Below are 72,089 nucleotides of genomic sequence, written 5' to 3' on the forward strand. Positions count from 1 at the left end.
TGTCCAAGGTATGCTTTCATTTTCCTTTTTTATCTGCCAAAATCCCGACTTGTAATCAAATTTACCAATTATTTTTGCTGCATGTATTCTGTTTATGAACTGATCTTTATCTGGTATATTATATTTATCGTCTTCTGTATTATCATTTAATCTTTTATAATTTATAACCATTCTAGCTTTTCCTCTTTTTATCTCTGCATGATTTCTAACCATAAATGCAGCGCTCCTATGCGGGCTATTACTAGGTCTAATTACTCCTAAATCTAGTAACTCCTTAATTTGTGTTCTAAATTCTTCTATATCTGCTGGCGTATGATCTATTTGTGCTAATGTAATCCTATAATCTTTATTTTTTATATCTAAATTGGCTAAAACTTTATTTCTTTCCCAATATTTCATGGGCTGTTCTCCTAAAATCTCTGTTGTTTCAGCTAATCTTATTATTTCATCTAAATCATTTTCTGTTCTTCTGTATACTGATTTTTTCTTTAATTTTCCTATTTTTGCAAAAATTAATTCTAAGTTAACTGTTTGTTGAAAATCTTCCAGGTTCCAATAGTCTCATTTTTCTTCAAAATCAAACTCTTCTAAATCTTTTAATTCATAATTTTCTATGTCTAAATTTTCTAAAGAAGTATTTGCTATCTCATCAGGTATATACTTGTGAGACCATGAAATATCCTTTCACATGGATGTTGTGGAGATCCAACGAAGAGAAGAGCTTCACCCCTGTAGACCTGCAATGATGAACATAGTCGGTGCCACCCAACCGGGGACTCTCCGATGATGAAGTCAGTCATTCAATCAAGGAAGAAAATAGTATATACATTTGGAGGGTGTGTGTTTTGTAGAAAGAGATGAGAACATACTTGTATGTTATGAAGTCCCTTCCTTTTATAGACGGGGGTGGGCCGAATAGGCCCAATAGTTAGGCCCTTGGCAAGCCTTGTTTGGGTTAGCCCAATAAGTTGATATATATTATTTTCTGGCTCCCACAATTGCCCCAAAACTTTCATTGTTTTCGGTAAAAGGAATGAGAGTTTTATTGTCGAGTTATGCTGTTCAAATAGATGTTGGGTCTTTTGACAAAGAATACATTTGATAAATGAATAACATAAATGAATGAATGACTGGATGAATACATGTATGTATGAATGTATGTACAAATATATGTATATAGAGGAGAGAGGTGAGCTAAAACCCAGTGAGTAATACTATCTCTATAAAGATCGGCCACGATATTATAACCCCCGGGTAAGGGTGTAGGCCGCAGTATTATAACCCCAGGCAAGAGTGTAGTATACTGTTGAGTGCAACGATTGCTTCCAAATTTGGACTTTCATGCCGAGCTAGAAATATTTCTACATGCCGAGCACGGAAATGATTGCCTGAACCAAATAAGACAGATTAATAAGGTAGATATATCAGCCAAAAAATATGCCACGGTATTATTACCCCCGAGTGAGGGTGTAGACCTGTGGTATTATAACTCCCAGTTAAAGGTGTAGACCTGCGGTATTATAACGCCTGGGTAAGAGTGTAGGCTTTTGCTAACGGCGCTCTGTGCCAAGTGCGAAGATTGCGTTGTACTCGGAGACTTTTGCTAATTTTAAGTGGCAACCAAGTGCCAATATGGCAAGGACTTTGAATAATGTATCCTGTACCGAATAAGGTGGACGTGTTAATCACCAATAATATTGCTCCGCTTGTATGGAATTGCCAAGTAGATATTGAGCCAACTATTTAATTGTTGAGTTGCTCGGTTTGTTTATTGCTCTGCTTGTATGGAATTGCCAAGTAGATATTGGGCCAACTATTTAATTGTCGAGTTGCTCGGTTTGCGTTTAGTCCAAGGTAGACTTGCCCTATTGCTTTCGAATGACAGGTATTAGTTGGAAGGAATGTAGATTCCTATTGCCCTATGTTACAGGGAAGATTCAACTTTGGTAAAATGACGGCGAGCAAAAATATGCAAACTGCCGACTGCTAAGTGTGTAATGTATTGCCCTAAAACGGGCGCTTGCTTCAAGCTGTGTGAAAAGGAGCGGGAGTTTGTAACTCAAGTAAACATCGTTGTAATGTTTGTACCAAGTTGGCTCAGTATGCATGCATATCAAAGATGCCGAGATGATGATCGACTGATGTGCCCCACTTGGAAAGAGAAAAATTGACTGATGTCCCAGTGGGCAATTGTTTTGCCAAATAATGTTGTTAGGCGAATAAAGTTGCCGAATACTGTGGCCAATGTTGCTGCATAAAGTTTGACAATGCATAAAGTTGACAAATAATGTTGCTTAGCCGAATAAAGTTGATGCACGGCCAAATAATGATCATGCATAATGTTGAATTAATAATGGTCGAATAATCTTGCTGGGTAGAGTTGATGTACTGCCGAGTAACTAGTGCCAAAACATCGGTGTCCGTTTACACTTGGGTCGTTGATTATGCCGATCGTTTGGTCAGCGACTTTTCTTAGCTTCGCGGTGTGTCGGCTTCACTTTGGAGTTGGATATGCTAAGAACTTGGTTGGCAATGGTTGCCAATTTATTGAAGTTAAGATTCTTGTCCAACGTATATTTGCCCCATTGCTTTTGAATGACATCGGTTATTCGAAAGGAATAAAATTGACTTGGGACAAAATTGCCGAGTAGACCGATAACAATTTGAAACGGATTTCGTGCCCCTGTTCGGTGCCATGGCGAAATCGGAATGAAGCCGAGACAAAGTAGGGTGCTTGGTAATATGCGAAATGAGTCATTGCGCTCAATATTTGAATAAAATCTGCAATTTTTATTTATTTATTTATTTATGTATTTATTTTGAGCTGAATTTGCAAATTCTGACTGTACGGATGGACCCAGAATGCGTCAGATAGCTGGAAAGGACTATTGGTTTGTTGTGATTAGACTCCTAATGGCGTAACTATAGCCAAAATGGATCTAACGACTCAAATCAATAGGGTGTAATGCAACCGCGAAGCACATGATTGTTTCTTTATATCTTGCTGGATCGTCTTCCCTAGAGAAAGAACTCATTTTCTGGGCAAACTTTGAGTGACCCGTACGGCTTCGTTTGAGCTCCGATTTTAACGTGATTTGTTGCGTTGGACTCGTCTCAATGAGTACTTCACGTTGGTATGGGAAAAACTTGAGTTTGACAGCTTTGAAAATTTCAATTGTCGAAAAATGTGAGCCGTATCGTAATTTTTGGCATACTTTGGTTACTTCTGGACTTCTCGGGTTGGTGGGTTTGGACTCTTTAAGCCGATACGAATCCTGTGGTATGTTTAGATGTGGATTTCGGCAAGCCGAGATGCTAATTCTATGCCGAGATATTAGTGCCGAATAAGTCACAAAGTTGCCGCATATTGCTGCAGAATAATATTGTAGACGTCAAAGAATGTGCCGAATAAGAAATGTTCCGGTGTAATTTTTGCCGAATAAGTTATAAGCCGAGTTGATCACATGCAAGTAGCGTTCATAATGCCGATGAATTCTATTGCCGAATAAGTTGACATATAACGTTGTGAGCCGAATAACGTAGATAATGGGGCGGGATTGTCCGATGCGGTGACGTATGGGTAGCCGAGTAGTCTTGAGGCCGAGTAGTGTTGCCGAGTAAACAATGAGGCGATTAAGTTAGTAAGTTGCCAAATTAATTGTGGATATAAGTTGGTTCGTTGGTTTCCGTATATCTGTAGTTGTGATAGCCGAATGTAAAAGAAATTCAAGTTGATGTAAGTGATCGGTGAAGATGGATGATCATGGCCCAGCTCTAGGAGCCTGCTTATTAAAATTGCACGTTGATCGGATACGATCTAACCGGTGAACTATCATTTAACGTCCCCGATTTGCCAATTGATTGATCCCAAGCTAATACTCGAAATTCATAAAATTGTACCTCAAAAATGGATTCTACACAACAAAAAACTAGAGGGTAGGCGTCCTCGAAATTACTGGACCATCCGATTAACTGGAATGCGCTAAGATGCAATGGAGCACATTGTGCCGAGAAGCGCATGATAAATTCTTATTTCATCATGCTGCATGCCGTGAAAGGCAGAGTTTTTCAATTTTGAGCTCGTGACTTTAAAGCATTGTATCTCCTTCGTTTTAAGTCCGATTTTGACGCGGTTTGTGGCGTTGGACTCGTCTTGATGAGGACTTCACACCGGTATAGTCAAAGCTTGAGTTCGATAAGGCTGAAAAATGTCAATTTCTAGACATTTAGTTGATTTTGCAACTATCGCGGCCTACGATTAGTTCATGGCTTTACTAGTCGGTGTTTGTGACTCCGTTAGTTGACGTGAACCTAGTGGTAGGCCACCAAATTCTTGCTCGCATGAAGAAAAATGTAGACCCACTTGCTAGAGTGAGAAATTGGGTACGTAAATGATGTCGGCGACACTTTGGCTGGCCGAAGCACTTGGTTCTCGGCATTGTGGTTCAGGAGGTCAGACATGGTTTGAGAGACGAATTAATAAACAGGCGGAGGTCGTGATTGAATGGCCGTTTAGTGTGGAATGGTTGCCGAGCAGCTTTGTAGCCTTGCCGAGTAAGCGTAGTTATAATAGCTGGATCTTGAGTTTGTAATAGCCGGATCTTGGTTAGCAACTTCTCTTAGCTTCACGATGTGCCGAATCACTTGGTCGGCATCTCTTTGTATTTGGCTTTGCTGAGAATGTGGTCGGCAAGACTGCTTTATGCATGCAACACCTTTGATCTTTAGTTTTGCCGAGATTTGGGTTGGCATCAACGTAAGCCATTAGAGAAAAAGTGTATCCAACTTGTGTACATGTGCATATATATGAAGAATCACCTTCAAGATGTGTTTTGTGAAACAAAGAATAAATAAATAAATAGATAGACGCACGTATTAATTTAGCCGAGCAACTGTATTGACTTGCCAAAAAGATGTTCGTACCAATAAAGGTGTGAAACCCATTTTTAGAGAGAGAAGACCTTTCTAAGCAATATTAATATTCAACGATGTTTTGATCAAATCTGTGAGCATGAATAGATACATACATAGATATGTATATATATATATATGTGTATACCTGAACTTTAGCAAAAAACATAATCAAAATGAAAGAAGCCAAAAACCCAGTTGTGGGCCGTATTACTTGGGATTGATTTTGCTTTTGTAGAAAGTGCACTGACCTAGCAACCAATATATGTTTATTTACAGCAGTATATTTGTTGTGTTCTTCGTTGATCCCATTCAGTCGTTCCCACAGACGGCGTCAATTGTGAGACCATAAAATATCCTCTCATATGGATGTTGTAGAGATCCAACGAAGAGAAGAGCTTCACCCCTGTAGACCTACAATGATGAACATAGTCGGTGCCACCCAACCGGGGTTACCGGCCGGGGACTCTCCGATGATGAAGTCAGTCATTCAATCAAGGAAGAAAATAGTATATACATTTGAAGGGGTGTGTGTTTTGTAGAGAGAGATGAGAACATACCTGTATGTTATGAGGTCCCTTCCTTTTATAGACGGGGGTGGGCTGAATAGGCCCAATAGTTGGGCCCTTGGCAAGCCTTGTTTGGGTTAGCCCAATAAGTTGATATATATTATTTTCTGGCTCCCACAATACTTTTGGGCTAGCTCGCGAAAAATATTTATACTAGGAAATAAAAAACTAGCAGGAACGGAATCTACTCCTATGGTACCACCACGCTTCGCACGCAACTCTGATTAATGGGCTATGGTGCTAAGGGGATATGTTGTGGGTGTATGTATAGTTCGTTTGAAGAAACTAATGTTGTTTTGGCTGATAAACATGCCGCCTTGTAAATTAAGTATGAAGTTAAGTCCTAAGATGAAAAGATGATTTTGTCGAGTATTTCCAATCAAAACTTGAGGTAATGGGAACCATTCTATATGTTGAGTTTGAGAACCTAGATGATGAAAACTAATCTGCGCGCCATTGATGCAATGTGTATATGTCTGTTTAGTGCCATCGGCTATACTGACTAAAGCTGGGGTTGTTAAAGCTGTGCTCCATCCTGGTTGAACTATGTTTTGTTCAATATATGACTTACTGGCTCCTGTATCTATCATGGCATCTATACTAAGGGTTTTTTCTACAAATTTAATTACATAAGAGATCTCAACTAAATTTGACTTGGGTATAACAGGGTAATTAAATGGTAAATAAGTATTATCAGACTTTGCTTGAGGGAATTGACTAAAGGGTTGAGAATCAACTAGGTTGACTAATCCTAAAGAATTCATATGTTCTTCCATAAGTTTATCTTTTAAAGGATATTTATTGTGAAATTGTTCTCGCTGCTGTTTAAGCTGTCTATTTTCTAGTTCTAAACATTCTATGTCAAAACTAGTTTTAGTTTCTATCTCATGTATTTGAAGTTTAAGTTCTCTTGTACTTCTAATTCTCTAATTGTTAGATGTAATTCTCTGCTTTCTATATTTTGATCTTCGCTGTTATTTTCTAATGTTATCTTATGTGTTATGTTTAATTTTTTTGAGACAGACTATACAATAGGTTATACTGCATAATAAACACTGAACTCGCTTATCTTTGGCTGGAAACCAATTATAATAGCTGCATCTAGTGGCATCAAATCCTAGTCCTATTTGAAAATTATGCTGACATTCAGTATCTGCATTACATTCCATCATAAAGAAAGTATCATGAGAAGGAGTTGTTCCTATTTCTTGGTTGAGTTGTCATAAAAGATTATCTACATCTGTATCACTTTCTGAATCACTATCTGAACTTATGACTTCTATTTGATATTCATAATCACTGACTATGCTATAGACTTCTGAATCATCTCTATTTATGCTAACTATATCTTCTTCTAAATCTTCTATTATATGTAGTCTTTCTATCTGTTTATTAGTATTAAGCCTTTGTCTTTTTGGGCAGACTTTGCAAAATGATTGGGTTCTCCACATATAAAGCAATTGCATTTTTTACTATTGGGTTTTCTAACATATCTTTGTTTTCTTTTATCTTTTTCTTCTTCGGGTAGTCGCTTATAATTTATCCTATTAAAAGTTCTACTATTTCTTATGAATTTTTGTTTTTTCCATAGTTTTCTATATTTTTTCTTCCAATATTTTTCTTTTCTATATTTTCCATATTTTTTGTATTTTTTCCTATTATATTTATCTTCATATTGCTGGGGAGTATATATTACACTACTACAAAAATCATAATTTTGTTTTTTTAAATCTTTCTGTATTTTGACTTCTATACATTTTTCTCTGAGCTTAAGAAATGTATAAACTATTCTAGGTCCTATTCCTAAAGTTCCTCTTATTTTTACTTCTCCTGCGGCTATTTTAGCTGGTAAATTTGCATGATAAACTGACCATTTATTTTTTATTTCTCTTCCTAGTTCTCCAGGTAATTTTCTAAAATATTTGTTTCCTATTTCTTCATCAAAACTTTTTCCAGTTCTAGCTGTTGTGGCTAAGTATTCTTTACTAAATGGTACAATATATTTCCAACTTCCTAACGTTATCTGGTCTAACTCAGTTAATGCTATGTTTTGGGTGAGATCATTTCTTCCGGAAGGGTCATAACCTATAAGTATTTCTTTTATAAAACTAGTAAAATTCCATGGGTTATCTCCTAGTTGTTTAAGTTGTTTAATTATCTCCTCATATTTTTCTTTAAAAGTTAAATAAATATTATAAGCTGAATCTCCTAAAAGTGTCTCCATATATTCTCACATATCCGTTGATTCAAAAGGATTACTCATCCATGCCTTTATCGCATCTTTTTTCCATTTTTCTATTACTTCCTGCCATATCTGATGGTCGAATCTAGCTAAATCTAAAAGGGTTCCTTGATTATTAACTGGCTGTAATTGTATACTCATATCTGGTTGTATACGCTTTCCATGAAATCTATAGCTTTTATTTGGTCTGCTCTACTGCGTCCTGAATTAGCTAATGGTCTTCTTCCTCCTACTGCATAATGCATTGATTCTACGGGATCTTCTACAGTTGGTTGTGGATTACTAGTTCCTGTGCTTTCCGTGTTCATGTAAAAAGTATCTTCTGAATCGGATTGTTTTGGCATTCTAAATATCTTGCTAGGATATATTTTATCTTCTATGATATCATCTACATATTCAGTATGAAATTCTTGGTCTAAAAATGACACTGCTTCATCATGGGTATCTCCTCTAGCTAAGTATTCATAATATCTGGTATCTAGTATTTTGTTCATATCAGTTAAGGTGAAATTTTCTAAATCTATCTCATTAATGTTATATATATTATTTTGTGATATTGTTTTTTCTTCTGTCATTACATAAAGCTGATTTATGTCACTACGATTATCTTGATTTTCTTCCCTGTCTATACTACTAAATTCATCATTTTCAGATTTTTCTGCTGCTACATACATATATTGAGTGAATCTTACTGAATAATTTCCATTTGCTCTTTGATATAATAAATTATCTTGAGGGGCTAACCTTTTTTGTTCTAGAAAGTCTCCTAAATTCCAATCTAGTGCTGCATTATCTTTAGAATTAAATTTTTTAGCTGGTAGTGCCTTTATTCCTTTTGCACCTAATAACTTAACTATCTGATCATTTGTAAGTCTATAGTGAGTATTGCTTTCTGAGACTGCTAGGCCTAAAAATCCTGTGCAAACTAATAAATTCTTTTCTCCTTTTTTCATTTTGTATCCTCTACTTTTTATTCCTATTTTTATCTTTTTATGAAAGGTCGAGGTTGGTAGTAAGAAATCTGGTGTAAAATAAACTATTCCTCCTTTTGAATTCATATCTAATTCATAGCTGCCTAAAATACTTTATCCTACATCATTAAACCTATCATCATAAAGACATACAAAAACTTTAGTTCCTAAATTTTCTCTGGTTAAAGCCTTAACTCCTACTACAATTAATCCTAAGTGGGTCATTTTAAGGTGTTCATTTACTGCATATTTATAGCTTTCTCTGTCTATTAAATTTAGCTCTATTTTTTCATCTTCATGAGTTGCACTAATTATCTGTTCACCATAGTGTTTAAATAGATATTGTTTTTTATGAACCTTACCTAGCTTATATACATATTTAGCTGGAATTAATTCTAGTTTTTCTTTCTTAAATTTTTCTATTTGTTGTTCTACATCTATAAATTCTTCCATTTTAATATCTTCATATTCATTACGCTTTTTACTACTACTTCCTTTTACTAGTTGTTTAAACATTTTTATTTTCTGTAAGTTCTATAGGCGGGGTTCTTTGGTAATTTGATCTTTTCGAAATATCTAGCTATATCTTCTTCATTTACCTGAAATTGGGGTTTGTTTATTTGTCTTTTTACTCCGATTTTCTACACTGTGTAAGTGTTCTGATAGTTCTTCAAATTTTTCACACAATCTAATCAAAAAAAAAATTTCTATATTATTTTGTCTTACTGATATTTTATCTGATTGATTTATTCCCTGATAGCTACTGATTCCTTCTGGGTTATTATGAAAATCTTCTGCTTGTTTTAAAATAGTTTGGTAATCTCTATTAGCTTTTTTATCACTACTCATAAACTAAGATCTTATTAATTGTTCTAAGATTTCTAATTTCTGTTTTAAATTATTTTGAATTTGGTTGATTTGTTCTATTTGTTTAACTATTTGATTTATCTGACTATGAGTTTATTCAATTAGTTGTTTGAATTCTAACTTTATTTGTTTTGAGCTGTTAGTATTTATAGCTGAAATTAAAGTTTCTATTTCTAACTTGGTGGAAAATTTTTCTAAATTTAAATTTGTTCGTTTTTGTAAAATTGAACTACACTGGTCTTGGATATAATCTAATTTTTTATCTTGATCTTTAATTATACTACGATTATTACGGAGATGATCTATGGAGGAAATAAAAAGATTACTAATTTTATCTATGTCCTTTTTAATATTTTCTGCAAAATTAATCTGATAATCTATGATACTATTTAACTGAGGATTATGTTCATTATGAAGTTGATGTGTAAAAGTATCTTCAAAATTACAATGAAATTTATTTTTATCTATGTTAAGGTGATGGTTATGGCTGCTGAGTTCTAAATCTAGATATTCTACTCTTTTCATACACAAAATTAACTCCTACTTTAAAATTATTAAAAGCTACTATAATATGAAATTTATAACTAAATTGTCCAAAAATAAAAACTACTCTATTTCCATAGGCAAAATGCATAAACTAACTTAAACTGTCCTAAAATCGAGCACTGCTCTGATACCAATTTTTTGAGGGTGATGAGTTAGTGGTCTACCACTATTTTGAAATTGGGCTGAAAATTATCTAATTAATTCTACAGTTAAGCTAATAAATGTTCAAGTTGTTGTATAGCTAGCTGTAAGGTTTCTTGTTTTATAGTTATCTGTCTATTTATTTGAGTGAGTTTCAAACTATAACTTTCTATAGATCTACCGGAGGCTAATGATAATAAAAACTGATATCTTAATTTTTTATCTTCTAATTCTTGTATAAGTTCAGTACTGATTTTGATTTTAGTCCTAAGTTTTTCTTCTAATGGCATAAAGTTTTGATTTTTTAAATTCCTTTTATGGACAATATTTCCTTAATATTTCTACTCGGGTTACTCTCCTTTTATTTTAAAATTCTTTTATTTGGCAAAACTATTTTTAGGCAATGTTTGTTTTCATTACATGTACTCCCACCTTGAAGCTAAGATTCGTTCAACATAGTATATTTTTATTTTTCATTTTTTACCTTTCCCCTTCTGCCTATAATTTGCCCTCAAACGCCTAGTCACGGCTCACACGGGCTCTTCAGCTAAGGTCACTCAGTAATAAAATAGAAAACAACAGATACTACGAAGGTGCAAAGCATGTAATATTAATGAGCAAACAAGCATTCCATAAACTTAGTTTTTCCAGAAAGAAAATAAATTTTTAGAATAGAAAAGTCACCCTTTTGAAATATTTAAGAAAAAAGAAAAACTACTCACACTTCATATTAATAAGAAATATACTTACAAAGATTATATTACAGACTTTGAAATTCTGAAAGACTTAGTACACTTAGAGGTTTTTGAGAGGGGTTGTAAATTTTTACAAAGCAGAGTGAAGGGGAATTTTTCATTCTACCTCTTCTGTTGGCATATATGCCAATTTATACAACACAAAAGGAGAATAAAACAAAAGTCTAAGACCTAGTCTTGATAACTCACTCAATCTAGACGGTAAAACTTTTCAAAAATCCTAATAGAGCCTAGTAATAGACTTTTTGACAAAAATTCCACATATGTTGACATATATAAAGGCAATTATATGCATATATATAAAGACAATTATATGTATATTCTGGCAACCTCCTAAGAGCATCTCCAACCCATTCTTCAAAACTTCAAATATGAAGGATCCTTTCTAATTTTGAGCTCCAACCCATCCTTCATTTCTTCCTCCCAAATGAAGGAAGATGGATTGATCCTTCAAATATGAAGGGAGGATGAACAAAATGAAGGAGACTCTAAAATACTATTCACTCTGTATTTCTTATTATATTCGAAATAACTTTTAATATGTAAATTTAATTTTTATAAAATTGACATCAATAAAAAGTATGAAATCATACCTTTAAAATGAGTATAATATTAAATATATTTTACAAAAATTTTAAAATTAAATATTTATTAATGAACAAAAATTACTTTTTGATTAGAGTTTGAATGAAGGAAATGCAGGTTTGTGGTTGGAGTTTGTATGAATAGTGACTTCCTCTATATTTATTTTTTGAATAAAAAATACTATTTCCATCCTCTTGAGAAGAGGATGTGGTTGGAGATGCTCTAATAAAGACAAATAAAGGGTTAGGATAATGATGGCGGGTACTGCTTTGGGCTCCATCGCACATCATTCAATCCTCATTTTTTGACAAAATTTTGACACTATAATTTATTACAAGACATGTGTAAGGATTTTCACAGCTTTTCTTTAATAGAGCAGGGTGGGGGTCATCTGCTCTATTAAAGTAGTGAGTGAAGGAAAATTTTTATCACTGACAGACGCAAATAATTACAGACACAAATATTTACAGGATCTTTTGTCGTTCCTTGGCGTGCATTTTTCTGATAATTGAAGAGAAGCCTTATCTTCTACGAATTTTGTCTTCTTCTGCTGAAGTACCAATTATTGATGTTGGCCCGTGGAGTGAATCTTCAAGACAAATTCTTTGTGGAAAATCTGAGGAGTCAAAAATCTTGTAATACGGAACTACTATAATTTTTTTAAAATATTATATGAGTCTTAATTTTGAAGTTCACCCTATTTTTATTTTTTATTTTATTTATTTTATTCTTATTTTTTTTCACCCATAAGTATAAAACATAAAAAAATTGCCATCTCAAGCATCTCATAGAACAGACACAGAGCCGAGACTTGGACCCTCCCTCCTTCACGCGGGTTTTACAGTCTTAGAAGCTCTCTTTACCCAGACTTCCTCTATTATGGAGTTCCATATCTCCACCGACATTTCCGAAATCGTAAGATGTCTCTTTTTTATAGTATTATGTTTTGTCTGATTTATGGGTTTGAGGTATATTTGCTTATTTATTTATTTATTAAGGATTTGTGGGTTTTTGGCTTTTGAATGATTTGTCTGCTTTTGGATTTGTGAATTTTAGGTGTTTGTTTAAAGTCCTCAAAGGATGTTGATTGTGGTGGCCTTGCTGAAATGAATTATGAAAGCCTCCAATTGTGAATTATAAGCATGTGTGTTTTTACTGCATTCTAGTAAGACTTACAAGTACTAAAACTTGGATCAAATTTTGACAACTTGTGTGAACAAAAAGTAACTGATTCTGATTGAATATTTCTACTTCTGCCATTAGAAAACAAATAATTTAGGGTTTTTTGATGACAACACAATTTGAACCATTGCAAAATAAAGGAACAAATTAAAGTAAAATTCTTTGAAGGACTTATTTCAGTATGTTCTACATTTGGCAATGACTCTTCTTAGCTTGTTGTATAGTCTTCTATAGTTGTCGACATTTTATCTTTCAAATTTATATGCCTATTTTTAATTTTTTCCAGTAAGGTCATGTCTGTGTTGAAATGAATGTTCCACTGGAAAATTATTATGTTATCCTTATACATATATTACTACTTAGAATCTAATCTTTTAATTAATTTAGTCATTCCTTGAGTATTGTAGAGGCATGGAAGAAGTATCAAGTGGGTTTGCAAGTGTGGAGCTTAATGGGGATAATATTGAGAATAAAATGGAGAAAACAAGGGTTGAGTTGAATGAAGAAGTGTGGAGCTTAATGGGGATAATATTGAGAATAAAATGGAGAAAACAAGGGTTGAGTTGAATGAAGACAATATTGAGAATCAAAAGGAGGAAATGGGAAATGTAGAAGACAAGGTGGAGGACCCTAAGATGGGAATGATGTTTAACTCCATCAATGAGCTTATGAAATTTTACACAAGATATGCCAAGGAAAAGGGCTTTGCCGTGGCTAAAGAACCTCTAAAAAAGGAGACGATGGAGAGGTGAGGTATGTGACTGTTGCTAGGGGTGAGCATGGTCCGGATTGGACCGGATTGGGATAAAACCAGGACCAATCCGTTATTTACGGTTCCTAAAAAATTGGAACCAATCCAATCCGTTTAAATCATGGAACCAATCCGAACCAATCCATTTAAATACGGATTGGATCGGTTTAGGACCACGGGTTCACATAATTAAATAACAAAAATATATATATAACACTTGAATTTCATAAAAATATAAACATAGCGCTATATTAGTTCCATAATAGCAATATGTTTTTCTATAATAACGACATACTGTTCTAGAATTTAAACAACCATAAGAAAGCTGGTTTCACCATAAGTATTTAGACCATTGCAAATTAAAACTTAAAACTAACAAACAAAAGTAATAAAAGAAGATGTTATACGATTTTAGGTTTGAGTTTAGATTTTACATAGAATAAGAAAAGATACTATGGAGGAGGATGTATAATAAAAATATAGACTATTTGTATACGGTCCGGATCGGTTCCAATCCGGAACCGTGGGATTCAATCCGGAACCAATCCGTGAACTACGGATTTTTAATTATTTAATCCGGAACCGAACCACAGATTCAAAAAACCAATCCAAACCTATCGGATTGGACTGGACTGGACTGGATCGGATTACGGATTTCACGGATTCCTTGCTCAGCCCTAACTGTTGCTTGTAATCGTGGTGGAAAGCAAAGGATCCGATCAAGCAACCCACTTAAAATGAGAGCACAATCAAAAACAGATTGTAAAGCTACGCTTAGGGCAGTTCTATGCACCGATGGAAGGTGGGTATTGAACTCCATTGAACTTGACCATAACCATGGATTGAGTCCCAGGAGATCTCGGTTTTACAAATGCCACAGGATACTTCAACCACATGCAACAAGGAAGCTTGAATTGAATGACAGAGCTGGTATTAGAATTTAAAATGAATGAGAATTTCAATTCCTAATTGAACTTAGCTTTTCTACTGTTGTTCAAAAACATAGACCTGCAGTTTCATACTAGCATTATATTGAGTAAATTCATATAGTTATTTCTTATAAATAATGAATTCATGACAATGGAAAGAAGATAAAAATGAAAAAGAAAAAAAAAATAGTTGAGTGATATAATCTTAAAGGGAACATCTTCAATTTCCTTTCTCAAGTTGTCTTTGCAATTGATTGGGGAGGATAAGAATTTGGTATTTTGGTGCACTTTTTTTTATAAAAAAATAAAAAATAAAATGAAAAAGAAGTTACTTTGTATTAAAATAGTACAAGGGTCAAGACTTGTGGTTCACTGTTCTTGTGCTGATGTTTTGTACTTATGCCACCAGGAATTTCACAAACTGAGTTTGGTTCAAGCTATAATTAGTTATTCTTACACTAGAAAGTAGGATTGGCTATTATGAGGAATTTACACTAGAAATAACTTTAATGTTGTTTAGTGCAATTATAAGAGCATGGGTTGCTAGGCATGAGAACGTAGGTTTTTGAGTTTGAGGATAACTACTTTAAGTGATTATATTAGACTGTCTAATCTCTCACCTCTCATCTCTCATCTCTTTGTCACCTCCACATGCTATCCAAGCTGCATGTGCAGGGGGAGTGTTATACTTGTCCCACAGTGTCTCTAAGGCCGGCCCTGAGTTTTCGGAGGCCTAAAGCAAAATAATTTTTCAGGGCCTTTTAGATATTCATAAAAATAAAAATAAAAATCACCCTGTTTGGTTTAAAATTTTGAAAAATAATTATTTGAGTTTTGTAGACATCCCCGAACGTCCCGGGAGGGAATTCCGTTTTGTTCATTTGGGCTCACTACAGTTCAGGACTCAAATTGTCACGGTTCTTAATCTGATCTTGCAAAGTGCAATGCAAGACTGATAAATCACCAAAGAGTCTAAATCCGGCAAATCGTTTTTTGGAAAACAGATTTGTTTAGAAAGAAGTGCCAAACATGGACTGCTTTGCTAGATACAGAGTCGCCACCTAAATATTTTTTATGGAAAAATTTAGGAAACCCTGACTCATTTGCCTAAGGCCACGTGTCCGTCATCACCAAAGTTGCCTTGGCTCGAGAACTTGGGTATGATTGGGGAAAGTCAGCTATGAGCACCCTCGCTCGCCCGATCAAAGATCGGCCTCTACTAACCACGATATCAAGTTTTGAAAACATTATGTGTTCTTATTCCGGTTATTAGCCTAGATTTACTACGTGATGCGCACAGCATACAAGTATAGACTGGATCGCCTGAATTGGAACAACACATCTCATGTTTGTTTATTTTGAAAATGGTTTGATGGTGCTACCCGCAAGTAGGCTAAGACGTGGATTTGCCACCCTCGGATGGGCTTAGAAAAAATGATTTTGCCACTCTCAAGTGGGCTTTAAAACTCGCAATCGGTGAATTGTTCCAATTCAAATAACCCAACCTTCACCCACAGGCATTCAAGCAGTTATATCACATAAGCAAGTAGCCTCATGGTAAGCATGCTATCATGGCAGTCACTCACACACATGTAAGGATGTTAAAGCATAAACACTTACCGAGTACTCCAAGCCAAAACAGAAGCTATGTTAGAAATCCATGCATGATCCTAACTATGATGGAATGACTAATGCAACACATGCAGGAATGCAACTACAATAGGCTCGGCTATTCTAAGATGACGTATGAGATGCAACAGATAACATGTATTCAATTTGGAATTGAAATACAATGCAGTTAGCATGATGCGCCGAGCCCGGTGCATGCAAGACAGATGAATGGATGCAAACATGCGAGCATAAGTATGCTAATTGAAACATGTCCTAAACTAACCATCATAAGCTAGTAAATAAAAGGGAGAAAGAAGTGGGGGTTGGAAGACATGTGTCACATACACGCACGCTTATTACACAATTGCTCTCGCTCGGAGGGTCCGAATAAATAATACAAACCTAAATAAATAATTAACTACCTTAGCTAATTAAATATTACAAAATTTCTAATTAATTAACAAATTAAAATCAGAAGGGAGGTGGCCGCAACCCTGCCTCGGAATGATGGGATGATGCATGCTCGATTCGCCTCGCCCGGAAACCCGTTGCCATGCCACTGTTGCCTCTGTTTTCACTGCCTTGTTCCTCTGAAAGTTATGAAAGTTTTCAGAACCCTTCTGAATCACTCCCTGAGTGTGGTGGGATGTCACCGGCCTGGATGTAGGTCCACCGACCATGGGAAAATTATCATCGACCAAAAGTAGGGCCACCGGCTAGACTTTGATGGCGGTCGGCAATAAGAGTGGCCGGCCGGCCGTTTCTTCCTGCAGAATACTAGTTTTGCTACAACAGAGGACAAACAGTGTATGGCATGGAATTTTCAAGACAGTGTGTGCATAGCCACCCTCCCTATCATGCTATGATCTCAAGGGAGTGTGGCCCTCGGTACTCGGGCCACCAATCACACATTTCGACGCGTGATGGCCAAAGGTACCAAGTTTGCAAATCAATGTAAATGCATGCAACAAAACAAATGGATGCTTCATGTCCTATCATGTTGAGATCAAGAGCGTTGGTGACCGAGGATTGAGACATGTTTCGTCACTTTAAGCACAAACACATCTCATTCCTCATGTTTGGCTTGACACCCCAAATCAAACACAATGCAATGTAAGTATGCAATATGGCTCAAATATGTAAAATGGCTCAAGTATACAACATGAGGCTAAGTTAGCAAAGCATGCCAAATGTAATGCAAACTAAACATGCAAATGTGCAACATGCCGAGCATGCAAAATGCAATGTGGCGAACATGGAAAAATATGCAATGGAACTAGCATGTGACAACACACAATGAACCAAATATGCAACCAACATGCGACAAACATGCAATGGTGGACTTAAACCCAAAAGGGCAGACCTCAGCCTTGCCATAAACAGTGGCCAAAAGTGATGGGTGAAGGCACCAAAATACAAAGCAAACAAGCATGCTAATGAGCCTACCACCTAAACATGAAGAGGGAACTCTTAAACACATTCAAAAGAGACTAAGGCCTCGTTTGGGATGTTACTAAATTAGCCAATTAGCCAAAAAGTTACTAAATTAGCCAATTAGCCAATTAGTCATACCAAAAAGTCAACAATTACGGCTTCTCTCTACTTTTTGCACAGCTTTTCGTAATTAGCCAAAAAGTCATCCCAAACATACAAGTTGTTTTTACTTACCTCTTTAGCCAATTAGCCAAAAAATTACTAAATTAGCCTGTTCCCAAACGAGGCCTAATATGGACAAATGGCAAGCATGAAAATCTCTGGAAATGTGCAAGGGATGATGCCAAATCACCCAAACCATGCAAGTAAGGTATGCAATGAAAGGCCAAAACTTGAGGCTAACAAAAGGGTTCAAGCCATGGTCATACCAACCAAGCCTCAAAGAGCTAAAATGACTTAAATCAATCCTAAGGCAGACCAAAATAAGGCTAGGACATACATTGGATGGGGTCAAAACATGCTAAGAAATGGGCCCAAAACAAAGGGCATTCAAGGCCACAAAAGGGAGCATTCCACTACAACTATCACAACCGAACATGGCATGGATTATGTGATGAAAAACAGAGTTATAATATGCCAAAATGTTCCCCAAAACCCGCTTAGATGGCATCTAAATGACTTAGACAAAGAGGCATGCACAATGGCCCAAACATGGAGCATAAGACCACAACTCTTCAAGACATTGAAGGGGTGGTAGATGCAAGCATATAAGCATAAAACATGGACTGAAATAGCATGATAAGTGATTTCAAATCACTGAAATAGCTTAAGTAATGCATGCTAAAGACACACACACCCGAAGCCAACAAGCTAAAATGCAAAGAGGCTATACAAAGCATGGCAAACATAGCTAAGACAACCAAAGTCAGACCTCAAGCATGGTAAAACATGACTAAAAACTTCACAAAGCTGAGCCAAAATATGTGAGCATGATGGTCCGAATGCAAGACGCATGTTATGACAATAAAGGGGATTGCAAAGCAAGTGTATGATGCATGCAATGGACTATCAATCCGACCAAAAACAGAGGTATAATATGACCAAATAACACCCAAAAGCCTCTGAGATGGAACTAAAACCAACTAAGCATGCATGCTACCTTTATAAGCCAAAAACACAAGCATATAAGATATAAGGGGAGAGGGTGTCCCTCCCCTATGCAAGACCTCAAAACTCCTTCACTATCACTGAAAATCCTCTGGATTTCAGTGGTGAGAAGGCCAATACACGAAAGTCCTCAAAGCTCAAACAAGAAGGCACAAAAGGGGCCAAACAAGGCCTAAGAGGGGGAGGACAACCCCAAACACCAAAGTGACCTTAATGAAACATCTTAAACATGAAAAATCAGAGCTTTTATTAGTTATACACTAAGCCTAAAACAGCATGCAAGATAGGTTAAAAGCTAGTGCAAGAATGGGGAATATAAAGCAATATTGCTCACCCTTGAAGAACACTTCAAGAACAGTAACTCCAGCCCACTCCTCTGATCAAAACCAACCTAAAAGCTTTGAAATCAGTCCCTCAACACCTTAACAACTTAAGTATGGTGTAACACTAGGTGTTTTAGTGCAAAACTAAGAACAAAACACACTTTAAGGCACTCTAACACACACAAATGTAGAGAGAGAGGAAGATATATAGAAAGAGAGAGTGATATATCAGATATATATGCCTGATTTTGTTGAACCTCTCTAAAGGAAGGAGAGGCCTCCTTTTGTAGAACAAACAAGGGCCAAAGCTTCTTAGAGAAGCTAAGGCAAAGGGGTCAAGCTTCCTCAAGAAGCTAGACCAAAGGTCCAAGCTTCTTGGGGAAGCTAAGACAGAGGGTGCAACCTTTTGGAGGAAGCTAAGACAAAGGGTCTAAGCTTCTTCAAGAAGCTTAGAGCAAAAGGGTGCAAAGGGTGCAAAGGGTGCAAGTCTCCAGCTGGCACAACTGGTATTCACAATGCCTGAAAAAGGCAAAAAGGAGGTACCGGCCAGAAAAAGAGACAATCGGCCAAATAAATGGCCGATTGACCAGATATCCGTGCCGACTGACCAAACAATTGGTCGGTAGAAAGAAAGAAAGGCCGATGGCTTCATGCCACGGCCGGTGGGTTTAAGAGATGGCTAACAAGCCACTTCCTACCCTCAGGTGCAAAAACCACAAGTCCTTGGTCCACAACCAAGCATAAAAGAGTCAAGTCGAGAGATCCTAAGGCAAGACGCATAGCCGAGTCCTTCAGGATCTCAAAATGAACACGAACATGGATGATCACCAAGTGTTCAAACAGTGACGTCCAAGTCTTGAGGACGGTCAAAAATTGGGTGTCTACAAGTTTAAAATTCGCATTTTTTTTATATTTTTTGTATTTGGCAACTTTTTTTGTTTTTTTTTTGTTTTTAAAAAAAAAACACAAATATTATAATTTTTAAGTGTATCTAAATTAGATGTATCTACAAAATAAATAAATAAAATTGCGTAAAATATTTAAAAACCACTAAAAAACACATAATTGGGCCATAAAAAGAGGAGAAAGAAAAATAGGCCCCACAGACGTATACATATATTTTATATTTTATTTTTTTAATTGGGCTAACATCTAACACTTACAAATATTTTTTAACTGGGCCTTTTATTAATTAGGCCAAATAGAACTTTTGAGGCATTTTAAAATGGCCTAAATTAGCTAAACAAATTTGGGCCATTTTTGAATTTTTGATATAGTATAAGATAATGAATTTGTGAGCCTTTTTTTGGGCCTAATTTTTGGGGCCCTAGGCACAGGCCTCAATGGCCTTAGCCCAGGGCCGGGCCTTGTCTCTCTAAGCCTCCCAAGCTTGGTTAATATACTTAAGAGACCCCTTCACTCATAGCCAATTGGTTTCGAGTTGGATGCTTGTTAAAACCTATCACCTACTTCACCCACTTAAACCTACTCCACTAAACCTAACCCACTACACCACTACCACCTCACCTACTCCACTAAACCTAACCCACTACACCACTACCACCTCCACTTCACCTACTCCTTACCTACTACACACTCACCCTCTTCTATATATAGGAATCATGAATCATTGTAATATATATAACATCAAGATCAATACATCAATGAATAATACAATCATTTCTCTTTATACATTAAATTTCAACATGGTATCAGAGCTATAGGTTAGCCCTTGGTGATCTTCACCTCCCGGCGGGCGGCAACCTTGCCTTCACCGCCCGCCGGACCCCAACCGTGCCAATTGAAACCTCCAACACATACCTCCTCGCCTTTCACCTTGGTCTCTACAACCTCACTCTGTAAAATCACCACCTCCATCGGCGTCGTCCAAGTCGGCAACGGCAGCTTCGGCAGCTACCCTTCTTCCATCCAAGTCTCCTAGCCGTTCGATGGCGGCCTCGCCTCGAGACCAGGTCGTTCAGAAGCAGAACAACAATCCGTTGTCAAATCTCCCGAAGAGGACCTGTATGTGCTCGCCGACGAATCATCCGGGATCGTTCCGGTGTAATCTTCACAAGAATTGCAACATCTCTGCCAATAAATACGGTGATCTCAAGGTTCTCGACACCCCCATTGCTGAGAACTCTTTCACAGGCATGGCCATTGAAGCTGCCATGACTGGCCTTCGACCAATTGTTAAGGGAATGAACATGGGATTTCTCCTTCTAGCTTTCAACCAGATATCCAACAACTGTGGAATGCTCCACTACACATCGGGTGGCCAGTTCACAATCCCGGTGGTTATCCGTGGACCCGGCGGAGTCGGTCGGCAACTAGGGGCCGAGCACTCACAACGCCTCGAGTCTTATTTTCAATCAATTCCCGGAATCCAAATGGTGGCATGCTCAACCCCATTCAATGCCAAGGGCTTAATGCAAGCTGCCATTCGAAGTGAGAACCCAGTGATACTTTTCGAGCATGTTTTGCTTTATAATCTCAAGGAGAGAATTCCCGATGAAGAGTACGTGTTGAATCTTGAGGAAGCAGAGATGGTTAGACCCGGGGAGCATGTTACTATCCTAACCTGCCTTATAGAGCATTGCAGAAGTTGGAACTTGCAAACACACACACTGCTCCACTTCAAGCACTTTCTTTTATTTTAATATATATATATATATATGTTTTTTTTTTTTTTATAATATTTTACTCAAAGCACCCACGTTGCTCCACTGCCATATATCTTTTTAAAGAATAAAAACACCCACACCCACACCATTGACACATGCATGACAGACACCCACACACAGCTTTCAATCAATCACGTTAAAAAAAAAAAAAAAAAAAAGGCGCACCCCCACCCAAGTGGTCTCACTTTTTTTATTTTTTATTAGTATTCTTATATCAAATAGTCCATACACTTATGTTTTCCACTGACAGTGTCCACTTTTGATCCTATTCCTACTTCTTTATTTATTTTTAATCAGTTTTTGCCTTTCACCACCACTTTTGACCCAAAACATTTTCATCCCATCATTTCTCCTTCACCCAAAGCAACCGACACACCAACTGTTTTGCACAAACCCATTTTTACTTTTCTTCTTTTATTTCTTAATTTTTTTCTTTTCATCCATTTTACACCACCACACACGGCGCATGCTTTCCATTACTATATTATTATTATTCTTATTATTCAACATAAAAAAAAAAAAACAAAACAAAACAAAACAAAACTACATTCATTCAAGTTGATTTTTCTGCATTACCACACCTACCATTCGAGTTTGCCAAACACACTTGCTTTATTCATATCAGGGATTCACCCCGCTCACCATTCTACAAAAAAAAAAAAAACAAACAAACAAACAACCACATCCACAGGCGGAATTTTTCTTCTCTACTCTGCAGCCGTTCTCTTCTTCTTGCCTCCGTCCTGAGCGGCCCTTGACGGTGTTGCCTCCGTGTTTCCCACTCCACTGGGCACGATCACTACTCCCTGCTCCTCCACTGCAGCATATGGCGGCCCTCCAAATCGGAACATCACGGTGGCCTTCCGCTTCAGCTCCTTGTTTTCCGCCTTTAGCACACTTATCTCTGCTCGCGCATCCTTATACATGCGTTGGAGCAGAGCCAGTTGGGCGTTTAGCTGCTGCACCTCATTTGTTCTACTCTGCAGCCGGTTCGACAAATTTGTAACCGCAGTCATGGTTTCCACACATGACTTCAATGTATACTGATTGGCCTCCACATCCGACTGCACTGCCATTCTTTGCTCCACAGACCGCATAGGAAAGTTCAACGGAGCAAACTCCAAGGCGCTTGGTTGAGGTTCCAGTGCCACCGCACCAGTTATCTCTCTTGTTGACTCGTTGAGGTCGGGAAAGAGAGTGAGCAGACCACGGGACGAAGAGGCCATATTCTGGGTAGCTGAACGGGAAGACGAGGCCATGTTATGGGTTGCTGAGTGTTTCAGAGAAAGGTTGGTTACAGAATGGCAACAGAGTGTTCCAGAATCTCTTTCTCAGAAACGGAAGAGTTTTTTCAAAGGATTTTCGGCGGTTTCAGACTGATTTGCACAGCCTCCGCCTCAACCTTGGTTAAATAGCCGAGGCCGACACGCCACTCTGTCGCTCACGTGCCTCGCCGCGTCTCCGGCTCACCTTTTGATGGCTCGACGCTTTCTGTCAGGCACGCCTTTTGATGAAGTGGGCGTGCCTTTTGAGGGCGCGACTTTTGAGGGCTCACTATATATATCCATATATATATATATTTGGGCAGCCTATTTACACCATCATACAGTGTATTTTTTAAGGGTCCGACAAGACTCTGTAAACTGTCCCGACATTGATTCCGGTTAGCTCCTTCAAGGGTCCGACAAGACTCTGTAAACTGTCCCGACATTGATTCTGGTTAGCTCCTTCATGGGTCCGACAAGACTCTGTAAACTGTCCCGACATTGATTCCGGTTAGCTCCTTCATGGGTCCGACAAGACTCTGTAAACTGTCCCGACATTGATTTCGGTTAGTTTCTACAAGGGTCCAGCAAGACTCCGTAAACTGTCACAACAACTATCACAACATTGTCTGCTACAACGGTCCAACATGACCCCATAAACTGTCTTCTACATCGGTCTGACACAACCATCCAGTGTCCTCTACAACGTTATGACACCACCATACAGTGTCTTTACCATCGGTCTGACACGACCATACAGTGTCTCCTATCCTCTTTTCTTTTATGTATTCGTCTATTTTCTTGTTTTGTTACTCTCTCCAAACTCAAGTTGGCTAGTTCCTATCCCCCTTGAGTTTGCGGGGGGCTGTTAAAACCTATCACCTACTTCACCCACTTAAACCTACTCCACTAAACCTAACCCACTACACCACTACCACCTCACCTACTCCACTAAACCTAACCCACTACACCACTACCACCTCCACTTCACCTACTCCTTACCTACTACACACTCACCCTCTTCTATATATAGGAATCATGAATCATTGTAATATATATAACATCAAGATCAATACATCAATGAATAATACAATCATTTCTCTTTATACATTAAATTTCAACAATGCTTTAATAGATTTATGCCAAAAGTTGGTTGATCAACTACCTACTTCTGTTTCTATCCATTTCAATTCACACTTTTTTAACCATTTATGTCGTTTTTCGCTATTTGTTTGAGTAACTTATGTGAAGCTTGCTTATGATAAACTGTCTTGTGTATCTGATGTCTAACTGATTTCGGTTTAATAACTTGTAATTTTATTAATTTTATTTTCCAATTTGCATAACCATTATCAGTGATTGATTCTTCAGTTTCTCTAAATGATGGTAGGAAGGTGCGGATATCATAGAAGGTATTGCATTTCTATCCAAGTCGCAAGCTCCTAATGCACAGGAAAAAGTAAAAAAGGATCAAGGAAAAGAATTTCTGGTTGCTATAAATTTTTGCCTAATATTCATAGTTTATCCAATTAATCATGCAGGGGGTACCAGGTGCCTATAGTGAGGATGCTGCACTCAAAGCCTACTCTCAATGTGAAACTGTTCCTTATAACAAGTTTGAAGATGCATTCAAGGTTGATTATGATGTAACTCTAACAGCTTGTGGGCAGAATTTAGGACACCACACGGAATTGTAATTTTTCATAACATTTGAATAGTCTATTTTGTTTTTCTTGACATCTTTTTGTATATTATTAATTATTATTTTTGTGATGACTTCAGATAGTGTGGGGACTCCATTTTTGGTAGTAAATGAATTCTAAAAGATGAATTTTTCAGTTCACATGCTGGGTAAACAAAATGAAATGATTGTACAAAAAAAAAAGAACAAGAAAGAAATGATTTGATTCTAATTGTATCCAAAGGCTTCTTAGTATAAATTGATGTACTCATTCCTTCTTGTTTGTTCTTAAACATATTTTTCAGGCTGTCAAACTCTGGTTGGCTGATAAAACAGTTCTTCCGATTGAAAATTCTTTAGGTGGAAGCATGCATCACAACTACGATTTACTCCTTCGGCATAAGCTGCACATAGTGGGTGAGGTTCAGCTGGCTGTTAACCTCTGCCTTCTAGCACTACCAGGTGTTCGGACACAGCACTTGAAACGTGTTTTGAGCCATCCACAGGTCAGGTTTATTTATTTTAGTTTTTTGTTTCTGAGCTGGAGAGAACATTGCTGAATTGAGTTTAATTGACCATTTATAATATAAAAAAAAGATACCAGGCATTTTCAGACTTGTCATTCACATGTCTGCAACTGTTCATCAATCTGGGGTTTTAAAATTTGTTCTTCCCTGAGGAGCAATTGCTTGAGGTCATTTCCATCATTTTTCAACTTTGTTATGATTACAAAGTTACCAGGAAGCAATTGCTTGAGGTCATTGCCATCAATTTTCAACTTTGTTTTGATTAAAGAGTTACCGCTGCTCTTAATTTTGATGTTGGACTGCACTTTAGTTTTGAAGTAAGGTTCAGTCTCTTTGCTAGTGAAAATTGAGATGTGAAAATCAAATAAATTGAAGTAAACTTGAAAATCAACTTCTGTAGTGATAAACATAGTTTAAACTGTGAATTTGAGCTAGATATCTCTCCTAAAATGACTAATTCATTACCTTAGAAATTTAAATTTTGCAAAGGGGGGGAAGCCTAGAATAATATTGTTGAATATATTTTGGCTGGTCATAACAAGCAGCCATCAACCTGTTACCTTACTTTTTGGTGGTCATAATTGAGGAATGCTTTCTTTTTATATTTTTAGGACATATTTTATAATTTTTCAGAATATATTTCATCTAAACAAATAGTTTATTATTTGAATGAGTTATAAATCCTAAAATTTATTTATTTATTTATTTATTTATTTTCGGTGTTACAAGTTGACAAGTTATTGTTTGCAGGCACTTGCTCAAAGTGATATCATCTTAAGTAAGTTGGGTGCTACAAGAGAAAACGTCAATGATACTGCTAGTGCTGCTCAGGTGATCTACAGTTGTCCCTTTGGCATCTTTTTTAACCTTTTTTATACTATAGGAAAGCTTCCTGTTCTCACTGTATTAACTTTGGGTCAGTTGGTAGCCTCAAATGAACTGAGGGATGCTGGTTCTGTTGCAAGTGCTCGAGCTGCAGAAATTTATGGGCTAGATATACTTGCTAAGAGAATCCAGGTTAGTTTCTTCTTGACCTGTTTCTATACTTCCAAGTCTCCAATTGCCTTGTTCTTTTAGCTGCATAAGGCATCTTCAACCTTATCACCATGTCAGTAGGAACTCTTCACAAAGCTCATTGAGAAAAAGACTTATGGAATGGGATAAAAGAAGTCCAAATGAATCTGTTTGAAATGCCAAGAAATAGGATAAAATAAATTAAAAGAAAAGAAAGAAAGAAAAATTGGTAACATTGTAACTTCTATTTTTTGCTTAAATGGAGATTGAAACATTCAATTCAACTTAATTAAGCTTCACTTCATCATGAAATACAATCCATTATCATATTTTATATCGTAATGTGCATAACATCAGTTTTGAGTGCAGTCAGTTATTTGTGTGATAGTCTTCTTGATGCTAAATACCACTTGGTTGTATAATTATTATGTGGTCCAAGAAATGATGCTCAGGTTGCTTGTATTCCATGACCTCGGCAGGATGACTCTGATAATATTACTCGCTATTTGGTACTTGCAAGGGATCCTATCATTCCAAGTACTAATAAGCCCTTTAAGGTAAAATTTTGTTGCCTTGGTTTATTTGCTTAAATGGTTGCCAAAAAATTTGTCTGAGTTGAATTTTGATGTCCTTTATTCCAGACGAGCATTGTATTTACTTTGGAAGAAGGTTCTGGAGTGTTGTTTAAAGCCTTGGCAACATTTGCATTGAGGGACATTAATTTGACAAAGGTAATTGCTCGGTTATCCTTTGGTGGAAAAGCCTTAGTATTGAACTCATTTCTTTTTTGATGTAATTTCAGATTGAAAGTTGGCCACAGAGAAAGCACCCATTAAGGGAAGTTGATAACCCAAACAATGGAAGTGCTAAGTGAGTACTTATTTCACATTTGATTTGAATAGGCTGGAAAACACATTGAACCTGTATCACTTGCCTTTGAATAAGTACATATCATCTGATCCATACAAGATGATGGGAACATTCCCATAAGATTGTTGGATACGTTTGATTTGTTTTGGTTGAAAGCTACATCGCATGGATATTGACATTGGAAGTAGAGTATACACTATAAACACTCAGAATTGCTGGCACACTGAATCCTAAAAAGTTTGAACCTGAACATGCCAAAGTGACCATATTATATACCATGCTAATGTTTCAAAACAAAGTGAACTAATGTGCTCAGTTCAGTTCAATTAACCACACCTGAATTGATTATGCTTACTGTTTGCTTACAAGTAGAATATTTACATGATTATCTGCATAAGTAGTGAGTGGGAATGTTGAAACCTGTCATCATCCCTGCAAGATGTCAATGATGTGTTCCCATAGTTTTCAAATATCACTGATCAGTCATGAGTTGTCCAGTAATCATTTCATGTGTCCAGTGAACTGTTAGAATGTATTAGGAATGGTAGGGTATATTAGGAATATGTCCTATTTCATCTTGATGTATATTTGGTATCTTTATTTTTGCCTTAGAGAGCTCCTGTATTTTGGCTAATGATCTAATATAAAAGGGGATGAGATAGGACTCATACCTCTAACTTTTCTCTTCTCAAAACTGACATGAACGTCTTTTCAGCTATTGGAAAGACCATTGTTACTTGAACAAGTATCAGCGATGGTGAAAACAAACCTACCAAAGACGATATATATAACCATGAAAGCAAAACCTTTTTATCTCATTGGACTTGACCATCCTTGTTTAAAAGTAAAGTTGTCATCACAATTTCAATTATTTATGACATCTATCTAGGTGTATGATATATATATATATATATATTCTAAAATGGAATTGGGGAAAATATGACTGAAGCACTGCCTTTCTTATATTTCCTCTATCAACCATGAGAGTTTAAAACATGTCATTCCAATTGTGCCTATGGATTTACTTTTATTAATCCATTATTTGAGTCTGTTGTGCCGTTAATATTTAACCATTCCTTTTACATAGAAGGTCGTTTGCCTCCTGTGAACTTTGTTTTAACATAGTATTTTGGTTTGATTTGGAATAGTGAATTTTTGTCAAGATAGCCTTCGCTATTTAGTTGACTAATTTATGGTCGCAGGTGTTGTAATTACCTTTTCTATATTGATTTTGAGGCTTCTATGGCAGAGCCCCCTGCACAAAATGCTTTGGGACATTTGCAGGTTTGTGATCTATAATTTACTCCAAGTCCAACTATGCCCCTTGTTTATGCTTTTGACTCATGATACCATCAAGTTCCTTTGAAGTTGCTATTTGCACACACGATACTTCTAACTTCAGCCACCAAAAATTAAATTGTGATATAATTTTACCCTTGTGCACAATTACGAGTAAGAACAAAACTGCAAAAAAATCAAAACATTTTATAAATGCACCCAACCTCCCCCAGCCACCCCCACCCTCTCCCTGCCCCTCCTGATGCCCCCCATCCCCTCACCTCCCTCTCAATGCCGGCCAACCCCTCCACTCATTCCGCTGCCACTCAGCTTCTCTCCCATGGTCCCACCCTCCTCAATGCCTCCACCCCTCTCCAAAACCCTAGATCTATACGTACACATACATATATATATATATATATATGAGAGACAGAGAAACCCTAACGTACTTGGGGTTTTGTTTAACATGTTTTTCAATACACAGTGCCATGTAACGTGACGTTACACAGAAGGTGACAACCTCTCACCACATGACGACTTACTTTCCATTTTTTATTCTTACACCCTGGATGAAACTTGCCTTGTGACACAAAGTGGCTTCAAATTGACCTACAAAACTCTGTAAACTTTTAGACTACAACCTTACCTGTGTCTGTATCCATGCTTGGCAACTTATTGAAAGAGATTTTCCATCCATTGATGCAGTACAAGTTGCCTGCTGCAAGTATTTTAAAGTGAGAGGTATAATTCTTGAAAGCATATCACTTTATATGGCTTGAATATTGTTCTAGTTCTTTGTTCTCGTCTTGTCAGAAGTTGTTAGTGCGACAACAATTTTTTCGCTGCTAGCATTAATAATTATTTTGTTTAGGACATATTTTGTTGCACCAAGATATGAAGCGAACCTCATGAATTTATTGTTTCTTTTCCGGAATTTGCTCCATTTCTTCGTGTACTTGGTTGTTATCCCATGGATAAAGCTCTATAAATATCCATCTTGCTCACTACAGTCCACCGAGAGCCATTTGATGTAAGATAAGTATGAATCATTGGTTAACAACAACCTAGTTCAGACAAATAACATGACTCCATAGGATGCAGACCTAAACATAATCTAAGAATCTAGTAGCTTGCACATAATTTGATTGTAATTAGTTAGGTGAGACAATAATTATATTCAAGAGAAGCACAGTTGCCTCATATTCAGTAGATCGTTTGTGTTTCAACTAGTTGGCTCAGGCGATAAACTTGTTTTTGGTCATTATTTTCACTCATGGCTGATCATTTTTTGGTTCCTATAATATTGTGTTGTAATCTGATCACATTAAGTCACACCCGTACTTTTGAGCACTGTTGCCTTGAAAATACGCTACACCGTCATCTGGGTCCATGTCTGTAGTTGAAGCCTAGTTTGGTGAATTTTACACTATTTTGATCTGTTGATTGCCAATTTTTAGGCGGTATTTGAATTTTGGAGGAAAAGAAAAAAGAAAGAGAAAACCGATGAATTTAATTTCTATTTGTTTCACTTTTTCTTTCTTATATATATATATATATATTATTCATCTCTTCTCAAATTTAAGATTTAAACAGGGTTTAAACACAACCTTAGGAAAGTAGCTATGAGATTCATTTTAGACATTTTTGCTTCCCCAATTGAATGGATCCTTCATTGCATTCATCTTACAAGCAAAAAGTGATGAATAAAAATATAAGTTTGGGATAATCACATTGGGCTCTCCTAATGTTTAAATTTTATACTTGATGTTGTATGTTTGTATTAGTTATTTGTTTTACCTTTGTTAAAAGAGTGATCAATATAATTATGTTGAACTTTGATTTATTATATTTTTTTTAACTTCAAATAAAATGAATATAAATTTTCTGAAAAAATAAAATAAAAGAAAATCAACAATGATACATCCCTCAAAAATTAGAGTTCTAATTGAGTTTTAGTGAAATGGAAAGTCAAAAAAAATTTAAAAAAAGAGTCAAAATATCACATTAAATGAGTTTTATATACAAATTAAAACTATTACTCTGTGTTTAGTTGGGAGATTTGAGGAGAGATTTGGAAAGGGAAAAGGAAAAGTTAGGTGAAATATGAATAAAATATATTTACATTTCACATAGTTTCACACATTTTTTCCCTTTCCCTTTCTAAATTCCTCTCCAAATGTCCCAACCAAACACACGATCAGACTTCACAAATTAAAAATCCAAAACATTTTTAACATAAACCCATAGTTATAGGGGTACCCTTTTGTTTCAACTTTCAACACATGTAGTAAAGCACAACATAGCAGGCCAAACCTGCATGATGAGATCCACGCTCTGATATTCTCCGGAAAAGAAAGAGCTACTTTTGTGCGTACCACATTACTGCTTTGTTTATTTATTTATATTTGACTGGAATATAATGCTTCAATAATGCTTTTAGTCTTTGCAGGAGGGCCTCTAACCCTCAACTGACAACAACTAATATAATTTCTCTTAGCTGCAATCATTTTTTTTTAATAATAATCTACATATTTTTTTAATCTCTACTCGTTTTATTTGTTTATTTATTTTTTAGGTTATCACATTATTTTATTTTATTTTTCTGATCTTTGGAATATACTTGTTTGCTGATGTCAAACAGTTTCATATCTTACCAACCCACAGCCCCACTCTTGAATTTTAATTTAGCCATAATGGATGATGATGATGATAATGATGCTGTTGTTACGACAATAATATTAATAATGGACCCCACAATCTCACATATTTTATATATTACTAACAATAGTTTTCTTCCAATTAGGTGATTAGGGTATATTTCCTCCCCGACATTTATTATTTGATTGTCATTTATGTCTTATGTTTATATCCCAACCCATTGATTTGCACATTTGGTTTTTTTTTTTTTTTTTTTTTTTTTTTTTTTTTTTTTTTTTTTTTTTGCCAATCAATAAGGAATCATTCAAATTTATAAATATTTATTATATTAAACTGGATGATGAACTATTAAAAAAAAGATAAATTACAAATTCATCCTTTGAGATTTTTTTAAAATAAAAATTGTTCCTTGTGATTTGAAAAATTATAAATATTCCCTTGTCATAATTTTTTATTAAACAGAATTAATTGAAAAACAAAATTCATAATTGTTCTCCTATACAATAATAAAATTATCTAAATTATTAATTGAAACATATTTCTAACATTATTAAAAACTGTTAATTGACTTGATAATTTATTAACAAAATGTTTAAAAATTAGAAATCTCAGGGGATAGAATATAATTTTCAAAATTACAAGGACAATTTATATTTTAATCAAACGTTGGGGTTGTAATTATAATTTATTCTTAAAAAAATTAACAGCACAATTTTATAAGCCGAACACTGTGCAGTAGAAGAAAACAATTGACTAACGTTACAGTTAATCGAGAATCTTCTATACGTTTACATTTGCAGTTTTTATTGATTCTAAAAATGCACATAAAAAGGTGCGTGCACAAGAAAATTTATAAGTGAGCTTACGGTGACCAACTTTTGTGAATCTTATAAAAGCTCTTAAAGCTCAATGGCTTCTTCAATTGATGTGATTCTATTACTCCATCTCCAACGGTTCATCAAATCTTATATTAGATTTAAAATTTGATGAAAAAATCACTTTTTAGAGTTCTAATGATTTCAGCAAATTGGTATCAAATTGAGAAAACATCAAAGATTTCACCAAATTGAGGACGGCTTGCTCCTTTCACCAATTCACTGTGTATAGCCGTTAAAGCAGAAATTTGTAAAAATTTTACACTAAGTGGTCGACCAGACCACCAGGTTGACTAACCGGTAGACCGGCTCATGTAAAAATTGGCCTGCGAAATGATTCAAATTATTGGTTGAAACGGTTCCAAAAAAATTTATAAAAAAAAAATTGGCTTTACCGGTCGACCGGCCGATCAACAAATCAGTCGACCACTTCCTTTTTGATGCACGATTGGAGTAAGCCATATCAGATTGAGAAAATTGACCTTTTTTTACTCAAATTTAGTGAAAATTTTGGTTCACCGCTGGAGATGCTCTTAGGAGAGACATAATGAGAATTTAATTTCAAATCGCATTCAGTTCTATTCAAGAATAGAATGTGATTCACAGTCAATTTAGCCATCGTCTGGCATGTCAAATTTTTTGGTTTTTTTTTTTTATAATTATTTTAGTCACAAAAAGACAAAATAAGTTAAAAAGTTAATAAGACAAAACGTCACATCTAAATCATAATCATTTCATTTTTTCTCTCACAAAAGTCAAAAAAGTAAAAAAGCATATCTCAAATGAAGTTTTTTAATCTCAGACTAAAATAGTTAAAAAATTAAAAAATTAATCCACATCCTAAACGAACCCTATTTAGGTGGAATGAGATTCTCACATTAACTGAGAATTTCATTCCCTTTTGCAGATTTTCAGTAAAATCAAGTATACTTAAAAAAAGTAAGAACTATTTAATATTTAGGGGTTGTTTGGAATAATTTAAATAAGTATATTTTTTGATTTTTTATGTAATACGGCAGAAAGATAATATGATCTAAATAAGATAAAGGCTCCGTTTGTTTTCAGAGGTAGAATGGAGGGGATTCATAGTGAGGGGATGGTAGTGAGGGGATTCATAGTGAGGGAATTAAGTAAAATTGTGTTTATTTTAATGATAGTTGTTAGTGTAAGAATTGTTAAATTATTTTTATATAAAATAATAAAACAAATAAAAAAATATAAAAATTAAATATTAAGATTTATAAAAAAAAATTCTCAATATATAAAAAAATAAAATTTTTTTTTTAATCCCCTCACTATTTTTCTAATACCATCTTCATCTCCTCCATCTCAATCCCCCTTTCAACCTCCATGTATATCACCTTCACCATCTTAATTTCCTCCCCAACTTTACAAACAAACATGACACTAAATAACTCCATCTCCATCCTAATCTTCTCCCATCTATTTAATCCCAAAACAAGCGGGCCCAAAAAGATATGATAAAATAGTGTACGCCAAACAAGACCTTAAAATTTTATCATTTTTGCTTAGATAATTCCTAATCAAATGAAGTTCTTAAACTTAGAATTCTGTTCATTTTGCTTAGATAATTCCTAATCAAATGAAGCTCTCAACTGACGACGAAATCAATAGAGAATTGAGATTGAGAGAAAGATACAAAAACTTCCTGATCCCACTCTCTGATCTCGAGCCTTCGACGTGAACTAAACAAGTTCGAGAAGAATCCAAAAAAAATTTAAAGCTTTTTGAGGAATTTAAGATGGAGGAAGATGGGTTGGATAAAACGAAGAAGATATATGATTTAGAGAGAGAACATGAGGGTTTTGAAGGATTAGATTGGATTGCGTGGAAGATGAGGAAGGCCACGAGGTGAGAACTTTATTCTTACTATTGCTTGGATACTGTAAATTATAAGCAAATCTCAAGTAAATTTTGCTGCAAACTTTTACATTTCTTGGTTTGATTTACAGCATTGTGAGTTGTTTTGTATTATTTGTTGCTTCTTTTGATTTCTACTTTTGCTTATTTATTGTTTTTTTTTTTGCCCTTCCAAATTTTCCTTTTTTTCTTACTAATGTCCTATTTAAGGAGACAGTAAAGTGTTACTTTGGCACTCGGTTACTATCAAATCGAGTAGCATATTATTATTTACGTTAATTTTGATAGTATTTTTAATTTTTTTTTAAAAAAATTTCATGATCAATATGAATCGTATTTAATAGGTAAAATATTAATTTTATTAAAAATTGACATTTATATCAAAGTTATATTATTTTAAAATTTAAAATATTAAATTACTTGATAAGAATATTTTGGTAACAGTGTTATGTGTTAGACTTGTTAAAAAAAACTTTTTATATTTATTCTTAATTTGTTAAAATTTTATTATGAGGCGCTTTTGATAAAATCTTCCTAAACAAAACCGTTTAGTGTTTTTTTTTTATGAAAAATATTTGCCCTTTCTTTTTCTTTGAAAAAAATTATTTTCAAATACCGGCAAAAAGTTAATTTAAAATTCACCGACAGCAAAGACATTGCAAATAGAAACTTTCGAATAATTTTACTTTTTGCTTTATTTTTTATTTATTTATAAAAAAATAATAATACTATAAACACAGACATAAAAATCTAAAAATTATTAAAAATTTTACATTAATGATTGAAATTCATTTTATGGAGATCTCATATTTATCAATTCAATCTCTATTACATATAATCAATTTCTAAATAAATTATAGATTCCAAATTGTGAGACCTAGCTTTTTCATAAAAGAAATTGCATAGGGCCAAAAAGTTCAGTAGCTGAGAAAAAAAGCCAAGAAGAGGAATCAATCATAAATACAGTATACAAAAATAATTGATAATTCTAATTTTAAAGTTTTAAGAGGAATTCCAATGGTGATGTCATATGTATTAATTAATATATTAATATTAATTATGATATTATTATTTATTTTACTTATTAATTACATTATAAATATCAAAAAAAAAAAATAAATTATATCACATTATCAATTGATATATTAATTAATACATGTAATATTATTCAAATTCTAATGGTAGAACCTATTATATGGTGTGATATTTATGTTAATTTGTTTGGGCGCATATATATGTATTTTTATATCACATCACTAGAATTTAAGGGGTTGTTTTGGATGATTTTTTTTAACTTTTCATGAAATATGAATTGAGTTTGGATTGGATTTGAAATGATGTATTAAAGAGGTGATACGATTTAAATAAAATAATGTGACTTAAATACGACAGTGAACTTTTTACAAACCAATCCTAAATTAAAATTATAATTTAAAAATTCTTAATCACTACTCATACAGTATATTCTCTGTGAAAATACAGTCAGTCCATGAACTTTGGGCGACCCAAGTGTCCGGGTTCATTGAACCTGTCAAACCCACCACTTTTATCTCTCCATTGCTCTCTCTCTCTCTCTCTCTCTCTCTCTATATATATATATATATATATCTAGGGCAAGAGAGCTTCTAGGAAAGCTCATAAAATGTAACAACTATTAGAGAGAGAGAGAGAGAGTGCTTTGATGGCCATAGCTTCTGCTTCTGCTTCATCTCCTTCTGCCATTCCTAGTGCACCGCGTCTTTTTTCTCTTTCTGTGAGCTCAAAGGTATATTCTTCTCTCTCTCTCTTTTCCATTCTTTCAATTTCTTTTCCTTCAATTTGTTCTATATGCAGATTTTCATGTCCAGCTTATTGGATCATGGTTTGAAATAATACTTATCACCGGTATGGACGATACAGTCATATATAAGATAATATTGACCAATATATCTGTATTAATAGTTTAAAATTTCAATATAGCCAATATTTAAATACATAGATTGTATAGATTTGATTCACCGTGAAAAAAAAAAAAAAAAGTCATTATAAAGTTTGTGCAAAATTTTTTTTTTTTTTCTTGTTAAATTATCTAGAAAATTAAGTAGTCTGGAGTATTGTATAGCATTATCTATTTGATATTTCAAACCAATTATGTAGTAGAAAATTTTATGGGCGGACATGTTGCCTTACTTTTGTTATGTATTTTGGAGAGAAAGACGATCCATTTAGTGTGTGCTAATTTCTCATTGCCTGAAATTTAACCAAGTAAACAATACCATAATAATATCTAATAATTTCTCAATTTCTGATTAATTTCATATATACATATAGTGTGCATGTATGTATCTTTTGGTTCTATGACTTCTTTCTAGAGGCCCACATCTTGGACTAATGTTTTCTACATCTATTGTTTTAGCAAGTTGTTCATATATCATGACCAAAGTCTTGGACTAATGTTTTCTACATCTATTTTTTAACAAGTTATTCATATATCATGACCAAAGTTCAGTGTGGTCATCAGTAACTAATTAAGGCTAAATTTGGCATACTTCAAATAATTCATCTTTTTATCTTTTTATCTTTTTTTCTATCACATCATCTTTTTACTTTTCTGTACATTTTTTCGTAAAAAGACAAAAAGTGCACTTATTTAGGTTATCCTAAACAATCCCTTAATAAGAAAATGGATAAGGTGGGAAAAATAAATAAAAATAGAAAGAAAGAAAAAAAAGAAACAGAGCTACTTTTTTTTTTGTGTTTTGTTGATAACCGAGTGTCCGGGTCAGCACCCCTTCGGAGTGTCGCACCTCGACTAATCTTAAAAAGTACCAAAAAGAAAAATGTATAGATCAAATTTATTCTAGATATGATTCACACCACACTAAATTTGAATCTGATCTACACGTTTTGTTTTATTTTTAGATACATAGCTTTTCTGGTGAAAAATTAACTGATAAAATATAGATAATTGCCTTTTGACTGTAATATAAAAATATAAGCAACATTCTCTCTTGTACAGTGATGTGAAGCTGATCAAGTGGTTTTGCCTTTGACAGAATGGGCACTTAGTTCATCTATATGATATGAAGATGAGGCTGATTAGGGCAGGGCAGCTAACAACTTTCTCTCTCTGCCCTTGGATTGGATCACTTAGCATAATTGGTATGCCAAAAAAAAACACTTAATTAGAAGCAAAATAATCATTATAGTGATCATAATCTGATCATATATACACATACAAAAACAAAAACATTACCCGTGGAGGTACCAAAAAAAAAAAAATCGAAAAAGGGTGAATGCAGTGTTGCCAGTGTATTGTGTATTCTGTGTATTTTTATAACTGATTTCCGTGTTTGTGACAATCATGGTTTCGACGAGGAGTTCCCCTATAAACTTCAAAATTTCTGGTTTTTTTGGCTATCCATCATCTTATGGAGAGATCATAAAACTGGTCAAAGCAGTTTCTATATATCCATTCACTTTTGTTTTTATTTAAAGATCAAGAATGAAAGAGGCTTTGCTGCAGCATGAATGCTTGTGGTGGCCGTGGCATGCAATAATTTTTTTTGTATTAACCTTTCTGCTCTTTCCTTTTCCCCCATCACCCTGAAGGGTACGATTGAATATGTCACTAATCAATACTACATTCTCAGAAAATAAACCATACTGATGGATTTTTTGTCCAGTGTAAATTTAAAATTGATGAAATATGAGCTATACCCAAAATTATTGAAGTCTGTAAATGTGATTTTCACTATTTTTTCTAGTATTGTTATTTTTGTATTGCTACAATAAGTGAAGAAAAGAGAGAAGCTACGGATCTGATAATTTGTTTGTGAATTTTATTAAGCATAAGTGACATGTGTTCCATCTGCATGGGTTTTGCTTTCAACCCTTAAAAATGATTCATTTGGGTCTAAACCAACATATCTACAGTTGGGGCCAATCCATGTGCAATTTTAAAAAATAAAATAAAAATGTATTTTGTTTTTTCTTCACATTTTCAACTCAACCAAAACAGAGAAGAAAAATAAAATTCTACTGTAGTTTATTTTTTAATATTTTGCCTTCCTCACAAATTCATGATTTAAGTATTTGAAATTGAGAACAAATAAAATTATATTTAATAAGTTTGACTTATAAGACACATGATTTGTTCATGTTTTTTAAACAAGATGATTACATATTCTCCTAAGTACGTATGCAATAAGTTCATTTCTTTTCTTTTTTGGGGGGACAAATTCTCGGAGAGGGAGAGCGAAATCCATGACAAAGACACTAATAAATCAGTGTGTTTGGTTTGAATTTTTTGAATTAAGTTTTTTGAGAATTGAAGTTTTTGATTTTCGTATTTTTTTATTTTTAGTGAATATTTTTAAAATTTTAAACATTTTTTTTAGATACATCTTATTTAGATGTATCTAAAAAGTAAAAAATTTGTGAAAAAATATTTTTAAAAATTAATAAATACATAAAAATATAAAAAAAATGTACTGAATTTTCATATTTTTTTGTATTTTTGGTATTTAGTGAATTTTTAAAATGTTTTTTTCAATTTTTTTTTTAACTTTTAAGGTATATGTATGTTTGGTATGTTTAAAAATTAAAAAAAAAATTGCTCAAAATGTTTAAAAAATTCAGTAAAAACAAAAAAATACGAAGAATAAAAAAGTAAAGTTTTCTGAAAATTATTTTTGAAAAATGATAACTAAGCATAGTGATATTTTGAAATGTTAGAAACATAAACCTTCACAAACATACATTAAGGTTATGTTTTGTAACACTTCAAAATATTTAATTTTATAATTATGTGTAATAAAATGTAATTTAAATTAAATTAAGAGTGATTGTGTGTTTTTTTGTTTTACTCGGAGAGTGATTGTGTTTAACACAACAAAAACAAAAATGATAATGCAATGTTGTTTGGATCAAGTTTTCACTCACCCAAACAGTATATATGTATATTTATTTATTATATTATATTATTATAGTAATGTATAATACTTGGCACCGCACTGGGAGACTCCAGTGGGCGGTCATTGACAATTTTTTTTCATTTTTTTTCTCTCTCCAATCACCATGTCTGGCAGTGGGGGTGGAAATAGTAGGGTCTGTATTATTATTGTTATAGTAATAATAATAATTAAGTTTTTGAAAGAAACGAAAGAGAATGAAAATGAAAGTGAAAGATGGTGACAAAAGAAAAAAGAAAGGAAGGAAAGAAAAGTAAAGAAAAGAAAGGAAAACGTGTGAGATGTGGTGTGCACCCTCGTTGTAAGTCACGAGGTGTGCTGAATTCATTTACAAATGAGTGGGCAAAATGAATGAAAAACTCGAAGAGAAAGGAGAAACAGTGTAGCAAAGAGAAATAATATTGAGGGGAGGGTGTGTTTGGTAACGTTTATGTTTGCAGTTTATATTTATAAAAATTTTATAAATTGTTTTTGTTTATTTTTTATTTTTGTTTAAAAAACATAAACTACAAACGCGTTTGGTAATTAATAAAATGTTTAAAAAAAGTGAGAAATGACAAATGGTGGCAAGTGACGGCGGTGGAAAGCGGTGACGGTGGGTGGTGGGGGTGGGTGGGTGGGTGGGTGATGGTGGTGGGTGGTGGTGGCAGGTGGTGGCATAATGGTGATGGTGGCAGGTGGGTGGCGGTTGGCGGGTGGTGGTGGGTGGTGGCGAGTGGGTGGGTGGCTGGGTGGGTGACGGTGGCGGGTGGTAGCGAGTAGGTGGTGGTGGTGGTGATGGGTGGTGGGTAGTGATGGCAGGTGGGTGGCGGATGGCGGGTGGTAGTGGTGGGTGGGTGGGTGGGTGACGGTGACGGGTGGTAGGTAGTAGCGAGTGGGTGGTGGGTGGTGGGTGGTGGTGGCAGATGGGTGGCGAGTGGGTGATGATAGTGGTGGTGGTGGTGGTGGTGGGTGGTGAGTGATAGTGGGTGGCTGGTGGTGGTAGGTGGGTGGTGAGTGATGGTGGCAAGTAGGTGGCGGGTGGTGGTGGTGGGCGGTGGATGGTAGTGGCAAGTGGTGGTGGGTGGTGGGTAGTGGGCGGTGGTGGCGAGTCGGTGGCAGGTGGGTGGTGGTGGCAGGTGGGTGGTGGTGGCAAAAGACGGTGGTGTAAAATGGTGACGGGGGGTGGGTGATGGTGGCGGGTGGTAGCGAGTGGGTAGTGGCGGGTGGTGGGTGGTGGTGGCAGGTGGTGACATAATGGTGGTGGTGGCAGGTGGGTGGCGGCAGGTGGGTGGCGGTTGGCGGGTGGTGGTGGGTGGTGGCGAGTGGGTGGGTGGCTGGGTGGGTGACGGTGGCGGGTGGTAGCGAGTAGGTGGTGGTGGTGGTGATGGGTGGTGGGTAGTGATGGCAGGTGGGTGGCGGATGGCGGGTGGTAGTGGTGGGTGGGTGGGTGGGTGACGGTGACGAGTGGTAGGTAGTAGCGAGTGGGTGGTGGGTGGTGGTTGTAGGTGGGTGGCGAGTGGGTGATGGTAGTGATGGTGGTGGTGGTGGTGGGGGGTGGTGAGTGATAGTGGGTGGCTGGTGGTGGTAGGTGGGTGGTGAGTGGTGGTGGTAGGTGGGTGGCGGGTGGTGGTGGTGGGCGGTGGATGGTAGTGGCAAGTGGTGGTGGGTGGTGGGTGGTGGGTAGTGGGCGGTGGTGGCGAGTCAGTGGTGGCGGGTGGTAGTGGCAGGTGGTGGTGGGGGGTGGGTGGTGGTGGCAGAAGACGGTGGTGTAAAATGGTGACGAGGGGTGGCTAGTGTTAGGTGGTAAAAAAAAAAAAAAAACTCAAAACTCAAAACGGAAACACATTTTTTGTGTTTTCATTTTTTGGCCAAATTTATAAACTAAGACCACTGATTTATAAATCAAAAATTTTATCAAACAAGTTTTTATTTCAGTTTTTAAAAATTTTGTAAATATAAACAGAAAACTAAAAGCGTAAGTGTTACCAAACGACACCGTTATATTTTGAGTTATTATAAATTATTTTTGATAAATTATATTTTGTAACTTATATTAGTTTAAGGTAAATTTTGTTATATTTTGAACTATCATAAATTATTGTGTAAATTATATTTTGTAAATTATATATTATTTATTAAATGAACCTTATTTACTTCAAAGTGAAATTTATAGATATGATTGTTTATTACATGTGTTTTGCATAATTATTTTGTAAGTATCACTATAGAAGTCTCATGTATTGGGGGACTTAAATAACCATTAAGTCTCTGAATTGTCATTTCAAGTGATTCTCTGGTGTGGAGTAAAATAACGTACGGAGCTAAGTGCTACATTATTGTGGGAGTCACTTCTAGAATTCGTACGAGCCACATCTTATATCCATACATGTGTTTGGTTATGTTCTTTAGTATGAAGCAAAGTGTTGTGCAAAGTTAAGTGTCATACTATTGTGGGAGCCACCTCTAGAATTCGTACGACCCATCTCTTGAGTCTATACATATGTTTTGTATCGTAATTATTTGATTTCTATATTATATGTTTGTTATTCAAAATAATTTATATCAAACAAATCTCTATTTAGCCAAATAATTATACATGGTAATTTTATATCCTTATGCTCTTAGTACATTAATATTTCTTATTCTGCCATGTGTTTAAAGTTGTTAACCACTTTCAGGTGACGTGTCAGGATCAGTGCGTGGGATATGCACAAGACACTTTGTAGTTATAATTGAGCTCTGACAATGTAAATGACTAGAAGCTCTAACGGGTTTGGGTCGTGACATGTTTAGATCATTAATTTAGGTAGGAATTTAAAAAAAGAAAGAAACAAAATCGGTGAAATGTAATCATATTTTATTCATGTTTCATTCTTATTTTTTTTAATTTTCAAATCTATGCATAAATTTATAATCCAAACAAGACTTTAAAATTCATGGATTGACACTCTGAGTCTCACGATTAAGCAACTTGAAATGAAAGCTACCAGACCTTGGATCCCAATACAGCCCGACCTCATCACCCGGGTTAACGAGTCGGGTTCGGGCCACATCCAACCACCCGAGAACAAAGAAGTCATCAGCATTGGAAGCTTTCTCAAAATAGACATTGTCACTGCGGTACCTCAAAGGATTGGTGTCCTCGGTCACATCCCACACCACCACTGGTGCCTTGTTACCATACAACACAAAGTTTGCCATGTCCACCGTCCAGTGCCTGAAACCACCAACGTTACGTACCATAAAAATTTATTTAAAAAATTCAGGTGTGATTGGGATTCGATTTTTTTATGAGGTCAAAAATAATAATAATTCTATCTGTTTTTTTATTTCTAATTTTTAGATCTACTTAATCTAAAGGGAAATTAATGAAATATTTCTCTCCAACTTTAGATAATAGGAGAGGTTCAATATATATATTTTTATTAGTTAAGGTTCCTCGATAAAATTTCTCTGTGAAATTAGAAAAAAAATTCTGTGTCAGGACGAAATTTCTCGTGTAGAATTTTCTCTATGAAAATGTTGAGAGATTCCAACTATTATGAAAATATTGTATGTCATTTATCTTATAAAATCTTAATATCATAGACCTTAAAAAAAATTCCCCTCTAAACTAAATGCAGTAACATATTTATTAAAGAAATCTAAAAATGTTTTTAAAAGATTTTTGTCAAATATTTTACTTTTCAACTGGGTGTGTCTAAAAAGTGCAAAAACATTAATTAAAATATGAAAGAAAAAAAAAATCACCAAAGACTACAAAACACAAAAAAAAAAAAAAAAAAAAAAAATTCAAAAAAGAATTTAAAAACTAAAATCAAACAGAGTAAATGTGATTGGAAATGATTTTTTTTATTGATTTGTTTAGTTATACAGAATAATGTGATTAAGAAATGGGGAAATTCTATTTTCACACACTAAATTATCTCAGTGTAGATAATTAATAAAATATTATTTTAATAACAATTATATCCTAAATTAAAATGATTATAATGGACATCCATTAACACACAATGTTATATGAAAATATTTTCTATATACATCTTTTAAAAACAATGCAAATCTCAATGTACGCCTTTCGAGTAAAAAAAATGAAACCCTAGTTTTTCTATTGTTGTCACTTTGTTTGGTACACACTCTATATTCCTCTATTACTTGCAAAACAATAATCTCATAACAACTCTCATATTGCTTTAATCTCTAGATTTATACTCTATTAATAATGAAAAGGTTAGTTTTTTCGTGCATAACTTTTTCTTTTTCTTTTTTTTCTTACGAGGTTTTTAGTCGGATAACCAATATCGAATTATTTCATTATATTCGGACATCAACTGCCGAATTATTTCATTATATTCAGATATCAACTGCCGAAAGTTTTTTTATTTGTTTTTGGAATAAATTTGTCAAACCAATCACTTTCATTCGAAAGTTAAGTTTCGAATTAAATGTATAATTCCAAAAAACCAGTGCCGAAATCCCCAAATCAAAAAACTTTAAAAAAATATTTTTAAAAAAAATGAGAGTTTTATGGCAATGGAGTGCACAGAGATTTGAAAATGGTAAACGCAATAACAAAATAGTAAATGAAATAACAAAATGGAAAGATGTCTTATCTTCAACAATATTTTGAAAAGTTTTCAATAGTGTTTTTAATGGAGATTCAATAGAGTTTTTAATGGAGGTCTTCAACGGAAGATTTTGTTTTCACTTCACTTCATACTGTGATCTTGAATGGTTTTTTATATGGGTTTACAAATTTGAAAGAAAAGTTACGAACAAGTGTGTGGAAAGAAGAGTTGAGTGGTGTATATAAATGATTATGAATGAAGGGTATAATTGTAACTTTTAATGTGTGGATTGAAAAAATTAAATTAATAAGCGTGTATATTAAGCGAAGATGTGTACTAAAATAATTAAGTGTGTGGAAATAAAATTTTCCTAACAAATGTGTATGACTTGTTTTTTGCCTTAAATGATCATTTTGCCCTTGCTATAGAATCAAGCTATCGGTAAGTTGAAAATGTGGTCCAGATTTTTGGTGTTGAATTTTTTACTTTTTGCCACTTCTGCCTAAAAATCAACTTCTCAAATGTGGTCCAGATTTTTACACTAAGACTAACCATTGAACAATTGAATCTAAATCACACGTATTTTTCCAATTCATCATAGAAATTCTGGACACCTAATTTTATTGGTACCTGAAAATGTGCTCAAACGTGTCGTTATACGACAGAACAAGCCTCCCTGTGGCAACATCATTAGGGGTGGTGCGCTTTCGGATCTGCCACGGGTTGTTTGGGTCGGGCAGTGGTGGTGGGTACAAGTCCCTTATCTCCACCAACACACGGCTCACTTGGAATTGTGTGTTGGTGGCCTTTGCTGCATCTTCTTCAGCTTTGCTTGGAATGAGGTTGAAGAACAGAGTTTTCTTCATGGTGCCAAGCAATGTATCATATGGTTGGCTCCTGGGAAAATTTAGAGTGGAGTGTTATGGGATTTATAGGAACCGTTACTTGGTACCGGAAAAAAAAGTTGTAAATGTGGGTTTTGTTTTGTGTGAAAATATTTATTTTCTTTCCTATTTATGTATTAGAAAGCAGATTGTCTTTAATTATTTAGGTAATCTCATCCCTTGTAAGAAATAAAATATTAAATTTTTTAAAAAAAATTATACAGTAACATTTTTTAAAATATCACATCATTGTTGTGAGAGAGATTATAAATTAAATATGATATTTTGTCTTATTAATTATTTTAATATATTTTATTTTTTGATGAGTTATTTTAACCAAACTCTCTTCCTTATTTGGAAGAGAATTCACAACGAAAGACATGCCTGTAATCTAGTACTTTGCTTGTGTGAACAAGAATCCATCCGTGTTTATTGGCTATAAAATAAATATAAGTATTTATAACATCCAGGCGTTTTTAGTAAGTAATAATAGATTTACTGAATATTTACTTCAAGTAATAAATGATTTTCTGGTTTAATGGTTTCTAGTAAGGGCTATTTGGGTAATAGGTTAAAATACACACACACACAAACAAAAACAAGAAAACAAACAAACAAATTATTACCAAAAAAAAAAATTAACTATTTTTTTAAAAAAAAATTATGGACATTTTTTTTCGTAAAAAGGTCCACCCACTAAAATAATTAATTTTTAAAACAAATATTATTTGAAATATGTGGTTCATTTATTACAGAAGACCTGAGATTATGGAAAGTTAGGGTCCTTTTAGACTGGAAATAACTAGTGTATCAATCTTAGCAATGATATTATTATTGACCCCACTCATTAATTATATTATAAATTTTAAAAAAAAATTAAATTCTGTCACATCATCAATTGGTATATTAATTAATATATCAATTGGTACATATAGCAACATTCAAAAAGATAACATATGCGAAAATAATTAATATGACAAAATGTTATATCCAACTTATAATTATTTATTTTTTCTCTCACAATCATCAAATCAACTATAAAAAAAAAATTAATTATTTCCCAAGTATAACTATTTTAACCATATTAAAATAGTCAAGAAATTAAATAGCTAATTAAAATAACTAACTTTCTAAATAAGGCCAAAGTTTTAGATCATATTTTTAGTTAGGGCAAATTACACAAATAGTCCTTATAGCTTGGGCCTTGTGTCACTTTGGTCCCTGGCTTTTCAATTGTGACACATTTGATCCTGAATTTTGAATGTTGTTCTAAATAAGAACAATTGAAGATATGATTAGATTTTTCAAGGGTAAAATTATCAATTTGATAAAATATAAACTAATTAATATTTTTAAATTTTTAAAAATTATTTCTACCTACTAAAAATAAAATTATGTAAAATTGATAAATCTTTTAGACATTTATTTATTTTTTTACCAAATTAATTTTTATTATGTGTTTGGATGATGTTCATGTAAAATTAATTTTAAAAAATTAATCATGTAATTTTTATTAATTTTACATAATTTTATCATTGATGGATAAAAATAATTTTAAAAAAATTAAAAATATTTTTTTGACATTTATTTTTGTCAAATTAGTTTATATTTTATCAAATTGACGATTTTACCCTTGAAAAATCTAATGATATTTTCAATTGTCCTTATTTGAAACAAGATTTAAAATTCATGGTCAAATATGTCACAATTGAAAAGTCATGGACCAAAGTGACACAAGCCCCAAACTACAGGGGCTATTAGTGTGATTAACCCTTTTAGTTATGGTGGGATAAAAGATAATAACATATGATTATTTTTTACAGCAGACATATATGAAATATAAGAGCATCTCCAATGGTGTTTGCTAAAATAGTATTACTATTACTATAATTTGGCAATGAATAATGTTATTTTGCCAAATTATAACAATGGTGATCCAATGGTCACATGTTATTTTGGCAAATCTCAACCAACTTTCCCTCCAAGTTTGTAGGTGTTGTTTGAATATAGGTTTTTTAGTAATTTTTTTTTTTGTTTTTTGTCTTTTGTGGCCTTTTTTTAATTGTTTTTTTAAAAAAAATATATATATTTACATTATTTCTGACAAGACAAATATTAAAAATGAAAAAATATTGAAAAATTGAAAAAAAAAATTAAATATAATTCACCTCATCAAAAAAACATACCAATACAAGATTATACTAAAAAATAGTCAACATTATACATTGCAAAAATAAAATTATATTAGAACATAAAAATACTAAAAAAATAAATAGACCACTACATTACATTACAAAATAAAAAAGACATTGCAAAAAAAAGACTAACAATTACATTAAAAAATAAATGACTTTGCGAAATTAAAAAATACATTCTTCAGTAATTATTCATCAGGAGGCAATGGAAAATAGTAATTTGGGTTGCTGACATGTGCAGACCACTTAGTGAAAATCTCATTTTTTTGCATTGCGTAATACGCTTTCATCTAAAGGTCCAAATAAGAAATGTCCGTAGTTTTTTTTTTTTTTTTTTTTGGTGGGTAGTCATTATCAAATGTTCTTCCTTTTTGATCTCATGTTCATGTCTTTGGATCTCATGTTCTTGTTTTTTGGTCTCAAGTTCTTTCATCTCCTGCAGTGCTTGAATCCTTTTTTCTTCTCTTTCCAGCTTTTTTGTTTTCCTTCTCAACAAGGTGTTGGTTTAATGTCTCTAATTGTATGCTCCTTTTTTGGACTTCAACTTCAACGACTTGATTTCTCCGAAATAATTCTTTTGCAACTTTCCTACCCATAGGCCTTTTACCTCTTGCAAAGACACTACCCTCACCGATTTGATTATTACCAACAGTTGGATTGTTATCGAAACTTGGACTATTGTCGTCTTCAAGAGAAATGCAGTTATCCATAGGGGAATCAGGAGCTGAATTAGGCGAAAACAGTATATGTATCATTGACTTCACTGTATTCGTAGGAGCTAAATCTTACCATCCGATATTGTTTTGCAAGATTAGCCAACAATGTTCAAAAGCAAAATGTTTGTTTTCATCTTAATAGTATAACAGTTTTGCTTGAAGCATATATATCAATAAAGTATTGAATTAATTAATTATTTAATTTTATATAAGACAAAATAAAAAAAAAAAACTAACATAATAAATTAAAATGAAATCTTACTATACCAATGTGAGACATCCTACTTGGGTGTAGATTTTCGACTCGCGCTAAACACTCATGAAATTTGTTGCAACATATCATGATTACACCCCATCAAGATGAGATAGACACTTGTGTTCTTGAGTGATCATTTTGTAACGAACAATAATTTTCAAAAATTCTTCTCCAAAAATGAGCATAAGATTACGAATTCCCAACAATTGGGTCTTCAGTAATGTGACACCAAGCTCTATAAATTGACATATCTTCTTGAGTGGTGAATGATTTTTCTCTCTTTATTTTTAATGAACCTTCCATACTGATTGTGTGAAAAATAGAAAAGAAAAATATAATTGAAAGAAAAATTGTTGTTGTGAACTCAAATTGGTGAAACAAGGTGTGTGTATTTATACTACTCAAATTGAAAGAAAAATAGCAGTTTATTATAGTTGTTGGTGTCTTGTCTGTTTGTAAAAATAGTCGTTTTTTTACTTTCAGATTGAAATAGAGCCGTTAGGCTCATGTTACACATTCCAAGACACTCTATCTCTCATTTCCAACTGCTGAGATCTCTATTGTCTAGAATCATCTTCCTCTATCTCTATTCTATATAATCATCTTCCTTTCTCTATTCTCTAGATACTCTATGTCTCTTTTCTCTCTCTATATCTTTTCTCTCTCCATACTGATTGGTGACAATGCAAGCTCCTTCCCACGATGGGAACTTCTCTCTCTGCTCTCTGTCACTGCCAATCGCAGCCATTTACCCTTACCCCTCTCTTTATCTCACTTCTCTCTCTCTCTCTCTCTTATACAACCCGATGTCGTTTGCTAATCGTCGCCGTTTGCCAGATCTAACTCCAAACGCCATGTCCATACCTATATTGGCCTCATTTTTCTTGTTTCTCTCTCTAGTCTCTGTAACTTCCTCAGTTCCCTTTGAATCAATCGATCTTCCAAACTCCTTTATCATCCATGTCTCAAAATCTCATAAGCCCACCTGCTTCATCTTCCATGAACATGGAAGACCACTCGCTGAAGCCTTACATCCCTAATACAGATGCTTCTCTTTCCAACCACGGACGAGGTGGACCTTCCATTGATGCTCAATTTGCTTATTTTTGCAAGGTTTCTTCTTCTTCTTCCTCTTGTTTCTTGTTTTATTTTCTTCCCTCTAATTTTCACTTTCATTTACTAGTAATTTTTCTTTATAAAGACTTTTGTGTGTTGATTTTCAAATTTTCCCATCTATAATGAATGTTCTATTTTTGATTTGGGTGTTGTGATCTAATCACAGACTAGATTGTCATTGAATGAAAACACTTACGCAGAGGCTATGAAACTGTTTAGTGAAAGCAAACATCTTCTATCTACAATTATTTTTGTTATCGGAACTGGAACAGTGAATTCTCCCCCCACATTTCTGTCAAGTATTTTTTTTTTTTTTGTTTTTGACTTCATTGTGTTTATTTTCTAATTTTTTTAAATTTTTTTGACTTGAAATTGCTGAAATTGAAATTTTGCTAGCTTACTTCTGTTTGAAATTGTTCAATTTTGGGTGAAATTGGGTGAAAATTGCTTCTGTGTTTGAAATAAGGTGAAAATTGCTTTGTGTTTGGAAAGGATGATGAGAGAGGAAGGGAGGGAGGGCGAGAGGAAACAGTTGGTTGAAGCTGACTTGGCAGCTACATTTGCCAAAGATAACAGCTACTAAAACTTACCATTGGAGGTGGCTTTTTATGAATTGCTGCCATAATTTAGCAATAGCAACTCTAATGGCAAGCCATTGGAGATACTCTAAGAATTTAGAGAAACTTATCTCGGACAAATTTTTTTTAAGAAAACAATAAAATTAGGGGATAATGGTTGGTTATATATATATATTAATTATGATAATAAGGGTTGTTTGGGATGATTTAAATAAGTATATTTTTTAACTTTTTATGAAAAAAATGTACAGAAAAGTAAAGAGGTAATATGACTTAAAAAAGATAAAAAGATAAAAAAAATGTACTAATATAGGTTACCCCAAACATTCTTTAAAGATTACAAGATTATAAGTTAGTAGGAGACGCAAAGACGTGGTTTTAATCAGTGTGCTTGGTTTGAGTTTTTTGAATTAAGTTTTTTGAAAGTTAAGTTTTTTTATTTTCGTATTTTTTTATTTTTAATGAATATTTTTAAATTTTTAAAATTTTAAATATTTTTTTTTACTTTTTAGATGCACCTTACTTAGATGTATCTAAAAAGTAAAAAATTTGTGAAAAAATATTTTAAAAAATTAATAAATACATAAAAATATAAAAAATGTACTGAATTTTCGTATTTTTTTTTTTGTATTTTGGGTATTTAGTGAATTTTTAAAAGGTTTTCTTCACAAATTTTTTACTTTTTAGATACATCTAAGTTAGGTATGTTTAAAATTTTTAAAAATTGCTTAAAATATTTTTAAAAATCAGTAAAAACAAAAAAATATGAAAAATAAGAAAGTAGAATTTTTTGAAAAGTACTTTTTGAAAAGGGAAACCAAGCATAGTGAATCTCGTTTGTAATTTTTTTTTGGTTAATTAGTGAATGCTCTTACTATTACTTTTCATGGGTAATGTTATGGTACATGTCTTTCAAAATGTGTCACCTTGTTACATATATTTATGGTAAATAGTAGAAGTTATGATAATTTGTATTTCATAAATAAAGTTATGCATTTTATAATAGCGCTACGCATTTTTGTAATAGTATTACAAAATATGTAATATTATCACAAAAATGTATAATTTCATTTTTAAATTACAAATTATCGTAACTTCTATTAAAAAAATATGGATTGTTTTGAAAAGTTAGTTAAAAGCTGATTTTTTGACTTTCTTTTAATTTTTTTTTTTCAAAAATTGTGTAAAAAAATAAAGAGCTGATATGATATAAAATAAATTAAAAATTAAAATTTAATTTTTAACTAAGTTTCCAAATTAAAACTATGTAATATTTATTAAAAAATGCCTAACACACCACAACAACGCATAACAAGGCACATATGGTATAGAATTTCCCTATCCTCCAAACCATGTTTGACCCTCCCAATGTCACTGTCAAACACTGATAACAATATAGAATTTCCCTTTCCTCCAAACCATATTTCATATTTATAGGTTCAATCAGTAATATGGTAAGTAGGTATGATATCACGAAATATAAATCAATTAATAACATAATCAAGTAAATTAACAATATAAAACCCGTGGTGCTACAAATCTAGAATTTCCCCCAATAAATTTACCCAAATGAAGGAGGTAACTTGTTTTAATTTTATTTGTCTTAAAAAAAAAAATATTTTTAAAATTATACTTGTGGTTGATTTTTATTCTTTTTTTTATATATATAAAAATAGTGATTGAATTGAATCAACTCAATTTTTTATATAAATAATATTCACATTAAAACTTTAAAAAATACAACCTATGGTGAGCGGTGATGGGTCGTTAAATACACCAAAATTAAATACTAAACTATACCAAATTCAATCAGAATAATGGCAAGTCCAGGTATCGATCCACAGGGACTATTGTGAAATTAAACTAATTTAATTGTCAAATTCCTAAATTAATTTTGATAAAAAGATTGGTTGTTTATAACCTAATTTAATAACGAATAAATTAAACTAATGAATTAAATTGTCAAGAATAAATGAAATTGGATTTACTAAATTGGGGAAAAATCCTAGGGTAGAGAATTCACCACTAACCACATAATTAGGGATTCCAATTGAAATTAATTATGCTATGGTTTGAACGGATTAATGCTTCGCAACTATAAGCTCAAAGCATTTAACAAGAAGATTATCACATTCAATGTACGAGCACGAACCATCTTAAGTAATGCGAATCATTCACTCTAAACTAGGGTAGTGATATGACTCGTTCCTCGTAACATGGTTCGTCCCATACCTTGAATGTGAAGGAATAGAAAACTCATGTATGGATAATATTCAACAATCACAGAAGGTCAAATATTTGAAAAGATAATGAAAATTATATATAAAGAATTTCTAAAACACCATACAATCGTTCAAACCTTTACATAATATAAAATCAAAAAAGAAAACTACATAATTACATGGCTAGGGTTTCATCAAAACCCTAGAAAAGAAGACTAGCCACTCATGGAGGAGTGGAAGGAGGTAGAAGGAGAAGGAACAACCATGGGAGACATCTTTGAAGCTTCTTGTTTCTTCCTCTTTTGCAAACCCTAGCCTCCCTCTTTAGGTCAAAACAATTTCAGAACCCTAATCTAGCCTTTTACTTGCCTTTTTATGCTTCCAATCTCGTCTAAACAGGTTTAAAACGTCGGTTTGACTTTCCCAGAAAAAGTCAACGCACGTGCGAAAAAAGTCAACGCACGTGCGGGAAAGTCAACTCTGCCCAAATTCTGTCTTTTTGCTCATTTTATGTTCCAACGATGTACAACCTGATTGACACTCAACACACATAAAATATACAGTTTGACCAGCAAGGGAAGTTAAGAGATTCTAATTAACGACCTCAATGACGCACATTTCGGCCTTAATCACATCCCCCAACTTACTACTTGCTAGTCCTCAAGCAAGTAAAATAAAATAAAATTAAACAAAATCTATCTATTTCCTCTTTCGTGGGAAAACGGTTGCATTTAGCATATGCAACAAGCCTTTAAACCACAAAGTTACCCCAAGTGGATGAGTAAAGTCTCGTGAGGGTTTCCAGAAATGATACCCACAAACATTAACATATTCATATATACTCAACAACAAATGACTACACTACTCCACCTAACAATCAACTTATGTGCCACTACAGTGTGATATTTAGACATCATGAGTCATTAAAGACACAGTGGACAAGCATGAAGAAACCTATTGAGTCAAAACCACAATTCAGTTAATACAAAAGTAAAGTTCCCTATACTTGTGCATGCTAGTAGACAAGTCATGAGTACCCTCGGGGTAAAGTGCAATCTCCATATTAGTTAACTATCCACTATAATAGCCCAGTGTAACTCATAATAACACCCAACATATACAGAAAAACTAACCTGTTGTAGTCAAGATTCTCAAATTTTTTATTTTTATTTTTATTTTTTTAAATGACTGTGCAATGCCTTGATCCATTAAGCTTTCTAATCAACCCATGTAACGAGCATTGGGCCAATGACTCCCAAACCAGACGGTTTTAGGGCACTAGGTGTAAAGACACCCCTACGGGCTTAATAACTCGAGTTGCAAAGGCTACGAATCTGAACAAGTCATTCTTCTTATTTTTCCTTAACTATGCAATGTCCAAGTCCCTTAAGCTTTCTAATTAACCCATGTAGCAAGTTTTGGGCCAATGACTCCCAAACCAGACGGTTTTAGGGCATTAGGTGTAAAGACACCCCTACGGGCTTAATAACTCGAGTTAAAAAGGCTACGAACCCAAACCAGTCGAGTGCTTTTTTTTTTTTTTTTTCTTGGCTCCTCATTTATTCTTTTCTGCAACTCTAGCTATTATCAATGATGTACACTAGGGATTATAATAAAAAGATCACTGCTATGATAGTGTGCTCATGTGAATTAAGGCATACTCATGACAAGTGTACTAATACCACAAACATAGACAACTCTCCTCGTGCAAACATGGCATGCAAGTATCTACCCAATAAATCCTTTTCATACAAGTCTACTATGATCTCCAAATAACATATGCAAATATCATCACCCTACTAGCAAAAAGTCACATCAGGTGAAGTAATGCAGTCAAGTGAAACAGGTATAAGCATGAATTATGAGCCAAATAGGAATGCACAAAATAAAATATAACCCTCATCCCCCAACTTGAATATGACATTGTCTTCAATGGAAAAGTAAAGAGAAATGAGAGAAAATTATCAGAATTGTAGGTGCACATCCAGGTAGGCAGAGAGTAACATATATACACTCACACTTTTTTTTTTTTTTTTAAGTCAATAAAAACGAAAATAATTAAAAAAAAAAATGAATAAAAATTACCTTAAAATAAATTGTAAACTAAACTAAGCGAAACGACTTATTCATTAAATGATAAACTAAACTAAACTAAACTACTTAGCCTCCGTTTGGGAAGTGGGTTGGCTTTTTGGCTTTTTTGGCTATTTTAGCCTGGGGCTAAAAAGCCTGGTTTGGGAAGGGCTTTTTGGCTTTTTTAGCTTTTTGGCTTTTTGGTGAGGTGTCATGTTGTTAAATGACGAAATTGCCCTTTTCCATTTTTTTTGATTTTTTTATTTGGGTTTGGATTTGGCATATTTTCGGTTTTTTTTTTTTGGTTTTTTTTTTTTTTTTATACAAATTTGGCTTTTTGTTGGGAAAAAAATTTGGTTTTTTTGTTTTGGTATTTTTTTTTTCCAATTTTGGATTTTTGTTTAAATTTATTTATTTATTTATTTTTGGATTTGGCATTTTTTTGTTATATTTTTTTTAAAATTTTTTTATGTTATCTTTCGATTTCACGTATTTTGCTATTTTTTGGGGGGGGGGGGTTTGGATTTGGCTTTTTTTTGTGTTTATTTTCTTTTCTTTTTTTTCATATTGGGTGTCGATCTGCCGACTTTTGATTAATTTGTTTATTTTTTTTTTGGAATTGAATTTGCCATATTTTGGTTCTTCTTTTTTATTTTAATTTTGTTATGTTGGGGTTTCGATTTTGCCTTTTTTGTTGTTTTTTTTTTTTTAGGGGGGTTTCGCTTTGGCATTTTTTGCTTTACTTTTTTTTTTGACAATTTTTGTATGTTGTGTTTCGATCTCCCGAATTTTGCAAATCCAAATTTTGTCTTTTTTATTTTATGTTTTTTTTTTTTGTAGTTTGGCGGATTTTGCGTTAGCTTTTTTTTTTTTTGAAATTTTTTTATTTTGCGCTTGGATTTTTCATATTATGCTTAATTTTTTTTTCCTGTTACTTTTTTTCATTTTGGGTTTGGATTTGGGGTATTGTGCTTAAATTTTTCGATTTTTATTTGGGAATTTATGTTTTTGTCTTTTTAAATTTTTTTTTTTACTATAACTATGTTTTTTTTTAACTATGTTTTTTTTTTGTCTTCGATTTTTATTTTTAACTAAGTCTTATTTTTTTTAATTGGTATACAATGTTATTTGTTAATATATTTATGTGTTTCATTTATTTGTAATTCACGTCGCACATGACAATTTGTGTATTAGTTTTCTTTTTCATTTGTTTTTATTTGTTTCACCTTTTTTTGTTTTTCCAAAAGCAAAACTCGTATGGATTGTTGTTTTTTTAAGTTAGGCACGTCAGCAACTGGAAGGGGTTACATTCCCGTGGCAACTCATACATATTATACATAATAATATATTTGAATACAGTCTGTTCCACGTGTGTCATTACGTGACGACCATACGAACATTATTTCGAGTACTATATATTTCCTAACATTCCGTTATTACGCATGTAACATAATTTGTCACGTATGTGAAGGCGGACCAATGCCATATGGGGGTCCTCATCTCCAACCATTAAACCATCCTCGTCATGTTCAACTTCTGGTATGGCATTTACTATTGTCATAGCCTCTTCCTCGTCACAGATTGGCTGAACAGTTGTTGGGTTACCTGTGTTTCGCCGTATATAATTATGTACTGCCATTGACGCCCCTACTAACTGAACTTGCACATTTGCAAAGTCATACCGAGGCATGTCTCGAATAAACCCCCATCGATTTTTCCAGGTACCGAAAGTGCGTTCCACGACACTGCGTAAGGACGAGTGGACTTTGTTAAATAATTCCCTTGGCGTGTTTGCCATCGCGTTTCGTGCAATACGCCGGAATTCTTGTTGGTGGTAACGGTGGCCTTTGAATGGTGCTAAGTAACCAATCCGGTTTGCATAGCCAGAATTGACAAGATAATATTTGCCTGCATACATGACGACAATGTATGACACCAAAACCAACATTCTGCGTCATTTTCATATAACGCTTTGTCAGCAAATAAGTATTTGTTAACAAATCTAATAACATGGCCATGTGTTACCTTTGTCAGGATGTGGGAAGGGGACGTTGTCATTTGTTAGTATCTCGTTGAATATGCGACTATCATGCATACTTCCTTCCCATCCGCAAGAAATGAATATGAAACACATGTCAAAATCGACAGCGGCCATTATATTTTGTGTGTGACAGTATTTCCTACCGAAATATGTTGCCACATCTGGCCCCGTAACCCATGCACTGACATGTGTTCCGTCTATTGCGCCAATGCAGTCCTGTCAACATGGATCATATGTTTTGTTTCGTAACTTTGTAACAAGTGTTTCAAATTTGTCACGTGCAGTTAATAACAAAAAACCATATATATTGTCTTGATTTATATGTCAATCATGTTTTGCTGAAGTACCTTGAACGGTAGGTATTTCCGTCTAGACCTCACGTATGGATGTATACGATGCTGACTGTATGTGGGCCGGCAATGGACAACAGTGAACTCTTTCATGGAATTTAATACATTATGCACATGTCTCGACACAGTCTCCCCAGAATGTTGGAACCGTTCCTGGATTTCCCGATTTTGCTTCCCTTTCAAGACATGGATAAACATCGCAACGCTTTCTTCAACAGCTAAGCCATGTGGACGTTGTAGGACTTGTAACCCAAAATCATTTACTAATGTCTCACACAATGCGGCAAAAACTTCCTTCGGCATGCAAACATTTTCCTCAAAGCGACCCATATGCCCCGCATATAGTTCGCATATCCATGTATTCCCGGTTAGTATAGAAGTGCGACATGGCGTTTTATGCATGTGTTTTTGGTACCATTCTGTCGCCAACTGGCATGCTTGTAGAAATGTGCAGTTCTGTTCTTGTTGCAGCTGGACCGCCATTTGATTAAGCATTTCCATTATTTCATCATGGTTGCTTCCATCCCAGGGATTCATCGCGTTTTCGTTGATGCAAAACCTACAAAAGTGGCAGGCTTTCAATTAGTTGGCACGTGATTCATTGAGTTAAATTATATTGAATTTTGCAATTATACAATGCCGACATTGTTTTTAATGAAAGCAATGCTGTCACCAATGTCCTTTGGAACGCATAATCATATGAATTGCAAAAAAAAAAGAAGCTGTTCAACGTATGCTTTACAGGGGGGCCATGGTTGTAACAACCACAAAACTAACAAAAGAACTTGCGACATATAGGCATTCAGAAGCATGCATCGAAAACGTAATTCCCTGTCTTAAACGTAGCGCCACAAAATATTAAACCGTAAACATCCCATTCATTTCCCAAAAACGAAGCACAACCATGCTTCCGGTCCGTCAACCCATGCACTTACCTAAAACTTGTCACTGCCCGTAGCTAGCAAGAAGAAAAAAAAAAAATACAGAATGCAAAACATGCACACACCACCATCCTGTTTTAGTACATAGCCAACAGTACCATAAGTTTAAGTTTTAAAAAGGAAGAAAAAGACATGCATCTTCAACACTCGTAAGACCGTAGCATCACATCCGCCTACCCCCAAACAGGTTTGCAAATGGCCCCGACGCAGTACACTGGAGCTGCTTCTGTGTAAGCCAGCCAATGATGTGGTCGTCATCAGACTGACACATCATGACCTCCTGGTAATCAGCGTTATCCATAAGTGTGGAGGCGAAGTGGAATAACGGTGTACAAATCGGGGACGGAATACTGCTCAGTTTATGCATGCACTCGGAAATAGTGTACAGTGATTCGTTGCCTGTGAGGTGCCTGACCGTGACCTGCTGATTCTTCGAACGCACCACATCTGTCATTCTGTTCATGCTCTCCGCAATAACAGACGCACCACTTGTTGCCTTCTTCGACTTTGAAACACTTCTTGATGGCCTCTTTCTCCGTTTTGCCTTTTCAATCGACACATGCTCCAGTGAAGAATCAGAATCCACGTCCTGTACTCCTGTGGGTATCGGATCAGCGAATGGCTGGGCTCCCAAACTACGCACTGAATCAGATGAGTCCGTAGCAGCTTCAGGAATGTTCTCTCCCGGGGTCCAATGGTGCTTCCCAGTAGCTGCTGCCCCTATGAAAACCGTCTCCATCAAGTCATGGTGTTCCAACGTTTTCTTCCTGAACTTCGCACACACCTTGTTGATCTGCAGACATGTACATGTGTAAAAGAGGTTGACGTTATATTTCATATTCATAAATTTTATTGAAGTTGAATTAAGAAGTAAAAAATGTACTGGTAAATGAGAAATATAAAACATGTTTCTACATGTACTTACTGATTCCATCTTGTCCCACCACTCGTCAGGTGCTTGAAACAAACCGGTGTCATAGTCGAAGCCTATCCCGGACACTCCCTTGCTTGAATCCATCAACTTCGTCCACGCTTGCCACTCTTTCTTCAAGCTCATGTACTTATTCTTCAACTGTTTAAGTCCATGTTTTTTTCCTGTTTTTCTCTGAAATTTCCTTGACAACGACTTGTACCCTGCCTGGCTGAGGACTAAGAATGGCCGATTTCCTTTACTAATCTCATTTGAAATCAACTGGAGGAAAACTCGGACTGAGTTACTGTCCCATGAGGCCTTGTGGCTTAGCTGAGTTTGTGTCTCTTCAAGACTGGTTGACTTGTCACTGACAACGCCTTTGCTTTTCGAGTGGTTACGAGGCGAAGTACGTGTGGAAGCCATTACTAATGTACGGTTACAAAATATTACCATCACAAATTTGGTTGTTATATACACACGCACAACAGATGACACATTAAAAACAACAAACGCAGATATATGATGCTGACGATGAAATTTGCATATACCCATTGAAAACATTTTTTACGTACGTACACAGGTTCCATGGAAGTTAGTAGTGGACAAAAACATGATAGTTAGTATTACGGCTCCCATATGCGACAACATAATACCATCGTACTACAAACATACTAACTACATACTAACAACATATTCAACACATACTAACGTCTTTGTACATACTAAGAACATGGTAACGGTGCTTACATACGGCACAACAAAATAACAACGACAATGCAGAGCACATACACAATGGTCTTAAGCACACGCAAGGATTGTTGAATGTCTATGACATCAGCCCGCAATTGCATGGCAATTTCATCTCCGGCTGACGCATAGCCTTGGTTCTCATGGCTTCGTTCTTCACACCAACCAATCCAACTGACACAAGGCTGATGAGTGAAAAGTATGGAACTATTAGTTTCATGGGTTGTTAATGTTCATTAAGTTATGACCGGTAAAGATTGGGTCACTCACCACAGGGCGGGGACATACAAAGTAGGAACGCCCTGGATTCTTGGTGGACCTGGAAATCCTAACAATACACGGGCCATATCCACAGGCACACATTCGTCCTGGCCATGTACTGGAAGTTGCAGTAGAGGTGAACGACGCCATGCTACGATGTAATATAAAGTAAATTGACATGAATGAACATGAACACGATTGCGTACTCAAATTAATAAATCTATGTTGTAATATATTTTGATAATGTTTTTTATGATAGGCAGCAAAATGGATTGGTGAGAATATATTTGTACTACATTTTTTATGATAGGCAGCAAAATGGATTGGTGAGAATATATTTGTACTATATTTACGTTTTTGAATGTATTTATGATAAAATTTTTCATACTTACATGTAGTCATATCTGTTTAATAAAACTTGTACACTCTTTATTGTTTACCTCTAAATTTGTAATATATAATATTAATACATTAGTAATATTTGTCTAACATTTGTGTAAGATATATTGGAAATAAACTATTTAGTTAATATATTTTTAATATAAATTTGATATATTTTGTAATTTGTTGGTAATATATGTACATAATATATGTAGCTTCCTTCCAAATGTAGTTCGAAAATAATTATGGTGCTAATTAATTTATTTTTAGGAAATGAGAATTGACCCTTTCGTGTTGAGTTAAAAATAAACACAAATTAATACATCTAATCTGTAATATATTTTCAATATATATATATTTTTTTATTTAAAAACATTTTGGAATATATGTACGATATAGTTTTCCATAATTAAATGTAGTCATATCTGTTTAATAAAACTTTTACACTCTTTATTGTTTACCTCTAAATTTGTAATATATAATATTAATACATTATTAATATCTGTCAAACATTTTTGTAATATATTTTTAGTCAACTGTTATTTGTCTATATTTCTAACATAAATTTCATATATTTTGTAATTTGTTGTTAATATATGTACATATATCTACCTTCCTTCCCAAATGTAGTTCAAAAAATATTTACGGTGCTAATTAATTTATTTTTTAGAAATGAGAAATGAGCAGTTCGTTCTGAGTAAAACATATATGCAAATTAAGACATCTAATTTGTAATATATTTTCAATAAAAAAAATTTTTCTTCATATTTTGAAAATATTTTTTGAATATATTTATGATATAGTTTTTCATAATTAAATTTTTTCATATCTGTGTAATGAAAGTTTTACACGCATACATTTTTAACTCTAATGTATTTTTAATAAACTGTTTGTTTAATATATTTCTAATATAAATATAATATATTTTGTAATTTGGTGTTAATATCTGTAGATAATATATGAACCTTCCTTCCCAAATTTAGTTGGAAAATATTTTTTATGTAATTAATTTATTTTCTTGAATTGAGAATTGACCATTTCGTCTTCAGTAAAAAATATACGCAAATTAATACATCTAATTTGTAATATATTTTCAATATATTTTTTGGCTCTTTTGAAAACATTTATTCATATATTGATGATAATGTTTTTCATAATTAAATTTTTACATATATGTGTAATAAATTTTTTACAGTGTTTACCTTGTAAATCAAAATTTCTAATAAACATTTCACATATATTTTTTTAATATCTTCGTAATATATTTTTAATATATTGCTTAATTGATTACAATTTTTAATTTTTTTCTTTTTGGACCACAAGTTATATATATATTGACAATTTGTTGTTAATATCTGTAACTTGTAACCCAGAGTTGGAATAAATTTTTTTTATGTAATTCAAAAAAAATTCACAAATGGGAATTGAGCATTTCTATTACGCAACAATCAGGGGAATTGAGCATTTCACAAATGGGAATTGTTAATTTCTGTTAAGCACAAATGGGAATTGAGCAACTCAGAAATGGGAACAGCATTTCTTATTTATATATAAAAAAAAAATGGAAGATCTGCATTTGAAACTATAACCGAACAGATATTCCAATTCTACACCAGATTTGCATTTCCGAACTTGTTTAAACAACGGTACCTTCATATATGGCCCAAATTTGTGATTCTGAAGCTCTATAAATCAGACCAACTATTTGAATCAGATCAGATATTATATACATACATGAATTCGAATGTGTGATCTGAAATTTTAGATTTTTCTTGATAATTATAAGCAAAAAATCAGAAAGACGAAAGAGTGTTTTTCGGATCTGAACAGAGCTTTACCAGAATCTGATATTCATTCCCAATAACGTAAGTGCATTCACAGATTTGATTCAGAATTTATTTGAAAAATGGGTAGAGAGTAACAGTGGCACAATGTGTACATCAATTTCATAAATCAGATTTCATTCAGCTAGTGAATACATCAATTCAAACTTGTGATCTGAAATTTGTAATTTTTATAATTATAAGAACAAAATGTGTGAACCCAAGCACAAAATCAACAAATCTGAAAAAACATCAGATTTGACTATGAACCCAAATCAAATTGTGATCTGAACAAAATGTGTGAACCCAAGCACACAATTTTTCATTTCTAATTGTGATCTGAGAAAAGGCAGATTTTTAATGATAATTATAAGAACAAAATCAAAAGAAGAAGAGAGTGTTTTACGAATCTCAACCTAGTCCGGCCCTAATTACGCACAGAGTTGCAGATTTGTATATAAGAACAGATATATGTATATATATATATATATATATATCTGTGTCAAAAATGTGTGAACCCAAGCAAGACGAATCACTTCAACAGGTCGGTAATGAACCGGATTTGTAATGAACCGAAAATGGAAAAAAAAAAAACTTTGGAAAAACAAAATATGGAAAAATTTAAAGATACAGATTCCACACTTCCACAAATTTAGGAAAAATCCTAACGTTGTATAAACAGAAAGGGGCTCCAGACATGAATCTTAAGCAGAGGCCCCACACACACAGATCTACGAAATCAGAAGGATTTCAAAGAGTTACCTGAAGATCGGTGGTGTTTGAGAGGGTTCCGTCTATTGTTCGCCGCCGCCAACGTTAGGGCCCAACCGTCCGATTTGCCGACCTGTTCGCGAGTCGTCTTCGCCGCCGCAGATGCCTACTCCGGCCCGATCTCCTCCAAAAAGCTTGGCTTAGATGTCGTCGCCGCTGGTAGCCACTAATCGCCTCCTTCGCTTCGTCTGTGCCCTAGGTTTTTGGTTGTGTTGTGCGTTTGGATTCATTCATCAGTTGGGCGAAATGAATCTCTGATTTGTTTGAGGGTGTTTTGGTAATTTTACCCGAACAACGGTTCCTCTCCCACCCGTTGGAGAGTCTTTGTCGTGAAGTGGCTAAATAAGCCTAGTTTGTCGTCATCTGGCTAATTTAGCCTCAACCACGCTTCCCAAACACAAGCTTAAAAGAAGAGAAGAAAAGAAAAGAAAATAAAATAAAATAAAAACTAAACTTCTTATTCATTAAATGAACAATTACAGTATAGAAGAAAAATAAAAATAACATTACTGACTACACAAGTATAATAATAAAAATAAAAATAAAACCAAAATCGACTAACTAATTAAACTAACTAGAATTACTACGAAGTAATTTAAACTAAACAAATATAGCAAATTAACAATGGTACTAACAATAATCATAATTTAGTTTTTTTTTTTTTTTACGAGAATAGAAAATAAAAATAAAAATAAATAAATAAATAACTAAATAAATAAAACGAATTTTTTTTTTAACAAAAAATTATAAATAAAATAAATGTATATTTATTTATTTATTTTTAAAATTTATGTATGCATTTATTTACTTAAATAAATTAAAAATGAAATTAAAAATAATAATAATAATAATAAGAGTAAAAAAATAAAATAAAAAAAAATAAAACAAAAACAAACGCACGCAACAACTTTCCCGCAAGTGCGAGGCCCAAGCCGCACGTGCGGCGATTCACCCTTGGCGCGAAATTTTTCTTTGTTTTTTTTTTTTTTTTTAATAATAAACGGCGTCCCGCACATGCCCCGCGCACTTGCGTATTAAACAGTAGGCAACTATGTTGCGGTGAGATAGTGCCGCATGTGCGTGCACAGTGCCGCACATGCGGAAAATTGTTTTTTTTTTTTTTAGTACAAGACAGATTTGGTTTTTATTACACATTTTTTTCTTTTTTTTTCTTTTTTTTTTAAACAAAAATTAACAAATAAAACAACTTTTTTTTTTTTTTTTAAATCAAAACTAAGCATTTCTACCTTCAATTGACATCTGAAATAAATATAGTATATAAGAAAATAACGGAATGCCCACTAAAGGTATAATCTTCACGCGAAAATCACGGGTACTACTTTTCTCCCTAACTGTATTTGTAACTTTCCCTATTCTCCAACAGGGTGATAGACTAGGTTGATTCGGTATCCAGAATCAAGGCGCATAAAGCTACCTCAACCTATGGGGCTGCCATACAGAGTTCAAGCCGAGGTAGTTTTGAAGCAATCTCCACACCCCTGGGTATTTAAACCAGACTCTAGTCTCGGAAATCCCAAACCTTTGTGTTCTAGGCTTTGCCATTCGAACTCTAGTTTCCACCGTCTCAGTTGGTCTCCTAGGAACTCACTACAAACACGGCTATGTGGCTATACCAGACCGTCAGATGCCGTTCGGGCATGGCTAACACCAAAGAAATTACACCTTTAGACGATTTAAAGTCTCCTAGACGCAAGTAAAGCATAACGAGAACAAAGAAAAACATAATAGCATAGAAGGGAAAGAAAAGAGAATAAGAAATCAATCTATCAATCATAATAAAATGGGTCCATCAAACCCCTGGGTAAAGGAAAATAATCCTTCCTAGTCGAGGAATTTAGTCTCCTATAATCAATGCAGCCTCGCCACCCAGTAGTGGTTCGTGTGGGGACTAACTCTCCTCCCTCATTCTCAACAACGGTGATGCCCGATTTCTTGGGCACCACTTGTGTGGGACTCACCCACTTGCTATCTGAGATGGGGTATATGATACCCGCATCCAACAATTTCAAAACCTCCTTAACTGACCCATCAATATCAAAATTTTCAAACCCAAAATGACCTAGACAAGCCTCTAAAGGGTCCTCTACAAGAATGAAGGGCAAAGCCTCCTCCACAATCTCATTCACAACATCCACTAATAAGCACTCCTCTCTCTCATGAGGTTGTTGGGATGCTTGGAAAACATTAAGTTTCACTTGCATGTTGCCAAATGAAACTTCCATAACCCCGGTCCGACAATTTATGCATGCATTGGCCGTAGCCAAGAAAGGTCGACCTAAGATCACCGGGATTTGTTTCTTAGAACTGGTTACCGGTTCCATATCTAACGCCAAAAAGTCAACAGGGAAGTAGAACCTATCAACCTTAACTAGCACATCCTCAATCATGCCACGTGGCACTCTGAGGGACCGGTCAGCCAATTGAAGAGTGACAGCAGTGGGCTTCAACTCGCCAAGCCCAAATTCCTCGTACACAGAGTACGGCAATAAATTGACACTAGCCCCTAAATCTAATAAGGCCCTATCAATGAAATGGTCCCCTATAATGCATGCAATGGTTGGGGCACCCGGGTCCTTAAGCTTAGGAGGTGTGTCATTCAACAAAATGGAGCTTACTTGCTCCGTGAGTAAGACCTTTTGGGACACATGTGTCCTAGATTTACGCTTTTGCGTACAAAGGTCCTTCAGAAATTTGGCATATGATGGTACTTGCTTAATCGCCTCCAACAAGGGGAGGTTGATTTTTACCTGTTTAAAGACATCCATCATTGCCTCCATAGATGCCGCCTTCTTATTAAAAGGGGACGGTGTATCGAAGCATTGGGGAAAGGGTGCCTTAGGCACATATGGAGTGCTAGGGACTAACTCATCCCTCTTAAGTGTTTCCCCCTCACCCTTGCTCTCATTAGGTGTACCCCCATGGTCACCCTTCTTAACCCTAGTTGCATCTGGCGCAACTGACTGAGGCTCTAACTCCCTACCACTTCTTAAAGCAACCACCGCCTGCACTTGCTCATGTTGCTTACCATTCCCACCCGAACTCTCTGCCCTATATTGTCCCTTAGGGTTGGCCACAGTTTGACTTGGTAATTTTCCCTCCTCTCTCCGATTCATGTAGTTAGCTATTTGACCTAATTGGGTCTCTATCTTGGCAATAGAGTGAGTGTGGGAGTGAACTATTGGTGCTAACCCCTTAAGTTCTGAGAGAACTTCCAACACCTGAGTCTCAAAGACAGAGTTGCTTTGAGGAACAGACGGGGGTTGTGGTTGTCGGTACAGTTGTGGGGGTCGATAAGGTTGCGGTGGTTGGTAGGATGATTGGTTGGCAAAATTATTGAAATTCTGCCTTGGTGGTGGAGGATTATAAGAAGTGCCTTGTGAAGGGGGTTTCCATGAGAAGTTAGGGTGATTTCTCCATCCCGGATTATATGTGTTGGAGTATGGGTCATTACCCGGGTTGGAGAATCCTTGAGCCACATTCACATGCTCTTGGACTAACTCCGGAAATTGTGATGCCGAAGGGCACTTACTCAAGTCATGAGCAGGGCTCGCACATATAACACATGCCTCACGGAATTTAGGCTGATCTTGCTAGGCAGGGGCATGTCCCGTAGCTAATAAGTGGTCTATCTTGCGGGACAGTGCCTCTACTTGTTTTGCTAACTCTAGGTTTTGCCCGACTTCATAAATGCCCCCTCTTTTTGGGGCTCCAACTACGGGTTGCCGGACTTGCCGGGCTGCGGAGGCATGGTGAAGGGAATTATCACTTAAGTTCTCAAACAATTGTCATGCCTCGGCATCATTTTTAGACATAAATGTCCCACCACAGGACGAATCCACCATTTGGCGGTGTGGCTCAGTTAAGCCATAATAGAATGTTTGAACAAGTTGCCAATCAGGCACTTGGTGGTGGGGACACTGTTGGAGAAGGTCTCGAAGTCTTTCCCACGTCTCATGGAATTGCTCGCCATCCATTTGAGCAAAGTTTGTAATGGCTCGCCTAAGTTGGTTGGTTTTACCTATGGGAAAGTATTTCTCCAAGAACCGTTGCTGTAATTGGTCCCAAGTTGTGATTGAATTAGCAGGTAAAGAATTTAGCCAGTGTTTGGCTTTATCCTTTAACGAGAATGGAAACAATCGCAACATTAAAGCCTCATTTGTGAAATTCTGGATCCTTACTGTCGAGCAAATTTCTAGAAATTCATTCAAATGCTTATAAGGGTCATCATGAGTTAGTCCATGGAATGATGGGAGCATTTGTATGGTGCTGGACTTAATCTCATAATGAGCAGCAGTGGTGTTGGGCAATTGGATGCATGATGGTGATGTATATGCAGTGGGTGTAAAATAATCCTTAAGTGTCCGGTTGGGCACATTCGGGACAGTAGGATCTGCCATCTCTAATGGCTCAATGTATGAATATTCAAGCCTAGGAATACGGGCAGAAGTCCTAAGTCTCCTAAGGGTCCTTTCTAGTTCAAGGTCCAAACTCCACAATTCAGGGCGACAAGAACGACGCCCGTGCATACACTACCCAAACACACACAACAAGTTCCGACTCTGTGCACTAAGTATGAAAGCAAAATACCAAAGGAAGAAATACTCACAGCGGTTTAACGAAAATGCTTTACTCATTTTACGGATGGTTGACGTGTAGACGTTGTCTCCAACCTCTGTTTGAGCTTTGACTTCCGTTTTAACACTTTGATGCTTTGCTTGTGAGTGTTTGCTTCTGTTTACTCACTTTAGCGCTGAGGATTTTTTTTATTTTTATTTTTAAAGCTTGGCTGCGCTCCGTTTGCACTTCAGTGATAGCTCCAATTTCAAACGCTCTGCACACTTAGCAACACCAAAAGCATAAAATCCTAAACTAAAAATTAAAATAAGAATGTAACTTTAAATTAACTAATTTCGCCAAAAATCCCCGGCAACGGCGCCAAAATTTGATGGGTCGTTGAACACACCAAAATTAAATACTAAACTATACCAAATTTAATCAGAATAATGGCAAGTCCAGGTATCGATCCACAGGGACTATTGTGAAATTAAACTAATTTAATTGTCAAATTCCTAAATTAATTTTGATAAAAAGATTGGTTGTTTATAACCTAATTTAATAACGAATAAATTAAACTAATTTACTTGAGATGGTTCGTGCTCGTACATTGAATGTGATAATCTTATTGTTAAATGCTTTGAGCTTGTAGTTGCGAAGCATTAATCCATTCAAACCATAGCATAATTAATATAAAATCAAAAAAGAAAACTACATAATTACATGGCTAGGGTTTCATCAAAACCCTAGAAAAGAAGACTAGCCACTCATGGAGGAGTGGAAGGAGGTAGAAGGAGAAGGAACAACCATGGGAGACTTCTTTGAAGCTTCTTGTTTCTTCCTCTTTTGCAAACTCTAGCCTCCCTCTTTAGGTCAAAACAATTTCAGAACCCTAATCTAGCCTTTTACTTGCCTTTTTATGCTTCCAATCCCATCCAAACAGGTTTAAAACGTCGGTTTGACTTTCCCAGAAAAAGTCAACGCACGTGCGGGAAGTCAACGCACGTGCGGAAAAAGTCAACGCACGTGCGAGAAAGTCAACTCTGCCCAAATTCTGTCTTTTTGCTCATTTTATGCTCCAACGATGTACAACCTGATTGACACTCAACACACATAAAATATACAGTTTGATCGGCAAGTGAAGTTAAGAGATTCTAATTAACGGCCTCAATGACACACATTTCGGCCTTAATCAAGCGGGCCAAAATTGGACTAGTAAGTAGGGGTGTTCAGCGGATATTTCGATTTGTCCAAACCGATCGAATCAACCGATCTGCCACATTTTGGACGGATGTGTGATGATGAGCGGACAATTGCAGATTGATTTTTTTCAATCTACCTAGTTTTGAACGGATGGCGGATTTGAGATTCCTTTGGTTGCAACCAAACCGCCAAACTGCAATCACTCCTAGTAATTTGTAAGACTTTGTATTTTCAATTTGTTTAGATATTCTGTTTGTATTTTCAATTGAAAAAAGTTTAGATATTCTGTTTCGGGCTGAGCAAGGAATCCGTATAATCCATAATCCAATCTGGTCTAGTCCAATCCGGTAAGATTTGATTCGTTTTTTTAATCCGTGGTTTGGTTCTGGATTAAAAATTTTAAAAACCATAGGTCACGGATCAATTCTGGATTGAACCTTACGGTTCTGGATTGGAACCGATACAGACCGTGTACATTTAGTCTATATTTACACCATATACCCTCCCACACAATTTCATTTCTTGTTTTATATAAAAGCTAAACACTAACCCTAATTCACCTCACACGCCGCTCAGCTCACTCATTCATTGCTACCTCTCACATTCTCATCTCTCTCTCTCTTTTCTTTCTCAAACACTCTCTGATGATCCATCTTCGATCATTATCCATCTTCGATCATCTATCTCAGATCTTCAACCTTACACGCTGCTCGCTCACTCACTCACTACCTCTCACACTCTCATCTCTCTCTCTCTCTCTTGGTACTCTCTCTCTCTTTTCTCTTTCTCAGACACTCTCAGATCCTTCATCTCCGATTATCATCCACCTCAGATCATCTATCTTAGATCGGTAGCTCTCTCTCTCTCTCTCTCTCTCTATATATATATATATATATATGTATATATTATATTTTGTTTTTGTGAGAATCATGTTCTGTTTGCTGATTTTTCCATCCCTATATTTGTCACATTTGATGAATAAATCTGTTTGATGATTTTTCCATCTTGAGTTTTTATGTCTTTGATGATGAATAACATTTTTGATCTATTTGATTGCTTTGCTTTTTAAGCTATATTATTATTTAATAGCTCTTATATTTTGTTTTTGTGGGAATCATGCTCTGATTTTTCCAACCCCAGATTTGTCACATTTGATGAATGTACTGTGCTATCTTGTTTTTAAGCCATATTATTATTTTGTCAAATTTGATGAATGTTTTGTTCTATCATGTTCTGTTCTATTTTGTCACATTTAATACAATCCAACACTCTGCTTTGTGTAATGTACATCTAGTTTTAGGAGAACTCTACTATGGTTATGTTTTTTAGAAATTAAAATGTTTTATATTTTTTTGTTATTTAAATATGTGAATCCATGATCCTAAACCGATCCAATCCATGTTTAAACGAATTTGTTCAGATTGGTTCCACGATTTAAATAGATTGGATTGGTTCCAATTTTTCAGAAACCGTAGATAACGGATTGGTCCTAGTTTTATCCCAATCCGAACCAATCTGGACCATGCTCACCCTTAATTCTGTTGTGTTTTCAATTTATTTTCAATTTGAAAATTCTTTTATCAAATGACAAGTGTTGAAATTTGGTTTTTTTTTTTGTGGAAAATATAAGACTTAATTTTGTCATTTTTTTTAAAATCAAATTAAATAATTTTGATTAAAAAAAGTAATGAAATAGTTTTAATAATGCATGATTTTCTTATATGTATTTATTATTGGTATTTAACAATTTACTTGATAATCCTTTGGTTATGTTGAATTGGATTGTTATCTAAAAAAATGTTGACAAGTTGCTATATTACGTTCAAAATTTATAAAAATTTAAACTGCTAAACCTATTAACATCCATTCACCAATCAATTCAATCTGCATCTGTCAATCCAATGAATAAATGCGAATTAATTTTTTTTAATCTGATGAATTGATAAGGAATTTAAAAATTTTCGATCACAATTGAATCGCGAGCACCGAGATTGGTAAGGAAGTCCTTTTTAAACTTTGAGGTAAAAGTACATGCTTGGTTTGAAAAGGAAGGACTTGGGAAGACTTCTACAAATTGGTTTGTATAACATCACATGTAGCCCATGCATGGCTGTCCAAATTACATTAATGACATAAAAGTAAAAAAATTATACAAAGTCTTTAACTACATTGATGCCACATACTTAGCCTTTATCATTTTAAACTGAAAGACACAGTTGAAATAATTTTTATTTGAAAAAATATTATTAACATATTTTTTATATAAATACTACATATACAAATTTTGTAAAATTTGTACTTTAGACTTTTGCCTTACCTTTCTCTCATTATTGGGGTTGCTTGGCGGTCAAGGTTTGAAATTTGATGGAGTGCTCAATTTGGAATTGATTTTTGTATGAATCGGTCCATTAGGTCCGATACTGAGTTAATTTTTATTTTTCTTTTTATTTTTATGATATGCAATCTTCATATCCACGTCATGATGGCCTGTGTGTTTGTGATCAAGTGGTCGTAGGTTGACCAAGTGGACGTCTATAAATTGTTCCAAGTGTGCAACACATTAATGGCTACGTAGTGGACTGGCGTATAATTTAGCAAGTGGGCATGGCTTATACGTAGTGGACTGGTGGTGGTGGCGGGGGCGGTGGTGTTGGAGGAGGATCAGGCCCAGGTGGTGGATTTGGAGCTGGTGGAGGAGTAGGGGGAAGTGGAGGTGGTGGCGTTGGTGGGTTTGGTGCTGGTGGAGGCTTAGGAGGCGGAGCTGGTTGGTGGCAGCTTTGGCAGCGGCGGAGGTGGGCGGTAAAATGTCGTTGAGTTGCATAAATGATTAAGACAGTCTTCGCTAAATTGTAAAATAGCACTGAGTTACTGTAAACTGTATTACTGCCAACCCCCAATGAAAAGGGTGTTTTTTTTTTTAAAGTAATTTTTTGGTTGGGGAATGAAAGGGTTTGCTTGTCACTGAGAGATATGCCTGTTTTTCCTCTATTCTTTTCTCAAATAATACATTACATCTCACTTTCCCAGTCCTAGGGGTTGTTTGGGATGAGCTAAATAAGTGTACTTTTTGTCTTTTTACGAAAAGATGTACAGAAAAGTAGAGAGATGATGTGATAGAAAAAATATAAAAAGATAAAAATATGGATTATTTTAAGGATGCCAAACTTGGCCTTAATCATGGTGGCAACTCACAACTTAACTAAAATGTTTAATATACAAACAATAAATATATATTGATAATTCATGCAGAATATCTAACAAATTTATGAGCTTGTCAATTTCATTAAAATGCTTCTTATTAGTAAAATTGCTACTGACACATTTTCTAGTGAATACTGTATGAAAATTCTGAAGGAAAAAAATAAAAAAATTAACAACTTCGCTTATAATAAAATTTGGAATACTAATACTATATTTTTAACTAAAAGTCTATCAAATTGTTTGAACTTTGTAATTAAGAATTATGATTTTTTTTTTCCTAATAATCCTGAATCCCATAAAAAATATATATGTAGTAAATCAGTTGAACACAACTTTGCTTTAAAAGAAATGGTGGATCTGCTAAGCCCACCGTTGTTTCATCTTTTCTCCAGGCTAAGGCCCACGTTGTTGGGTTTTCATAGGGATCAGACTGGGCCAGGCCTAAGTTAATACCAAAAAAAAAAAATAAAAACACTTATTAGTAAATCTCATATGCAAAGTTTAAAACTCATCTAATTCCAAAACCAAACACCTGCACCAATTAGTTACATATATTTTTAACTGTTACCAAAATTTTTTTTTATATATATATATAAATTTAAAAACGCTGTTACATCCCACCGTCGTTAGACTTCCGTTAGACGGTTACCGGAGACTCACCGAAATGTTTAACATCACTGGAAAGTTCATTAGAGTATCGTCGAAAGTTCGCTGGAGTATTCTAAACGTCATTGGAAGTCGCCGAAATGTCTATAATGGTTGCTAGACGTTAAGAAAATCATTGGCTATTCACCGGAATGTCCATAATATTGCTGAAGAAAAAAAAAGAATAAATGAAGAAATTGCAGTGAAAAAATATAACAAAATGTGTTAAATATTGATAACTTGAAAAGAAAAAAAAAAGCAACAACAACAATAATGGGAAAAATATATATTATTTTTAATTTTTGTAGGGTTTAAGCAAATATTCTCCAATATTGATCAAATTGAAAAGCAAGTTTTGAAACTATAAAATGTTAAAGTTTCAAAGTATGATTCTATTAAGCATTTGTTCTTATTAATCAAACTGAAAAATATGTTATAAAACTGTAAAATTTTACAGTTCTAAAGAATGTTATGAAACTGTAAAATTTTACAATTTTAAAGCATGATTCATTTCAGCACAAAAAAATTGAAACCGTAAAATTTTATAGTTTTTATTGCCTGTAACTAAAATTTGAAAATAATTTGTTCAAAATTTTAAAATTTTCTCCATTAAAATAGGAAAATAGAAGGGTGTAGCATAGAAAAAGGTAGAAAAATTAAGAGATCGAAAGAAAAACAGATATATAGAGAAGATTGTACTTCGACAACTATTTTTGGTTTAAATATAGTCTATTCTAATGCAGATTTACATAAGATTGGAGTAGATCTACTCATCTTCTTCGCCGAAAATTTGTCTTCATCGCCGTCGGCGAGGGTGAAGTAAGGAATCGGTAGTCAGTGGTTGCTAGTGAACCCCAATCAATGGTAGTTGTTGGTTGCCAGTGACTATGGCCTTTTTTGGAAAGTGGATTAAAAGCCACTTTCCAGCTTTTAACTTATTTTAGATCATATCATCCCTCATATATATATATATAT

At 34.5% G+C, this 72,089-nt stretch overlaps 2 protein-coding genes, 1 long non-coding RNA gene and 1 pseudogene across 9 annotated transcripts; 3 read left to right on the top strand and 1 right to left on the bottom strand.

Moving 5' to 3' along the window:
• The first annotated feature begins 12,350 nt into the window (after nt 1-12,350).
• Nucleotides 12,351-31,166, top strand: LOC114319332 (arogenate dehydratase/prephenate dehydratase 1, chloroplastic-like). Of its 6 annotated transcripts, XM_082883916.1 has the most exons (11): nt 12,351-12,502; nt 24,478-24,570; nt 24,923-25,123; nt 25,895-25,975; nt 26,066-26,161; nt 26,638-26,715; nt 26,800-26,889; nt 26,961-27,028; nt 28,231-28,312; nt 29,012-29,047; nt 29,287-31,166. In XM_082883916.1, the coding sequence occupies exons 1-10, from the start codon at nt 12,467-12,469 to the stop codon at nt 29,042-29,044; spliced, it is 858 nt and encodes a 285-aa protein (XP_082740042.1). In that variant the 5' UTR covers nt 12,351-12,466; the 3' UTR covers nt 29,045-29,047; nt 29,287-31,166. The 6 variants fall into 6 exon arrangements, with proteins under 6 accessions (XP_082740042.1, XP_082740044.1, XP_082740043.1 ...); XM_082883918.1 differs by lacking the exon at nt 29,012-29,047 and having other exon boundaries at nt 30,756-31,166; XM_082883917.1 differs by lacking the exon at nt 29,287-31,166 and having other exon boundaries at nt 28,791-29,249.
• Nucleotides 19,967-22,350, top strand: LOC145797252 (pyruvate dehydrogenase E1 component subunit beta-2, chloroplastic pseudogene; annotated as a pseudogene). Its single transcript, XR_014338557.1, has one exon. The product of XR_014338557.1 is annotated as a pyruvate dehydrogenase E1 component subunit beta-2, chloroplastic pseudogene (transcript).
• Nucleotides 31,167-33,449: 2,283 nt separating the features above from the next.
• Nucleotides 33,450-37,119, top strand: LOC114319356 (uncharacterized). Its single transcript, XR_003649399.2, has 2 exons — nt 33,450-35,485; nt 36,756-37,119. It is a non-coding gene; the product is annotated as an uncharacterized LOC114319356 (long non-coding RNA).
• A 19,638-nt stretch (nt 37,120-56,757) lies between these two features.
• LOC145798221 (L10-interacting MYB domain-containing protein-like) lies at nt 56,758-57,930 on the bottom strand. The gene is made up of 2 exons (XM_082885717.1): nt 57,520-57,930; nt 56,758-57,387 (listed from the first exon to the last, which is right to left on the bottom strand). The coding sequence occupies exons 1-2, from the start codon at nt 57,928-57,930 to the stop codon at nt 56,758-56,760; spliced, it is 1,041 nt and encodes a 346-aa protein (XP_082741843.1).
• Nucleotides 57,931-72,089: the final 14,159 nt, after the last annotated feature.

The sequence above is a fragment of the Camellia sinensis genome, chromosome 8, assembly GCF_055761805.1.
Source record: "Camellia sinensis isolate YWXY chromosome 8, ASM5576180v1, whole genome shotgun sequence".
Lineage (NCBI taxonomy): Eukaryota > Viridiplantae > Streptophyta > Magnoliopsida > Ericales > Theaceae > Camellia > Camellia sinensis.

Bases quoted from the DNA above. Each gene is read 5' to 3' on its own strand.
- LOC114319332 (XM_082883916.1), top strand. From the start codon at position 12,467: ATGGAGTTCCATATCTCCACCGACATTTCCGAAATC. The intron at 24,571-24,922 runs GTTGATTATGAT...CATATTTTTCAG, and splicing joins AGTTTGAAGATGCATTCAAG to GCTGTCAAACTCTGGTTGGC. The intron at 27,029-28,230 runs GTGAGTACTTAT...TTATGGTCGCAG, and splicing joins CCAAACAATGGAAGTGCTAA to GTGTTGTAATTACCTTTTCT.
- LOC145798221 (XM_082885717.1), bottom strand. From the start codon at position 57,930: ATGGCTTCCACACGTACTTCGCCTCGTAACCACTCGAAAAGCAAAGGC. The intron at 57,388-57,519 runs GTAAGTACATGT...ACATGTCTGCAG, and splicing joins GGTGGGACAAGATGGAATCA to ATCAACAAGGTGTGTGCGAA.